We start from the raw sequence: 70,907 nt of genomic DNA on the forward strand, positions 1-70,907 counted from the left end.
CAGTAGTTGTGGCTCGTGGACTCTAGAGCACAGGCTCAGTAGTTGTGGTGCACGGGCTTAGTTGCTCTGCGGCATGTGGGATCTTCCCTGAGCAGGGCTTGAACCCGTGTCCCCTGCATTGGCAGGTGGATTCTTAACCACTGTGCCACCAGGGAAGCCCATGCCTTTCTTTATATGTGTATTTTTACTACATACGTATTTATCCCTAACTAACATGAAATATTGCTTTACATGATTTAAAACTTTATATGAATGTTATTATGCCTGCTGTTTATTCCCCTACAGTTTGCTTTTTTCACTCACCATTGTTTTTTGTTTTTTGTTTTTGTGTTTTTTTGCGGTACGCGGGCCTCTCACTGTTGTGGCCTCTCCCGTTGCGGAGCACAGGCTCCGGACGCGCAGGCTCAGCGGCCATGGCTCACGGGCCTAGCCACTCCGTGGCATTGGGGTTCTTCCTGGACCGGGGCACGAACCCATGTCCCCTGCATCGGCAGGCGGACTCTCAACCACTGCGCCACCAGCTGCACCCCTCACCATTGTTTTTTGATGTTAACCTCTGCTGAGATGTGAGGTTCTAATTCATTCCCTTTCACATCTCTATAACATCCATTGAATGAATGCACATGAGCTATCCGTTCTCCTTTCATAAGACTATGAGCTTATTTCCCATTTTTGCTTTTACAGATAGTGCTGCTTTAACCTTCTTGGGCAGTCTCCATGTGCACACACCTGAGAGTTTCTCTGGGGTTTATACTTAGGAGACGCTGCTGCTTTTTAACTAGGAGGGCTCAATAATACCCACCTCAAAGGGTGCTGTGCAAACCTATGAGGTGGTGCAAATAAAGCACAATTTCAAGCATTCAAACATTAATTCTTGCTGTTAGACTATCTCTCAAATGTATATGAAAAGCTGGGACATAAAGGGTGATAGTCTGGTGCCAGAATGATAAAGAAGTATAACACATGTGCTCCTGTAGCTCCCAGAATACCTAGCTGATTGTAATTTTCTGCCCATGTCATGCTGTTTCTTCACCTCCGCATCTCTGCTCCTGCCGCTGTGTCCTTGGGCTTGAAATGGTCTCCTCCAGTTCTGGTTCTCCCCCTCCGCACTTATCCCTGTCTGCTACTTCTCTGAAGCCTTCCCTGATTCCTCAGGCTGCCTTAAGTACCCTTTCCCCTTTGCCTCCTACATCTCTCTCACCATCTTTGTATGCTTTTCCATAATCCTCTCTAAATGGTCAATGTCTTAGATACAGGGCCTACGTTTTAATCATCTTTGTATCGGGGCACTGAGTATAGTATCTGGTACATGTGCTGATAAATGCATGTGGACTGAGTGAATTTAGGAATTCTTGGGAGGAAAGCAGTTAGGAGCTAAGGATTTCTAAGAGCAAAGGAAGAACGATGGAAGCAACTGTGCTGCTTGAGTAAGAACACAGGGACCAGAGAGAGCGTAAAGTTTTGTCAATGATGTAATTATACAGGATATAATGGACTATTCAGGAGGGAGCTTGCTCCTGTCATTCTGGAATGTGAGTGCTAGCTGTGCACAAGAACTTCTTTGATCCTGTGATCACGCAATGAATGCCTAAATCAGCCAGTGAATACACTTGAAAGCAGTGAGCAACCCCTGGCTTATTTAACACTGCTAGGCATTAGCTGTTATTGGTCTAAAGCAGGATTGGCAAACATCTTCTGTAAAAGGCCAGACAGTAAATATTTTTGACTTTGTGGGCCTCATGGTCTTTGTTGCAAATATTCATCTCTGCTGTTGTAGTGTGAAAGCAGCCATAGAAAATATGTAAACAAGTGAGTATGGCTGTTTTCTTATACGATTTAATTTGTCATCATTGAAATCTGAACTTCATATAATTTTCTTGTGTCACAAAATATTCTTTTGGCTTTTCCCCCCAACCGTTAAAGAAGGTACAAACTGTTCTTAGTTCACAGGCCCAAAGGAAACTTGTTGACCCCTGGCCTAAATGAATCTTAGCTCTGGGTACGGAGGAAGGTCGAATCCAATGATAAAAGGCTGTTCTTCTACTGAAAAAGGCCTTAGAAAAAGATTTAAAATCTTGCAGCTCCCTTGATTTGCCACCAGATGGGGGTCCCTGCAGATGTGTGACTCAGACAGTGAGCCTTTCAACAGAAGGGATGATTGGAGTTTTTCCAGGTTGTGGTAGATCAGCCAGTGCGGTATTAACACAGGCACACAAACTGTCTCAATGATTCAAAACGGTTACTCGAGGTTTCATTTCTCCACCTTCACACTTATTTGTACATATTCCCTGAACTGTAGCATATCCAACTGACGGGAACACAATCATTCTCTTAAGACCTCTGAGATTATTTGCTTGAAGATCCAGGACAATAATACAAATACAGAATATGGTTAAAGATTTTAGGGCTGCAATGTGAAATCCAGGAACAGATTCTACGCAAGATGAAAGTTAACCAGTGGAGCTTATAGTAAGGGCTGCTTGAAACCCACGTCTAGTCTTGTGATGTTATGCTACTAACTCTCTCCAAAACAGCCCTCAGTCCTGTCCTCTTCACAGCACCTCTTTCTACCCTTTTTTTTTTTTTTTTTTGGCTGCACAGCGCGGCATGTGGGATCTTAGTTCCCTGACCAGGGATCGAACCCGTGCCCCTACGGTGGAAGCACGGATTCTTAACCACTGGACTGCCAGGGAAGTCTAACCTTCTGCCCTTAAGGTGCACGACTGGGGATCCAGCATTACCCTTGCTTAGCACATGCTGCCAACGGTTGCCCCACACTTTCTTTAGGGTACGGGAGTACTCAGTGGCCATAGTAATGTCCTTGGCATGTGTGTGTGGCCTGAGTGCGGAGGGAAGTTCAGCTAAGATAGAGGTAAATGGGACCATAATGGTCATTCTCGTCACCCCTTGTCTGGAATCTCCCAGCTCAGACCACTCTCCTGGACCAGGGGTCCTTTGACTTGAACGGTCTCATTTTTCTTCTTTTCTCACCACCCTTCTTTATCCAGACACACCAAAGAAAGAGACCGGATGGTTATTAAAATCATTAACAATGGAAAAAGTTTCCATCTTTCTGGAGCAGAAAATTGCCGTATGGTTATGTCCTCTCTGGCCTCCTAGTTTGCTCTCTCAGGAAATGCAGAATGAATTACTGCTTCTTCCATACTGTGATGAATGACGTTGAAGAAAGGTCTCATGTCCTTCCTGAATCTTTTCTTCTCTGGCTAAACAGCCCCAGTAGAGCAATAAGAAAGCCTTTCAAAACTCTAGATGTGCTTTTCCTGATGACGAACACCAGCAATTCTCGATGGAGGCAGTTCCACTAGTTAGGGGGCATCTTAGAAACGTGGGGGTAACTTTTGGTTGTCACGATGATTGAGGGCTGCTACTCACGTATTGTGGGCAGGGCTAGGACCAGCAAGAAAGGTTTGAATCCCAGTGGGGAAAAAAAAAGAACTGGAGGGGGGCAGATGAGCAAAAAACGTTTACATAGGATTTGTATTAATATGTAATACAGCAGGGCCCTGTGCTCCCTTCCCTCTCACCAGCCTGATAACTAGAGCCGATATCCCCTGTCTTACTGGTCCTGGCCAGAGGTGCTGGATGTCCTGGGAAGCAAGGGACAGCCCTGTACGTTAAAGTTTCTCTGCCCATCCTATACAACTTCAAATATCCAGATGTGTATTTCACTTATGTAAAATTGTTACCAAACTCAGGTTCGACTGCTCGCCACTCAAAAGCTAATAATTTGAGAGGCAAGTGTCAGTAGAAAGGAAGGATACTTTAATCAGAAAAGATAGCAATCTGGGGAAAAGTTGGACTCACGTCCAGAGGCCAACTTTGAAGATTCTGTTCAGCCGTGACAGTTTTTAAAGGGGAAAAAAGGGGAAGAATCTCAGTGAATCATCGAGGCAGGAGATTGGGTTCTGCATCATTCTCCGTTAGGTAGACTGGCTGACTCTTTCTTCAGATGTGATCTTGCCTGCGTGATCTTACCTGCAGGATTGCTTAAGGGGGCTGTTGGGGGTAGAGAGCTAGTCATTTGTTAACTGTTTAATTCTTCATTTTTACATCTTGTTATCTAGGAAAAATATCAACAGATTAGACAAAGCATGGTGTGCATTCAGGAGAACTTAAGTCAGGAGTTAGGTTAAATTGCCTGGTGATCCCATTCCTATAATTAGGTTCTTTCAAGGTTAGAGGGGAACAGAAATGGGCAAACAGGAAAGGGGCAAAAGAGCTGCTTTCAAAATCTTATTTATAATTATCTGAGTCTAGAACTCTGTTTTATGTAATCTTAGAGCAGTTTTTGTAAAGTTTTAATGTATGGTAAATTTTCCAGGAAGGCAACTTCTTGTTAACTGAAGAAAGATTACACTTTCTTTCATTCAGAACTTACTAGGAGTCACTCACCATTTCAGAAAATCATGTCACAGACAACAGTGCCTTGTGTGGTATTTGTGTTCCCCAAATCAATCTACATCTTTAGCTCTCACCATCGTAGTGATTCTACTTAGAGGTGCAAACATCTGACTACTTTATCATGTTTTCTAGTGTAGTTGTACTCAAGCATGTGTCTTGCAAGCACATTGACATATTTAATTTACAATGAATATATATACTTTTATTATAATTTAACTTTCATTTTTATTTCTCCCTTATTAGTTAGACCAGTGTCTTAGTCCATTTGAGCTGCAATAACAAAATAGCAAAGACTGGGTAGTTTGTAAACAACAGAAATTTATTTCTCACATTCCTGGAAGCTTGAAGTCTTAGATCAGGGTGCCAGCATGTTTGGCTGAAGGTTCCCTTCCAGGTCACAGGATTCTCCTTGTGCCCTCACATGGCAGAAGAGAAGGGCTTAGGGCATCTCTCTGGAGGCTTTTCTATAAGGTGCTATGTAATCTCATTCATGAGAGTTCCACCTTCATGATTTAAGTACCCCCCAAATGTTCCACCTATTAATACCATCACCTTCGGGGGTAAGGATTTCTATATATGAATTTGGTGGGGGACACAAACATTCAGACTATAGGAGTTAGTAATTTATGTTTTTTAAGTTTAAGAACTGATAAATTCTGTATGAATTTTATTTCAGAGCAGCAAAAGGGATTTTTTTTTTTTGCGGTACGCGGGCCTCTCACTGTTGTGGCCTCTCCCGTTGCGGAGCACAGGCTCCGGACGCGCAGGCTCAGCGGCCATGGCTCACGGGCCCAGCTGCTCCGCGGCATGTGGGATCTTCCCGGACCGGGGCACGAACCCGCGTCCCCTGAATCGGCAGGCGGACTCTCAACCACTGGGCCACCAGGGAAGCCCAGCAAAAGGGATTTTATATAATACTTACTATAATGAGAAACTAAGTAATACTTTATGTGTTAGTTTCCTATTGCTGCTGTAACAAATTACTTAGTGGCATAAAATAACAAATTTACTATCTTAGAGTTTGCCGGTCAGAAGCCAGAAATGGGATTCACTGGGCTTAAATCAAGGTGTCGTCAGGGCCATGCTTCCTTTGAGGGCTCTTGGGAGAGCAGCTGTACCCCTGCCTTTTCTAGTTTCTAGAGGGTGCCAGCATTTCTCTGCCCATAGCCCCTTCCTCCAATTTCAAAGCCAACAGTATAGCATCTTCAACTGTCTCTCTGACTCTGACCCTCTTGCTTCCACTGTTACATCTCCACCTGACTCTGACGCCCCGTAACCTCCTCGTATAAGGATTCTTGTGATTCCATTGGGCCCTCTTGGACAATCCAATCCAGGGATAATCTCCCTCTCTCAAGATACTTAATTTAATCACATTTGCAAAGTCCCTTTTGCTATGTAAAGTAACATATTCACAGGTCTGGGGAGTAGGACCTGGACATCTTTGGGGAACCATTATTCTGTCTACCACACTTTAATAATATAATTCTTGTTTTTCTGATAAGGTTGAGACTCAGTTGAAGCTAAAGCACTGGGTTTGATGCTCCCTCTCTCCTTCTGACTTGGGGCAGGTAGATTTCCTCCTTGACCTTGGCTGGGGCTGAACCTGTTCCAGGGGTATAAGTGTCTAGAGAAGAACGACACCAGCCCTGCCAGGCTGAGCTGCTAGCTCCCAAGGGTGGACTCTGGCTGTTGCCAGGCAATGTGGATGCAGGCATTCTTTTGAAACTAACCTAAAGGACTCCTTTTTAATCATTTTTTCCCCCTGAGAGCATGTGATGTTTACTTTTGGGGGGCGCCCAGTTTTAAAGGTCTTAACGTGTTTTGGTCTTTCGGATACATCAGAAGTCACTGAGTTATTCTCTGGTTCCAGGGGCTATGTGTTATGACCTAAAAATTGGGATACATGGTCTGACAGAGGATTCTGCACCTGCTTCCAAGAGTCAAAGAAGTCTCAGGAGATGCAATTTGGTTAAAGACACATCAGAATTTCTAGCATATCTTGATGGTTTGGGGAAGATAACGTGAAAGAATAAATAAAATAAATTTGCTATCATTTAATAAGTTCTGTACTAAGTACCAAATGCTGTGCTACGTCCTTTGTATATATTATCTCATTTACCAGTGAGGTAGAAATTATCACTCTTGTTTTACAGGTACTATCTCAAAGTTGTCCTAGTAGGCTCAAAAGTCAAACACAGATCTATCTGGCTCAGAAGCCAGTGCTTGTAGACGACTACACTCACAGAAACCCGGAGCACAGAAATCTGTACACAGATGTATCCCTGAAACTAAAAATATTACCTTGAAGGTGAGCCATAGCTCCAGATCTGCAAATGTCTTTCTTTTCAGTGAGAGCTGCCTGGAGATCAAGATGAGTAGCATTTAGTTCAATAGAGATTTTAGAATAATCCTTCCAATGTCCTCATTCCTGGGAAAGAACAAGGTATTGGTATTTTTCTGGCAGCGGACACCCATTTAAGGGAGATTTGATAGAATGATAAGACACGAGGGTTTTCATTTTCAAGGCCTACCTCCTCTCATAATACAGCCTGAGTACTACATCATCAGGGAACGCTCAGACCTCCATGCCCCAGGTGGGGATGTTGTGGGAGCCCCAGGTAACACTGGAGAAGAGGGATGTCCCTTGGAGCCTAACTAGTACTGTTATATACACGGCAAAGGGGTCAATTTAGCATCTGTGGCTTTCTGCCAACAATCTACCCGTGGGGGAGGGAGTAGGGAAACAAGGGGCCCATCTCACTTGAGAAAGTCCAAGCCTGACAGCTGAAGGGTCCCAGAGCAGCAAGCATCACCTCGCCTCTTCTCTTGGACCATGTCAGCTGTCTGCTTGGGATTGACAGAGGCATCTGGCTTCTAAAAATACCCTACTGACCAAGGGCTGCCTATTCCAACTACAGCTGGGCATGACTGCAATCCAGGACTTAACTACTCCTTGCAAAGGAACTTTTCCAAAGTTTTCAGGCCCAATTTGAGAAGCACACCAGCCCATGGTCATTTTCGACTTTGTCAGTTTTGCTGGGCGGTGAATGGGACCCTTCCCAGGTCACTGTCCTCTGGCCTGGCTCATCCCTGTCTCCAGGAAAAGAGGCAGAGGTGGGGTGAGGGCCCAGTGGCTGAGAGGGGGTAGGGAAGGGGAGGTGCCTGTCCATTTATAGTCTTGCTGTTGGGATGTTGAAGGTGCTGAAATAGCAGCGAGGACAAGGGACTTGGCTCAGTGTTAAATATCTGCCGAGCTGCCCGAAGCTTCTGAGATGACAATAGGGGGAATGGAGAACGTGGAGGTCTTCACTTCTGAGGGCAAAGGCAGAGGTCTGAAGGCCACTAAGGAGTTCTGGGCTGCTGACGTCATCTTTGCCGAGCGGGCTTATTCCGCAGTGGTCTTTGACAGGTACGGAATGTGGGTTGTCTTCTTTTCTCCCATTGGTTTGGCCGGTGCTACATTCTCGAATACTTTGCTCTCAAAATCAGCAGGGAAAGGGATACAATCCAAGTGACCATTGATAACGCAGGGCACTCGGACAGCTAAGTGTTTGCTGGCATGACTGTTTCTGCAAACAGTCATGGCCAATGGGATTCGCTCTGGTGCCTGGGAGGGTTGCAAAGGTGAGCAAAGGCTTTGGGGCACGCTCTCAGAACACCAGTGAACTTGGCTGAGTGGGAGTGCTGTGTGTGGAGAGGGTGGAGGGACAGGGAGTGGAGAGGTGGGTGTGTTGCCCTAGGAAATGTTCTCGTATGGAAGCCTCCATGTTTTTAGCTTCTGAGGTGTAATGAATATATTAGAGGATTAAGTCATTGATGAGACTTTAAAAAAGTAATTGTAAATACACAAGTAACTCTGGAATCCACTTACCTTTAAAAATTAGAATATCTCCAATGAACTGCAATCCCCTTTCACCTTTCCCACCCCATGTCCCAGTCCCCTCTGTCTTTCCTCAGAGGTAACCCTTGTTATGATTTTAATGTGTTTCCTTCTAGAATGTTCTTGTACTATTACATATATCTCTATCTCTATCTATCTATCTATCTATCTATGTACCTGCCTGCCTATGTATATCCGTACTTATCAAGAAGTATGGCTGTCGTTTGTCTGTTTTTTCTTTTTAACAGAAACGGTGTCATACTTCTTTTTTTTTTCTGACTGCGCCATGTAGCTTGGGGGACCTCAGGTCCCCGACCTGGGCTTGAACCCAGGCCATGGCAGTGAAAGCCTGGAATGCTAACCACTAGGCCATCAGAGAACTCCCAATTGTATCATACTTTGGATGTCATTCTGGAACTTGCTGTTTTCACTCAACAACATGTTTTGATTTATATCCTTATGGGAATTATAAGTCTATAGCCACTTCTTTTAAATCCTCAAAGATCTGTGTTTTTCCTGCCCACACGTAGATCTATCCATGTTGATACATATGCTGTATGGACTGCTGTGGATTTTAACTGCTGTGGATTGTCTACCCTATAAATATATGAACTTTTGAAAATCTATTCCCCTATTGAGAGACATTTGGCGGTTTCCGATTTTTCATAAAAACAAACATTTCTGTGATCAAAATCCTTGACCATGTCCACTTGTATACATGTGTGATTATTCTCTAGGATAAATGGCTAGAAGAGGAATCACTGTGCCATAGGGTGTGCTGTTTTCCATTTTAATAGGATCTCCAAAGTGGCTCTATTAAATTACATCCCCATTTCCCCACAATCCTGTCCATACTCGACCACCAAACTTTTAAAGTAGTACTAAATCTTTCTTTATTAACAAAACAAAACAAAACCCTGCACTGTGATAAAATCATGACAGTATCCTCTGAGCCCCAGAACTGGGGTGACCTGCCTGACGTTGAAGTGGTCTGAATTAAGATGGCCTCTGATAATCTAGGCTTTGTGGTTGGCTCACTGTATGACCATCCTGAGAATAGGCACGGCTTTTCGGAGATAATTTGAGTAGCATTCAAATTCTCATTTCTTCCAGTTTACCAAGACCTTCAGGGAAAAGGCAGTGAACAGAGTATACGGCTAGCTACAGCTGAAGAATTTAGGGGGGCTGAGATGGCAGTAATACCTCTTCAAGGGGAGCGTGTCTTTATTTACTTGTGTGTGTGTGTTGGGGGCAGTTGAGGAGTCAGCTGGATTCAGAATTAAGACACAAAAAGCTAGAAACACAGGAACGCTGAACAATGATCTTGTTACCATTGCTGAGTTGCCACCTTGCCTTTTATGGAACACCTCTGTGGGTGTCTCCAATTCCCTAAAAGCCAATATAGCCAATCACGTTTCGTTTTCAAGAGCATTTGGAATTGAGCAGGTTTTCTTTCCATTACAAGAGTAAAACTTAGGAAGAAAAAAAATGTATTTTCACGCGAAGCTAGCATTAACATTGTTGTCTATTTCCTTCCAGCTTATTTTAAAACATAGGTTTCATTTGTACTATTAGCTGGGATCTTATAAACTATCATGGCTTTTCATTTAATGATTTAAGTACCTTCTGCATTACTATACTCTCTTCATAAACATAGTATTTAACGGCTGCATGCTTTTTGAGCACTCCTTTATAACTGGACATTTAGGTTGTTTACCTCTTTTTCTTACTATAAAGAATTCATCGTTCATTTGAAGTAATAACTATAAAAAACTTTATGTTGTGGATAAGATTCTAATAAAATCTTATATTATTGTTACAACACTAATAAAAATTAGGATGATTGGAGTAAAGAATCTTTAAAATGATTAAAAACAATCTAAAAGACTATTTTAAAAAGTGATTTACCCAGCACACCTGAAATTAACACAACATTGTTAATCAGCTATATTTCAATAAAAAAGAAAGATAGATATTCAAATTACTGTTTCACAATTTAAAAAAAAGTGATATACTCAAACTCATCCCTGCACAGATTAGGGAACTGCTTGGGTGCACCTGAGACAGCCCAGAGAGGCATCAGAGGAAAGCTTTGCTCTGTTGAGACTCAGCCACTGTAGAGGAGAAAACTGACTGGAGAGGTAGGACCAGGTGACCCACAAAAGTCACTCTATAAAAGAGGCACCTTCTAATGCATGTTATTGCAAGCCATGTTATTTCTGCCTTACCCTCCAAACACAAACATGAAGAAAGATTTTATCTTTAGTTGAGTACTGCATTAAATGAAAATCTCTTCTTGCAAACGATATGTGACATGTACATGTATGTATATATGTATGTTATGAAGCATTACAACAAATGAACCCCTGTGAAACCACCATCCTACTTAACTAGAACATTCTAATATATGCATCTTCCCTATCTTTCCCTATCCTGTCTCATACTTGTTGCAAAGGTAACTACAGCAGTATCCTGAATTTTGTGTTATTTATTCCCCTGCCTTTTGAATACTAGTTTTATCACACATGTACATAGTCCTAAACAATGTATACTTTAGATTTTATAGTTTATTTTTCATCTTTTCTATATAGCTTTTTTTTAAAGATTTAATTTTATTGATTTTTGGCTGCTTTGGGTCTTCGTTGCTGCGTGCAGTCTTTCTCTAGTTGTGGCGAGCGGGGGCATTACTGGTTCATAATATACGTGATATTCAGCTTTAAAATATAATGCTGCTGGGCTTCCCTGGTGGCGCAGTGGTTGAGAGTCCGCCTGCCAATGCAGGGGACGCGGGTTCGTGCCCCGGTCCGGGAGGATCCCACCGCGGAGCGGCTGGGCCCATGAGCCATGGCCGCTGAGCCTGCGCGTCCGTGAGCCTGTGCTCCGCAACGGGAGAGGCCACAACAGTGAGAGGCCCGCGTACCGCAAAAAATAAAAATAAAAATAAAAATAAAATATAATGCTGCACTGTGTCATGCTGACTTGCAAGTTGAATTGCGTCTTTGCTAGAATAGACTGGGCTTAGCATTAAGAGCAACAATCCAGGACTTTATAATACAGTCCTTAGTCTGGTTAGGATCTCTTTAATTTTGCTTGTTGGAAAAACAGCTGGTCTGCTTAAACATAAAGGAGCAAGAATAAAAGAAAGACAATCCATTCAGACCTGGCAAATGTGTAGCACTTGGGCTACCATGATCCCTGGCAGACATGGCTAATCAATCAGGCAACTCCTTTCTTCTGAACTCCAATTTGGCCTCAGAGTTCTTTCTAGCAGGGTACTCCAGGGAGCCACTGCTAATCAACCAAAACTGGTATTTAAAAGAAAGCCTATTTGCCGTCCCTTTTAGGTATTTTGGGTTGGGTGCTGGAAAGGGATGAAGGCGAAGTAAGTGGGTAAGGTCAATTTACCAAGGAGTTGTTTTACATGGATTTGGTCTTTCAAAATGGATGAGACCCCAGGGGTGGTGAAGGGGCTGTTCAAGGTTTCTCTCTGTCCTTCTAGCTCTGTACTTTGAGGGTTCCCAGTTCCAGGGAGGACAGAGAATAGGAGCTCCATGATTCCTTAGCCTGACTGATCTTGCTTATTTCTGCATGAGGTGGGGCTAATATGGAAATTCATTATGCTCTCTTGTATAGATTTTTTAAAAACTTATTTTAGAAAATATAGGAAAACCAAAGTAAGAAAATAAAAATTCTCTGCAACCTTAGCATTTACAGAAAACTACTGTTAACCTTCTGGTATATATCATTACAACTTTTTTTTTCTTTAAAAATTGAGGTATAATTGGCTTCTTACAATTCTTTTATGCAAATATGATGCATATAAAATATTTTCTTGATCCCAGCGATTTGTAGGTGGAGGGTGGTGATGGGAGAGGAACACTGTCAAATGCTTCCCTAAATTCAAGATATTAAAATATTTGGGGGAGGTTATTTTACAATGAAAGGAATGTGACACAGTATAGTATTTTATCAATTCTAGAATACATGTTTCATTTCAACATCTCTGAAGTCATGGTGTGTCCTAAAATCTATGGCTCATTATGATTTAATTGGGAGCATTTTGATGCTGTTGTTTCTTAATGGTAAAAAAAAGTAGTGCATTTAATAATTGACAATATCTTAGATTCAATGTAATTAACATATACATTTTTTCTTTACACGAAAGTGGAAGTATTGTGCAACTTGTCTTCTTTACTTCACTATATATTGTGAGCAACTTTCCAAACCTTGATTATCCTTTCAAAGCATTTTTAATGACTGTATAATATTCCTTTTGTTGACTGTTGTTCATCAGTTTGACAAGTGTTATATTTTGGATATCAAGGTTCTTTCCTACTTTTCCTAGTGGATCTCTCCTTATGTCTCTGATTATTTATTAAAAATGAACTAGAAATATATATTTTGGATTCAAAAGACATTTTTAAGGCTCTTAATATAGATCTCCATTTCACCCCACCAAAGGGGATCAAACCAGTTTTCTCCATGAGCAGTAGAGCATTTGCCTCTCCTTCCCAACTCTGGCCAGCATGGAAAGCTATCTTTTACTTTTGTATTTTCCACCTTAACCTTTAAAACTTATTTTAGCGTTATTTTGTTTTGAAATTTTTTATTATTATTAGGGAGATGAAAGGTCCTTAAAAATATGTTTATTGGGGAATTCCCTGGAGGTCCAGTGGTTAGGACTCCGAGTTTCCACTCCTGAGGGCTCAGGTTCAATCCCCGGTTGGGGAACTAAGATCCTGCAAGCTGCACAGTGTGGCAAAAAAAAAAAAAAATTTTTATTGGTCGTTACATTTCTTCTTTTGTGATTTGTCTGTTTTATATTGATGCCCTCATTTTAAAATTATGTGTAGCTCATTTGTTTATTACTTCTCAATGTTCAAGACTTCTAAATTTTCTGAATTCTTTTGCATCATTTTGGTTTCTTAGCTCATTGGATTTCTTTTCTTTTTTTTAATATTTATTTATTTGTTTGGCAGCACTGGGTCTTAGTAGTGGCAGGCGTGTCTTTAGTTGTGGCATTCAAACTCTTAGTTGTGTCATGTGGGATCTAGTTCCCTGACCAGGGGTTGATGCTAGGCCCCCTGCATTGGGAGTGTGCAATCTTAGCCACTGCACCACTAGCGAAGTCCCCAGCTCATTGGATTTCAATTCTTTTATAGTCTTCAATTAGTTTTGACTTTCTTTAATATTTCATGTCTTTTATATTTTAAACTATCCATTTTTCTCATTTTACATGTATCTTTTTTTTTTTTTTTTTGCGGTACGCGGGCCTCTCACTGTTGTGGCCTCTCCCATTGCGGAGCACAGGCTCCGGACGCGCAGGCTCAGCGGCCATGGCTCACAGGCCCAGCTGCTCCGCGGCATGTGGGATCCTCCCAGACCGGGGCACGAACCCGTGTCCCCTGCATCGGCAGGCGGACTCTCAACCACTGCGCCACCAGGGAAGCCCTTACATGTATCTTTTAAAATGATGTCTAAGCTTTAAATTTCTTTTAGTTTACTTTTATTCCAGTTACTTATTGTCATTGCATCTTTCATTTTCCTTTTTTAGCTTATTTAGCTCATTTTACACCAAATGGAATGAGAAGATAAATAGTTTTAGTCTTAAGTGTGACTCAGGCCTCAGCAAGGAGATTGGATCCTTATCTCTTCTGTGCTTGGTCTTGGAAGGACCCTTCCAGCCCTCTGAAGTACAACCTCCATCTTTTCCAAACTGTAAAATCAATCAGTTGGTTAACCCAGTTGACCCACAGACTAAGGTCCATGGGGCACAATTTATTACAATATGAATAAAGTCACATCATCACCATCACCTTCAAACAATACCCACAACCAAAAGATACATGCTCAGCCTGGAATAGATTCCAAAGAATTCACCAGGGGCATGAATTTGAAGCATGTTTTACAGTAACATTGAAAAACTTCTCCTAATAGCCATCTACCAATAACAAACTGTTATTTGCAAGAAAGAGGGTTCTGAACTTTTTCTTTTTTAATTGACAGAAGAGTAAGAAATGGGCACCTCGAGCAGAAGATACAGAGTCATATTTCAGGTCAAAATGGGAGAGATAAGAAGTCCTAGCCAGAGCTCAAGCCATTTAAGAAGGTCTTAGATATCCTTACCTTTAGAGACACCAACTCACAACATGTCAAAGTGTAGTTTTGCTTACCACTTCTGAATGGACTTTCATAACGCTGCTTTTGAAATTGTTATTAAATTCCAGTTTGCATTTTTGTTTTTGTTTTTAAAAAAATTGGAACTATTAAAAGGTGTTATCAGTCCCAATCCTTTTCCTGGGGCACCTGCAAGCTTTTAGGCCTTTGACACTGAGCTTCTATTGCCTGATAGGTAGAACAGGTCTGTTGGCACAGTCTGGAGATGGAAAGCGCTATTTTCAAGGTTGTATATTTCCTGGTGACAACCAGGCAGAGATGATGTACACGAAGAGTCGGGCCATAGAGGGGAATTGAGTCATGTGACCCTGAGGATCTCTTCCAGCCTGAGATTTCTGGGTTGCACCATGTCTTCAGTACATGCAAAGGACTCCAGTTCAGGAAGAGAAGGGTGCTAAGCTAATATAGGAATAAAGCTTGTTCTGATTATTATTTTATTTTAGCATCAAATACAAGATATGACATAGGAAATGTGCTTGTGGGCATCTCTAGAAGCCAAAAATACGATTTGATTATTCTTTTTTTAACAGTCCCAGATGTCTTGAATTTAGAGTATATCTAGCCTACTGGTTCCTAACCTGAGTCCACGGATCCTTAGCTAAGGAAACACCTATAATTGGAGGATCAAAGTTTATGTGGATGTGCATGCATGCTTTTTATTTCTGAGAGAAAGTTATCTTTTTCAAAATGATGCTCAACCTAGAAGAAAGTCGAGACCCATTGAATTCATACAATCCTCTCTTACAGATGAGGAAACTGAGGCTTTCCCCAGGTCACAGGAGTGAGTCATAGGGCAGGTATGAATCTCCCAGGATCTTGTCTGTCATCATTTCTCACTGCCTCCCATCCCCTGACACACAAGTGGGCCCAGCATTGCCTACTTAATTTTCTTTTGTTCTTGTCAGGCCAATGAATATTATTTAACCTTAATAAAAGAAAGAATACACACCCTTCAATTTCAGAAGAATAAACATCTGGTTCTGGGGCTTGAGAATGGTTAGATCCAAAAACTCATAGGTAAGAAATAGAAATATACATGTGATTATACAGGAAAAAAAAGTGTTTATAATAACAAACCAATGTATTAGTTTCCTACTGTTGGTGTAAAAATTACTACAAATTTAGTGGCTTAAACAACACAAATTTATTATTGTACAATTCTGGAGGTCAGAGATCTGAAATGGGTCCACAGGACTACGTTTCCTAGACTTTTCTAGCTTCTACAGAATGCCTGCACCCCTGGGTTTTATCTTCAAAGCAGCTACGTAGCATCTTCTCCTCCTCTGACCTCCGGCCTCCTTATTAGGAGCTTGTGATTACGTTAGGCCACCCAGATGATTCAGGATTACCTCCGCATCTCAAGGTCCTTAATCTTAATTATATCCGCAAAGTCCCTTTTGCCATGTAAGGTAATTCGCAGTTTCCAGGATTAGGACATTGACATTTTGGGGGGGGCTAATTTCCAGCCTATCACAACCAATCATATGAATTTCCTATTAATCCAATTTATCACAAAAGATGTTAAGAAGTGGCAAGGATAGTGGATTTTGTTTTTTAAGTTCTTGACTAGCTCCTAAATGATTCTGTTTAAAGAGTTGAAAGTGCCCAAGAGAATATGAGAATATCTATCTATCTATCTATCTGAGTAGGGAAAAATAAAGATGAGAACATGAGAAAAAGAAAGGTATTTCAAAAGAAATTACTGTCAGCTGGGCCTGTTTGAAAATCAAACCGACTATGAGCTTCTTCAGGTCTCGTGGAGAGAGTTGGGCTTTCAGCCCATGTAATTCTATGTGGGCCCATGGGAACACCAGAATTAACCATGGCATATGCACAAACACAAGTGTAGCCTTTAATCTGGTAACAGCTGGTGGGTAGGTGGTTGGGGATAAATGATGCTATAAATGGAAATCATTTAATAGAGGGATTAGAGAAATTCCTGAACAGATAGTTCAGAAAATGAGTAACTGTGAAAGTATTCAGGTTACAGCCTTAAACATTGGCACTTGATTTTAAGGGTAACCACAGTAGATTTAGAAATATGCTTTTAATTTGGTGCTTTAACTTAGCTGTGGAGGTCAGATGTGTTGAAATGTCATATGACCCGTTGTGAGCTGTGTTGCTAAATTTTGTTAACTAATCCTTAAATGCAGAAGTTTGGGGATAATAGCCTTTTAAACATAGATTAGGTCAAATGCCATGTTGTCCCCATAACAATGTCACCTTCACTCATTTGCCTCTAAAGATGTGTTCTGAGCCTGGGAAGAGGGGTTTGGTCTCAGGTAGAATGTGGGAGATGCATCCAGGTCTGAGTGGGGCGTGTGAACCTCGTCCTGGGAGTCGCGGCAGAGAAAATCTTGAGAGGTGCTATTTTAATGAAAGAGATGTTAAAAATAAATAGGTAATCCCTAGGTCTGACCTAGGGATGCAGTACCACCTAACTTCTTCTGCTAAGGTAAATAATCATGCAAATGTGAATCCAGTGATACCCCTTAAGTGTTGACGCGGGCCATTTAAAAAGGACATTAGGTAGATGCCATAGGGAAAAGAAAGTTAGTGTACCAACTCTGGCCGTGTTTCTCCTCTCTGCAGAAGCCTCCAGTGGCTTCCCTCTGCTGCAGAATAAGGACTTGCTACTGAGAGTTGCATTCCAGGTCCTCCACAGTCTGGTCATTTTTCCAACATCTTTTCCCCATACGGTGCATCCTGTGATCTGGTCAAACATCTTCTCCTCTCTCCTATATGTGCCTGCCCCGACTCCTCCCCCCAAGGAAGCCTTTGATTCATGCCAGTGCCTCTCTGTGGTGGAAGAATTTGACCTTCTGAGTACAACTCAACTCATCTTTAGAGGGTCAGAACAGTGCGTACCCCCCTCCTCGGTGATCACCCTTCCAGATTCCTCCCTCCCTCACCTTGAACCCTGCAGCAGGTTCCCAGCACTCCTGGATGGCATGCCTCACCTTGCTTATATGTGTTTATGCCCCAGCCCAGCCTTGGGACTGCCTGAAGGCAAAGTTTGTATCTTCTTTGTCTTTAAGGCCCTCTGTCACCTAGCTCAATGCACAGCACATAATAGAAGCTCAATAAATATTTTTTAATAAACTTAAACATTTTTAATTTACTTTTAAAAATTGAAGTATAGTTTAAAAAGAATATAAATAAAAACAAAAAATTAAAAAAATTGAAGTATAGTTTAAAAAGAATATAAATAAAAACAAAAAATTAAAAAAATTGAAGTATAGTTGATTTACTATATTATATTAGTTTCAGGTGTACAACATATTGATTCAATATTTTTATAGATTATACTCCATTTAAAGTTATTACAAAATAGTCTACATTTCCCTGTGTTGTACCCTTATGACTTATTTCTTTATAGCTTATTTATTTTATACATAGTAGTGTGTACCTCTTAATCCCATACCCCTATCCTGCCCCTCCTACTTTCCCTCTCCCCACTGGTAACCACTAGCTTGTTCTCTATATCTATGAATTTGTTTCTGTATTGTTATACTCATCCATCTATTTTATTTTTTAGATTCCACATATAAGTGATAACAAACAGTATTTGTCTTTCTCTGTCTGACTTACTTCACTAAGCACAATACCCTCTAGGTCCCTCCACATTGTTGCAAATGATGCCCGATAAATACTTGTAAAAGAAGAAAGAGGGGAAGGAACAAGGAAGAAAGACAGAATTTAAAATATTGTAAAGCTCTCTGGGTACTTGAGGGATGTGACGTTCTTTAAGACGTGTGCCCTCCCCCTCGATTTTTGAGGGGAGACCACTTTGCAGGATGAGAGTTTTTAAGCAGCCCAGGAAGCCAGCACTGCTGGTCCAGTTCTCTCTGGTTGTGCTGTTGGAGGACTCATCCACCTTGCAGGCACCTTCTATTTGCACTTATCTGTCCAGTAACTGGTTATTTCCATACAAGGAGCTGAGCAACAGCTGCCTTTCCATCCCACTTGACTCTGACAGATGACATAGCCCAGGGCTGCAGAGCAAAAAGTGAGCGGGGACCGCTGGCTGGGGCAGGGCACACTCAGGGCTGCAGGCAAAGCAGGTAGGCTTGGTGGCTTCCTCTGCCTTCTGTGCTGAGAGCAGTGTCAGCCCTCAGGGATAGTGAGGATAGTGATGACCTGTACTCTAAAGGCTTGTTGTGAAGGTTTAACACAAGAGAACTGCTAAAAAACATCTCTTTCAATTGCAAAGCATTGTGTGAATGGGACTCTTGTGGGGACTGGGAAAATGAGACTAAGGAGGAGAAATGAGGCTTGGTGAAGGCCACTAGCTAAGCTGGCTGGAAGAAGCACTCTTTCTCCTGTAATTTAAAAAGTGGTTTTAAGTGGGAGAGGGATAAATTGGGAATTTAGGATTAACAGACACACACTACTATATATAAAACAGATGAACAAGGACCTACTCTATAGCACAGGGAACTATATTCAATATCTTGTAATAACCTATAATGGTAAGGAATCTGAAAAAGAATATATATTATATATATGTATGTATAACTGAATCACTTTGCTCTATACCTGAAACGTTGTAAATCAACTATACTTCAATAAAATAAATAAATTAAAAAGTGGTCTTCGAACTTTAATTGAGGTATAGTTGATGTGTGATATTATATGTTACATGTGTACAGTATAATGGGTCACAATTTTTTAAGTTTATACTCCATTTTTAGTTATGATAAAATATTGGCTATATTCGCTGGGCTGTACAATATACCCTTGTAGCTTATTTTATACCTAATAGTTTGTATCTCTTACTCCCCTACCCTTATATTGCCCCTTCCCCCTTCCCTCTCCACACTGGTAACCACTAGTTTGTCCTCTATATCTGTGAATCTGCTTCTTTTTTGTTATATTCACTAGTTGGTTGTGTTTTTAAATTATTTATTTATTTATTTATTTACTGCGGTACGTGGGCCTCTCACTGTTGTGGCCTCTCCCGTTGCGGAGCACAGGCTCCGGACGCGCAGGCTCAGCGGCCATGGCTCACGGGCCCAGCCGCTCCGCGGCACGTGGGATCCTCGCGGATCGGGGCACGAACCCGCATCCCCCGTGTCGGCAGACGGACTCTCAACCACTGCGCCACCAGGGAAGCCCGGTTGTGTTTTTTTTAGATTCCACACATAAGTGATATCATATAGTATTTGCCTTTCTCTGTCTTATTTCACTTATCACTTCCCTCTAAGACATCACATCTTTTAGATGCTCTCATGGTGGGGAAGTAAAGAAGGGGTGATATTTCTATCACGGAAGTACCCTTGGGCCCCTACCTATAGGTTCTCTTCCAGTTGGGAAGTCGTCCTCTGTGGCGGCTGCCTGGGAATTTGTGGGTGCTGGAGGAGAGCAGGTGCTCAGAGATCACCTGGCCCAACCTCTGACACCTACTGAGGACTTGTTCTGTGCCAGGCTCTTAGCTGCTACTTTACACGTTGTTTCATTTAATCCTCGAATCACTCTGAGAGTGGGAGAATTTTGGAACTTCTTTGTAATTTTCTTCTTGCTTGAGTTTTTTAAGATACCAAGTACGTTTCATTAAAAAATAATAGTTGGGGCTTCCCTGGTGGCGCAGTGGTTGGGAGTCCGCCTGCCGGTGCAGGGGACGCGGGTTCGTGCCCCGGTCCGGGAGGATCCCGCGTGCCGCGGAGCGGCTGGGCCCGTGAGCCATGGCCGCTGAGCCTGCGCGTCCGGAGCCTGTGCTCTGCAACGGGAGAGGCCACAACGGTGAGAGGCCCGCGTACCGCAAAAAAAAAAAAAAATAATAATAATAATAATAGTTGGACTTCCCTGGTGGTGCAGGGGTTAAGAGTCGACCTGCCAGTGCAGGGGACGTGGGTTCGATCCCCGGTCCGGGAAGATCCCACATGCGGCAGAGCAACTAAGCCCGCGCGCCACAACTACTGAGCCTGTGCTCTAGAGCCCATGAGCCACAACTACTGAGCCTGTGCTCTAGAGCCCATGAGCCACAACTACTGAGCTCGCGTGCTTAGAGCCCATGCTCCACAACAAGAGACACCACCGCAGCGAGAAGCCCACACACGGCAACAGAGTAGCCCCCGCTCGCCGCAACAAGAGAAAGCCTGGGTGCAGCAACGAAGATCCAATGCAGCCAAAAATAAATAAAAAATTTAAAAAAGGTAATAGTCATTTGTCTAAATGATATCAAGATCTAAGTGTTGCTATTCTCATTTTCACATAAGGAAACGAAGGCTCAGAGAGGTTAGGGTACTTGCTTGAGGTCACACAGTCAGTAGATACTGGAATCAGGGGCTGAACTCAACTCTGACCTACTCCAGGTCTGACTTTCTGTAATACCCATCCCCCCACCAACAAAAAGAGATGGAGACCAGAAAGACAAGCTTTTTTTTTTTTTTAAACTTCCCCTTCCTGCCTACCTGATACTTCCATACATACTGCCCCCCTCCCGCCCCCCAAGAAAAGGTAGAATTTAGGTTATCTCTCATATCTACATTCATGCTACTTAAAGCTGCAGCATCAGTATCACCTGGGAGCTTGTTAGAAATGCAGAATCTCAGGCCCCACCCCAGACCTGCTGCATTAGAACCACATGATCTCTGATGACGTGCACGCACACTAAAGTTTGAGGAACCCCTCTCTGCATCAGACCCACCCTCTTCCTTCTTCCTAGTTCCAGCCTCGTGGCTAAGCCTTAATGGTAGGTGGGGTGATGGAGAGAAAGGTCAGCCTCATCTCAAGGAGATCTAAATTAGGAGATAGCTCATAATACTTCCTGGATTTCACCAGCTTTTAAAAATTGACTCTAAGTCCTAAAAAAATTGTGGAATGAGATTTAAACAGGTGTGTGAGCCTGTAGAAAATAATTTGGTGGTTAACATTTGGAACCCACTATGTGTTCACTAGGAGAAAAATCATTTCAGATTGATCACGTTTTCTTTCCATGAAAAGGAATTAAACGTTTATTATAGCAAAGTGATTGTAAAGACTCTCGTGAGACAATATGAAGGTGAAATATTATTGAACCGATAGTTGCATTGAGTCAAGGCCTGATAAGGGATTATATGCATGACTGTAAAGGTCTCTCCATCACCCAGACTGGGGTGAAATCTATACTGTAGCATCTTGGGGCTCTGTCCCCAGCCTTCTGGTCAAAGTAGCAGTAGCGGCATAGTTATGATGCGCTGAGGATTCTGTGCAGCTGTAAATATGCCAGGCTAATTCTACTCTTCCTCTCTCGTTGGGAAAGCTTAAGGGAATGTAAGGGAGAGAGGAAGACATTATTATGGGAATAACCTTGCATCTACTGTAAGTTATAAATAAGCACTAACCTTTCATGCCCTTGAGTACTTTATGACTAGTAACGAATTACTAACATCACACCTCACAGCAGATGGGGGCACAGCAGTTTGTGGAGCTGGCCGCCCATCACTTCCACTCTCTCTCTGAGCCAGGAGAATACATCAGATAACATCTGTGACATCAGTAACCTCGTCAATCTTTACTCCTGCAAAACACGCCGAGCTATGACATACATCATAACGTGTAGACTTCATTTTGTGTAAAACATGTCATGTCTCATGTCCCATCATATCGTAAGTGGTTACGATGTTTTTATTCTTTGGGGAAGGGGACATTCCATTTCAACAATGAGAAGAATATGTCGCACAGTATGCCCTCTCCCGGGCCACGGTGCCAATGACAAGTGACTTTTGGCAAGAGGATTGGGAGGAATTTCCAGCCACTCCCTTGGCTTGGGAGACTTCCTTGGTTCCTCCGTTGTGATCCAGGAATACCCTGTGGCCCCCCTATTATAGTAGGTGCTCATGTTGCATGGTGATCCCAAGTTCAAGTGTTCATCCAGCAACTTGTGGTATTCCCGGTGGCTAACGCATGAAGGTTGTAACTCTACGACCTCTTGCTGAATTAAATCGAAGGGCTCATATGAAGAGCACAGTAAAGTTCCCTACACTGGTTTCACTTAAAAAATATCTGCCAGAAGCATAGCTACAGCTAGAGGGGATCTTTGGAAACCCAAGCCCCTCATTTTGAAAAATGAGAATCTGAAGCTTAGAAAGACAAGGACAGCCAGTACCCGAACCCCAGTCCCCCAAAAGCCAGTGTGGTGTCCCCCGATCACAGGTTTTCTCCCTCCATTTCCAGCCTTGTGAATGTTGTGTGCCACACGTGCTTCAAGAGGCAGGAGAAGCTCCACCGCTGCGGGCAGTGCAAGTTTGCCCATTACTGTGACCGCACCTGCCAGAAGGATGCTTGGCTGAACCACAAGAACGAGTGTTCGGCCATCAAGAGACATGGGAAGGTGCCCAATGAGAACATCAGGTCAGAGCTCGGCCCCGGGGTGGAGACTGGGATTCCCAAATGTCAGGCGGGGGATGGCGGCAGGGGCAGCATGCCCAGGTCCAAGCAAGCTGGGATGAGTGCAAATCAGGAAACAGTCTCAAAGAGACAGAATATGGTCAATTCTTCCGTGCTCTCCCTTGGTCTGGGAAGCCCATCTATGAGGGGATCTCCACTGGTGGAGCTGGTTGCAGACTTGTCCCGTGCGGCTCCCCAGCGTTTAATTTTTTATTTTATTTTATTTGTTTATTTATTTTTGGCCGTGTTGGGTCTTCGTTGCTATGTGCGGGCTTTCTCTAGTTGTGGCGAGCGGGGGCTACTCTTGGCTGCGGGGCACGGGCTTCCCATTGCAGTGGCTTCTCTCATTGCGGAGAACAGGCTCTAGGCCCACAGGCTTCAGTAGTTGTGGCTCATGGGCTCAGCAGTTGTGGCTCACGGGCTCTAGAGCGCAGGCTCAGTAGTTGTGGCGCACGGGCCTAGTTGCTCCGCGGCATGTGGGATCTTCCCAGACCAGGGCTCGAACCCGTGTCCCCTGCATTGGCAGGCAGATTCTTAACCACTGCACCACCAGGGAAGCCCCCCAACGTTTACTTTTTAAAAATTGATCTGCCTGTGTCAAAAAATTAATGAGTGGCAGAGAGTCACCAAAGTGTCCCTTGGTCACAGGCTTTATCTTGTGGGCATGGGCTGCCTAACGGTTAACAAGTGGGCCTTCTCTGTCCTCAGAGTGAAGTAAGGCCCTCTGTCTCATACTCAAAGTTCTGTACTTTCTATGCTATATAGCACGGGGAGATCAGCTTTGTGACGACCTAGAGGGGTGGAATGGGGAGGGTGGGAGAGAAGCCCAAAAGGGAGGGGATATAGGTATACATATAGCTGATTCACTTTGTTGTACAGCAGAAACTAGCACAACATTGTAAAGCAATTATAATCTAACAAAGATGTAAAAAAAAACAAAAACAAAAAACCTCCCCAAAAAACAAAAAGTAAAGTTCTGTGCTTTCTAGGGCCCTCCCTCTTGTCCCACGTTAACCCCCGCTTCTCCTCCAGAGCCCTTTGCTCCTTCCTGACCAGGCCTTCCTTGCCCCTGCTCCCTGCATATGCACGTTTGGGGCTGCCTCAGGGCCTTTGCTTATACTGTTTCCCCTCTTAGATTGTCTTCTCTGCCTTCTCTCTATCTAATCATTAAGAATGTGAATAAGTTCACACATGATGTCGACATCCACTACCTCACTTTGTCTCCTAAACACCTCTGTGTTGGAGGAGGTCATTGAGAGGACACGACTTCCGGTTGACCTGCAAGCTGGACCCAGGTCTTCATCCCCTCCCCTGTCCTTGGAATGTGCTCGCTTGCCTTCCCCGCCTCCCAGAAGCTGCCCAAGAATGTGGCATTGAGATTGTAATGTGGTGTTGAAATCATCTGGAAGGTATGACTGAACCCAGTGAAGGCCTCTTTATAAACTCTAAAATTCGGCTGGCAGGGGACAAGATCTTTTTTTTTTTTAATTTATTTTTTTTGTGGTACGCGGGCCTCTCACCGCTGTGGCCTCTCCCGTTGCGGAGCACAGGCTCCGGATGCGCAGACTCAGCGGCCACGGCTCACGGGCCCAGCCGCTCCGCGGCACGTGGGATCTTCCCGGACCGGGGCACGAACCCGCGTCCCCTGCGTCGTCAGGCGGACTCTCAACCACTGCGCCACCAGGGAAGCACCCAAGATCTTTTTATCTGTGGCCACCCAAGACAAGCCTCCTAAGTAAGTCCCCTGCTGATTCAAACTGCCACCCACCAATCTGGAGTGGTCAGCCTCTCTTCCTGCCCTCTGTGGATGGGGGCCAGTTTGTGAACCAACACTCTGCGGGTTAGCACGGCAGGGGATACATATTATCCTCACTTTACTTGCCACTGGAGAGGTTCAGGGAGGTCAAGTGACTTGCCCAGGGTCACACAGTAAGAAGTGGAGTCGTCAGACTCCTTCTCCAGTGCTCATCTTAGCCGCACAGTCAGGAGAGACCCAGGCTGCCGCACCTCACTGTGTCCCCAGACCCCTTCCATGATTGCCCAGACCCACGTGACCTGGCTTCTGCCCACCTCTCCACCTTTATGTGATTTCCTCTCCTTGCTCCCTAGCTCCAGTACCCTGCTGTTTCTAATCGTGCCAAGCTCTTTCCCTGTTCCTTTGTACTCGCTGCTCTTTCCCCATCTGCACAGGGCGGGCGCTTGTTCACTCCGCTGGCAGCCAGGGTGTGCCTTGTCAAGCCTCCCCACATCACCTTGGTTTCCGCTCCCTATCAGGTCACCCTGTTTGATTTGGGGCATAGCACTTAACAGTAGTTTAGATTATCTTTTCAACTTAGGTCTCCCCCACTCTAAGAAGCTTCATGCTACAAGAAATTCCATTCGTCTAGTTCAAAACGGTGTCTTGGGCCCGACCCTGTGCCGGGCGTGTACTAGACTCTCAGCAAGCGTTTGTCGAACGACTGAGCGCAGCGAGGCCTCTCTAACCCCGTCCCTCTGCGCAGGCTGGCAGCGCGCGTCATGTGGCGGGTGGAGAGAGAGGGCGGCGGGCTCACGGAGGGCTGTCTGGTCCCCGTGGACGACCTGCAGAGCCACGTGGAACACTTCGGGGAGGAGGCGCTGAAAGAGCTGCGGGGGGACGTGGACACTTTCCTGCAGTACTGGCCGCCCCAGAGCCAGCAGTTCAGCATGCAGTACATCTCGCGGATCTTCGGCGTGGTAAGATTTCTCCCAAAGTGGCCTTGGGGCTGGGCTGGCGCCTGGGATTGTCCGACGAAGGACCTTCCAGATGCTGCCAGGTCCGTGTGGAAGGGGAGGCCAAGTGAAGTGCTGGACGGGGGAAAGAGACCTCACGTGACGAACTTTTACCCAGTTCTCTTTCTGGTCTTCCTTTACTCTGAGGTCACGCCTGCTGTGGCTGAAGTCAGCACCCCAAGCGTAAACTACTCATTAGCTCTGAGCGGTAGATTTTGATGGTGATTTACCTTCTCATTCGTCTGCATTTCCTATATTTTCTCTTCTCCACATTGAAAACGAAGACCCAGTCACTATCCCTTCCTGCCCACCAGTCACTTTGGAAGTAAGACTCTTCCTTTTCCCACATCTGATGTGCTGATCGTGGGGAACCAGGGAGAGGAGAGTAGGGGCTTTCTGGAGGGCAATGCCTTGAGCAACCTATCCAGACCTCTTGAAGCCATGAGGGTCCGGGAGGACGGGGGGGGAGCCCAGGGGATCAGCAGTCTCAGGCCGTGGGCTATGGGGGCATGTCTCCCATCTGGCAGGCCCGGCCCTTTGTGGGGTGCTGGTGAGTGGGCTGAGGAAGGGGTTATTGTGGTAACAGCGTGATCACACCCAGCATCTCTCACCATGTGCCAGTGCTTCTGTAATAGTGAGAGTTCCCCAGAGAAATAGAACCACAAGGATGTACTGTGTGTGTGCATGTATGTGCATATATATATATATATATATAGTATATTATACTCTATGCATTATATTATGGATAGCATATATATATTATATATGGAGACAGAGAGAGAGAGGGAAGATTTATTTTAATGAACTGGCTCTTGTGATGGTGGGAGCTGCTGGTAGGCCATCAGGCTGAAGACCCAAAGAAGAATTGTGGTTCAAGTTCAAAGGCAGTCCACTGGCAGGATTCCTTCTTGCTCAGGGGCAGTCAGTCTCTGTTCTATGAAGGCCTTCAACTGATTGTATGAGGCCCATCTCCATTGTGCAGGGTAGTCTGCTTTACTCAAAGTCTACCAATTCAAATGTTTATCTCATCCAAAAAACACCTTCACAGAAACATACAGAATAATGTTCAACCAAATATCTGGTCACCACAGCCCAGCCAAGTTGACAGAAAGATAACCATCATAGCCTTCTAGATATTATTTTGTGCAGTCTTTACAAAACAAGATGAAGTCCGTGGTTTTAACATTCCTATTTTATAGAACAGACAGCCTAGGGCCAGAGAGGTTACAGGACTGCCAAAGGTCACACAGTGAGCTGGTGTCCAAGGAAGGTCTAGAAGCAGTCTGTCTGATGCCAGAGTTTCTACTCTCACATGTGGAGTTTCTATGCTCCACAGCCTTGGTGTGAATGGGTGTCATAGACTATCTTGAGTATCTCTAAGGTGGTCTGGGGACTACAGCCAAGGATGCTGTAATCACCAAGGTGTAGAGCTGAAAGGACCCATAAAGATCATCTAGTCTAACTTATTCAACCTACAGATGGGAAAACAAGAGCTCAGAGAAGAAAGAAATTTACCCAAGGTCACACAGCTTATTAGTGGTACTGACGGGCTTAACTTCATGTACTTGCTGAATGACCAATGAGATTGATGGAGAAAGTGACTGTCCTCTAGTATCAATAACAAATAGCTATGTGCTATACAGATCAGTATATATCTATAAATGTATATTGTGTTATAAATATTATGGATAGCATGTATTTATATATATGATTTTTACATTTGGCAGAAACTTGTGTGCAGATATTAATGTATCCTAGGTAATATTTATTCTTATACATTTTTTATACCCTGAGAGCAGACATTTGGAATCTATGTCTATAAAAAATAACTTTTTTTAAGGAAGAAGAAAGAAATCAGGTGCCGTATAAGCAGTAACCAATTTGATTTGCCTGCCATTCAGAGATAAATATTGCACTCATCAGATTTTAAAATTGTGGACAGGGAGTACAAGGTATCCACCAGACACAAAATAATCAAAAACAGATGTTAATTTTATTTTATGAATAGTTATAGGAGTTGAGAGTAGTCAAAGGTAGCAGAGGAGACACACACACACAAAGCAGAGAAGGGCACAGAGAGAGAAATCAAGATAGACGCTGGGGAAAACTCGTGAGACCCAGATACAGGAAAAAGGAGAAACTTCTCAGAACCAAATTTCCATCTTGGGCATTTTTATTTTTATTTTTTTATTTTATTTTATTTTTTGACTGTGCCACACAGCTTGTGGGATCTTAATTGCCCGACCAGGGATTGAACCTGGGGCCCCGGCAGTGAGAGCACCGAGTCCTAACCACTGGACCACCAGGGAATTCCCACTTGGGGCCTTTTTAGAATACAGCTACCCAAAACTTTCCAGACTCTCTAAGCATTTCCAGGATGAGACCAGGTTTTCTATTTTTTAAAAAACTTTCAACAGCTGGAGGGTGTTCTGTGCCAAGTCTATGTTAGCTGACTCTCATCTTTTCCCCTGGGTAGATTAACTGCAATGGTTTCACGCTCAGTGACCAGAGAGGCCTGCAGGCAGTGGGTGTGGGCATCTTCCCCAACCTGGGCCTGGTGAACCATGACTGTTGGCCCAACTGCACGGTCATATTTAACAACGGCAAGTGAGTATGTCTTCAACTTGGGTTGGTATGTTGGGGATGGGGAGACCTTATGGTATTGTCTCTACCCTTGATTTAAACCAAAAGGAACCTGTTGAACCTGAGCTAGCATGGATTCCAAATGGACAGAAAATAGAAATTTTATTCTAGAATAATTGTGAATAGGAGAAACATAATGAGGAAGATGGCAAAGAATTCCACATGAGTAATTTTGGAGTCTCTGTATGTTTCTTGAGGTTGCCTAGATATGTTAGATAAACCTCTAACTACTACATAATTTAGAGCTTGAAGCCTGAGATTTTCTATCTAGAGGTCATTGGAGAACATCATCAACTGAGAAGGCGCTTGGCAGGAACAGTCAAGTTCCCAGCAGAAATCAGAAGGCACACGCAGGGGTTACCCTAAGAGAAGTTAGTAAAAGGACAATTGACAGAAGTGTGGGTAGAGTTGAAGAAACTGACAAAGAATGGTGAAATGTCCAGAGTCTAGTGACAGAATGAAACCATTACCAGCTTTTGACCTGGAGGGGCAATGGAGGAAGTACTGTTCTCGCAGCTGGTGAGAGCTGTAGCCATGGGAGGGGGCCCTTTCTCCCTGCCCACCCCCGCCACTCCAACAGCTTGGCTGTACCTGTAGAGAAACCAGCCACTGCTAGAACCGTGGTGAGGCAGAGGGAGAGCCGAGAGACTAAATACCCCAACCTCTTTCTCCTCCCATCTTCTGATCTCCTCCCAGGGGCCAAACCCCAACCAGAAGCCAGAGGGCCAAGGAACCTGGGTGATGAAGCCCTCAGAGGTCAGCCCTGCCCCCCTGGAAGGCACAGGTCAGGGGACAGAAGGGCAGAGAATGGAATTTGGGGTGGGTCGCAAATGGAGGAGAGTCAGCAAACAGGATGAGCCCCTCGTTGTCCATGGCTTAGGCTGGGGGGCTTTGGGGGAATGAGGCCTAAACAATATTTCTTTTGCTCTTAGAGACGAGCTCTTATGACAGGTGCCAGTTGACTCTAAGCCATCAACAGTGAGCAGGCTTCCCCCAAAGATAATGGTTTCTGGTTCTCAGCCAAGAGTCAAGCTTAAGTCCCAATAGAGCAAGGGCTCTGATTTCCCTTTTCCTTCCTATTTCTGGAAGCAAGGGCGTGCATGCCAGTAGCACTTGAGAAAGTCACTCAAGATAGGACAGTTCATTTTGCACCCAGATGATTGTCTTTCCCCAGCATTTGTATTTCCCTTTGTAAGCCTCTTGGGGTCACCGGCCTGGACCTCATGGAATCCTCCCCAGAGGAGCTGGTGTCTGGAGTTACCCTGGTTGGCAGAGAAGATCAGATTCACATGTGGGGCTGGTCTTTCTGGACACCACTCCCCTAAGTGGTGGTGACCCAGAGCTCTTCTTGTCACCACATGTAGCAGCCACAAGAACCTGGGGGCCCTTTCTTCAGATCATCACCAGTGCCCGCTCTGGCTTCCCTGCATCCACGAATTTCGAGCAGCCACATTGTACCTGAGCTTCTTGGATGTTGTGCAAGAGGTGACTGCAGTCACTGTCTAGCTGCCTGCCATAGTGGAAAGAACACTGGACGCGGTGTTAGGAGCCCAATTCTAACCCCAGTAATTTCTGCATACTTCCTGGGTGATGGGTCTCCAGACACAGTTCAAACTGTTCCCCAAATAGACATTCAAAGAGGCCACCCTTATTTGTCCAAGACGCTTGTTAGTGGGATAATAATAGCCTCCCATGTGTTTTCTTAGCACTCTACTTTTATTTTATTTTTTTGGAAAAGAATGCCTGAAGGAAGGTTTATTTCAGTAGAAGAGAAAGCTGAGCCAGCGTTTGAATCATCCAAAGATCGCTTGATGCCAGTTCTTGGTGGGCACACAGCTGGGGACTCTAAGTTGAATCCCTTATTGGTGTACCACTCAGAAAACCCCAAGGCTCTGAAGGGGTACTCCAAGCCCAATTTGCCCACGATTTGGCGCTCAAACAGGACTGGGCAACCTGGAGCATCTTTCATGAATGGTTCACATACTTTTTGTGCCCTGCCATTGAAAAATACTGTAGCATTTCTACTTTTAAATGCATTGTCTCGTGACGGTCTCATTACCAGGTTACAGATGAGAATACTGAGGCCCAGGGAAGTGAAGCAACTTGGCCAGGGCTGAATCCCTTTGAACCCAGAACTTCTCATTCCAAATCCAGGGCACTTTCCACTACAGCAGGCTGCCTCTTGTTAAGGGAGCCCAGCTAGGAGGGGCTGGGATAGAGATGGTTGTGATGACCAAAGCTTTGATGGCATAACCTGGAGTGCTGTGCGTCCTTGCTAGCCATACGGGATAAGCCAATGGTAATGATTTCCATTTGGGTGTCTGTTTTGTTTTTCAGTCATGAGGCAGTGAAATCCATGTTTCACACCCAGATGAGGTGGGTCAGTCTTTGGAAACATCCCTGCTGCTCTGACCCATCTCCCTCACTTGCCTGGTTTGCTGGGGCTGCCCCTTCACGAGACTCCTTGGCTGTCTGTCCGTAATGTCCTTCTGCTCCCCAGAATCTCATCTTTGCTGGATGCTGCGTGTTTAATGCATTTATATTAATCATTTTTTTCCTCACCCACCCACTACCTGCTGTGCCTATGCTTCCCTCTCTTACTCCTCATTTCTCTCTCTCCTCCAACCTCAAAGCGTGAAGGTCTTTTCCAGTCCACATCATCTTAGCAAAAACCCACACTCTCCCTTTAAACCCTGCTTATCGTGAAATGAGCACTGTTGATATTACTGACCTACTAAAGGACTCTGTGTTTGTTTGTTTTTCTTTGCGGTACGCGGGCCTCTCACTGTTGAGTCTCCCGTTGCGGAGCACAGGCTCCGGACGCGCAGGCTCAGCGGCCATGGCTCACGGGCCCAGCCGCTCCGCGGCATGTGGGATCTTCCCGGATCGGGACACGAACCCGTATCCCCTGCATTGGCAGGCAGACTCTCAACCACTGCACCACCAGGGAAGCCCAAGGACTCTGTGTTTGTTTGTAACCTCTAACTTCTCACTCAGACTGGTTCTGAAAATGGTACCCATAACTGTGATGTTTTTGATAAATGTTTATTCATGGTATTCTCTTTATTGCTTCTGGCCAACTATGAATTAGTGGTTTAGGTTAGATTTTACTTCGGACTTTTCTTAATGACAATTCCACAGCCCCAGTGGGCCTTTTTCTCAAGGTGGGCTTGAAAGTACTTGAAATGATCTTTGGATTAACAACAAAATGCTGTGTGGAAGTTTGGGCTTTGGGAGGGCAGGGGTAGGAGTGGTCGGTGCATCTGAGTCTGTGTTGATGTGCGTTGCGAGGGACTTTGGACAATTCACATCATCTCCTGGGTGTTTGGCTCTACATTTGTAGAGCAAAGGTCAAGATGAGAGCGTGTCTAGGGACCTTTCTAACTCTAAGTCTCTGTGGCCCTGGACTCTGCTCCTGATCTCTCTACAAGAAATACTTAAGTTGCCTACTTGTGGCTCAATTGGCTGAACTGTAGAACTGCAGAGCATTAGAGGTGGAAGAGGTCTGGGATCCAAAACAGAATAGTGGTCACTATTCCTCCCCAGATTCCCAGCGCCAAGTTAGGTAAAATGGGGCATATAAATGTGCATTTCTTATACCTAAGTGACTTTACATTAATTTGGTTTTGAAAACTCTCTAATATTATTGAAATAATTTGAGATACTCTGAGACCTTGTGAGAACTGGATTAACCTTGGTGCGAAGCAAAGCTACTGGCCACTGATTCGCTCTTGAACGAGGCCATGTCAATATAGTGAGCTGCCTCTGTGAAAGGGCTAGTGGGAGCAGAATTGCTTACTTATCCTATATTATCACATATATTGGGCAAGGCGGCGTACCCCACTTTGAGAGAAGGTTCTTTAACCTTAAGTGGTCACCTCAGGGGCCTGGACATGCAAGTCACCGCTATTCCTTGCTTGGCTGTCACCTCCGAGCACGTGGAAGGGGCTCCCTCTGACTGGGACCTTTCTCTGGTGCTGGAATCTTCTCCTGCCTTTCACGTGGCATCTGAATCAGCCTCTCTGGGAGGTAAAGGAAATGACCATGGACTTCTCTGTAGATGCTTTCCCAGCCCTCTGCATCCTGCCCCTCACTCTCTGGGTGATGGGTTCCCTCTGGGCAGGGAGGCCCCCTGATGTTGGGGGGATACAGGAGCATAGCTTAGGATCCAGCTTGCCGGGCTCACCACTCTTTCTGTAGTTTCTGGCCTCCTGGGTGGAAGATGCATGGCTGAGAGGCCCACAGGCTGGTCTCAGCTAGTTTGGCTTAGCTGGGTGTCAGTTGTGCAGTGGGATTTTGTCTTCAGTACATTCTGTATCTGTCACATGATGAGGTGTGTAGTGCTGTAGGTAACTGGAGGGTCAGGTCTAGGCTGGAAGGGGGTTGCAATGTCATCTGCTCTCGCCAACCACCTTCAACCCCAAAGCCATGTCCCCCAATAAGCACAAAAGTGAACAATGCAGTGGGCTAATAAAGAGCTAGCCTTTATTTGCCTCAGAGATCCCCAGGCATAGTCTCCTCACATAAATTAAGTCTGAGCCATTGGACCAAAGGTTAAGGTAAGAGGGGGCTTATAATTAGACACAGAACGGGCCAAGCTTCTGGGTAACTGAATGTGTGTGTTTCTGAGAGAAGCAGTCTCCAAACTAACCAGAAATGACTATCAAGGCTTCTCTTGTTTGGAGTTTTTGCCTTATTATTTCTCCATTCCTTTGTTACAGACAATCAGTAGCTAAATGCACTGGGAGACCTGCAGGCGTGGAAGCTTTGTATGCTTTTATGATGGAGCCCAGACCTTTACTGGGAGTCTATTTGAGCTGATTCCAGAGCAGTTAGCTGAATGGAGCAGATTTGATTGTTGTAATGCGTAGTAGAACTCTCCAGAAAACTGTCCTTTACACCACACCTCCCCCTTTGTGGGGGGGAATGGAGTTTTCTCAGTGTTAGTGGAGGTCGTTGTCTTTGAGACTCAACTTCTTGACACCTTGAAGAGCATACATCCCACCCCGGATTTGATGGACTCTTCTCCTTTACCCTGCTCCAGAATTGAACTCCGGGCCCTGGGCAAGATCTCAGAAGGAGAGGAGCTGACCGTGTCCTATATCGACTTCCTTAACGTCAGCGAAGAACGCAAGAAGCAGCTGAAGAAGCAGTACTACTTTGACTGCACGTGTGAGCACTGCCAGAAAGGGCTGAAGGACGACCTCTTCCTGGGTGTGAAAGACGACCCGAAGGTACAGGCAGCCCCACCACCGGGGTGCTTCTGGGCATCTTCCCCAGGAGCCAGGCGAGGGCAGATTCCACAGCTAACCAAGGCGCCACTGCCCTGGTGGACAGAGTGGGTGGTGGACAGAGCACGCGGATGGGTCCCAGCTAGCGTCCTGGTACCACTGCTTGCCAGGTGTTTGAGTTTGGGGAAGTTACGCTGTTTTCTCATTTGTAAAATAGGAATGATGGCACCTACTACAGGGGTTGTTATGAGGATTAAGCAAGATGATATATGTAAAAGGAGTGGCATAGAGAGTAGACAGTAAATTTAAGTTCCTCTTCTTGCCCCTTTGCAGGTTAAGTGATGCTGAGAATTCCATATAGAGAGACCAGATGGGCAAAGAGATTTGTTGTCGGGTTATCACAAAGATATTCCTAGTCCCATGGAAATGGGCAATGGGGAGATCAGGCAATGTTCACATCGCTTAATATGCTTAATTCCTGAGTAACTGTTGCCTAATTGACGGTGGGACCACTGAGCACTGGAAGTCTTACCAAGGGGGATGTCCCCCAGCGCCCCCTTCACAATAGGCAGGCCTTCATAGAGGCTCCTGAAGAAGACCTCAAGACCTCAGATAATCAACTATACTTCAATTAAAAAAAAAAGAGAGAGAGAGAGAGAGAGAGAGAGAGAGAGAGAGAGAGAGACTTAGGAACGAAGGCACCTGGTCCAGGAATGCAAATATGCGAAGAGCATGACCTGCCGGGGGACCTGAGTCCTTGGCTGCATCTCCCTTCACAGACTGCGGTGCTCTGGCCCTGCACCAAATCCCCTGTGGGGGGGGGCAGCTTTCCCCCCACCCATGAGGCCTGCCAGGGAGAGCCTTTGGAATTGCCTATGGTCAGGTCTGAAAAATCACACGTAGGCTTTTAACCGGGAGCCATTCTCCTCGGGGAGGCTAACCCAGCACTTCTATATAATTCACAGTTCACCAGAGCATTTAAGATACAAATATACTTCTGAATTAACTTCTGCATCCTAAGTGTGGGCAGAAACTTGTCTCTGGTTAGAGCAAAGGCTACAAGCAAAACTGACTTCTAGGTTCAGATGGAGGGACCCCTCTCAATGACTTCATTACCCAGTGGTGTCAGTGCTACTGTCCAGATATGCTTGATTCACCTCTCTTTCATTTTCGGGCTATTCGAGGCTTCTTTTGCCACTAACTTATTTTTACTCTCAATATATAATATTTTTTACCCTTTGGCCAAGCAGTTCTAAGGATTTACCCTGCAGATATACTTGCGTATGTGCATAGGAATATATGTGTAAAGAGATAGTACATTATGGCATTGTTGGGAACCACAAAATATTGGAAAAAAGCTAAATAACCACCAATAGGGAAATATTTAAGTTAAGAAAATAAACTAATGAGGTAGATCTTTGTGTACAGACATGGAATGAGCTCTCTTTCTTTTTTTTTATTTATTATTTTTAAAAATTGAAGTATAGCTGATTTACAGTGTTGTGTTAGTTTCTGGTGTACAGCAAAGTGACTCAGTTATACATACATATATATATTCTTCTTCATATTCTTCTCCATGATGATTTATTACAGGATTTTGAATATAGTTCCCTGTGCTATACAGTAGGACCTTGTTGTTTATCATTCTACATGTAATAATTTGCATCTGCTAGTCTCAAACTCCCAATACTTCCCTCCCCCATCCCCCTCCCCCTTGGCAACCACAAGTCTCTATGTCTGTGAGTCTGTTTCTGTTTGATAGATAAGTTCATTTGTGTCACATTTTAGATTCCACATATAAGTGGTATCACATGGTATTTGTTTTTCTCTTTCTGACTTACTTCACTCTGTATGACAGACTCTAGCTCCATCCACTTAACTACAAAAAACTCAGCCTTCCCTCCTGGTGCCTGGCCCTGAGTATTTTTTTCATAACTTGCTTCCACCACTACCTAATTTTTCAAAGAGGCCAGACCCTCTTTTCTCCCTTCAGAAATTAAGTGAAACAACTGTGTAGTCATTTCTCTAAATTTTTCAATGTTTACCTGGGAACTCTAATAGTTAGATAGGTGATGTGTGGCTGTTAGCTCCTGTCCCTTCACTTTGGATACGCTTACCAGCTGGTGACTGTATGCCCACATCTTTCAGTCTGAATTAGCAGAGCTGACATCTCTCTTGATATAAAAACATCGATGATTTCTGCTTGAACCGACCTTGATTCAAAGCGAAAACTGTCTATTATTTTTATATCACATTGGGTTTCTCTGTTAAAGTAAAGAAATAACTCAAAATAAAAATGACTCAACCAAAACAAGTAAGCAGAAAAAAAAATTGAGTATAACTTTTTAAAAGCAAGTGCATCTGAAGGCATAATAAAAAGCCATTATATTGTAGTGGAAAGAATACTGGAGAATTAGGAGGCCTGTGTTCTAGTTCTGGCGGTGACCCTGAATGTCTGAGCTTGGGCACGTCTCTTCCTTGTGGGTCTCAGTTTCCTCATCTGTAAAGTGGAGCATTGGACTAACTTATTAACAGTTCCTTCAAGCTTTTCTATCTACGATGTCATCACGGTTGCTTTTCTTTCTTTATTTAAATAATGCTTTATCCCATCCTGACAAGCTCCTTTCTATACACCAGCCTTTGTGACTCATCTTCAAACCTTAAATTGGCATCAAAATTGTTTCTGACTCCTATGTATATATTATAAATAACTAAATAAATATAATGAAAACATACACATATAGACCTGGATAAAAATAAAAACGAAATCTTTTAAAAATGAGAACATAACACCAATTTCCCCGATTGTAGCTTTGGACCCTCCTTGTTTAGGCTGTTTGGTTCTGTCTCTCTCTCTCCAGCCTTCAGCTATGGTTTTCACAATAGGAATGTTCCAGTTTCTCAAGGTTGGGGAGCTAATGTCCCTCTTTCCTTCCCCTCCTCCTCTTTTGATTCCTCCTCTGGCTTCTACCCCTTCTCCTCCGGTTCCTTTCTCTTCCTCCCTGTTTTCTATTAATTGTGGTGTGCTCCTCGAGAGGGGAGCCTCTCTCTGTGGGCTTCCTTACATCCTATCTGCAGATCAGGTTTTCCTGCCTTTACTCCAAAAAGGGAGCCAAGTGGAATAGCCCATTTCCCTTCTCAGAATATCTTTATCCCATGTTGCATGTGTCAGTTAACAACCTTTCAGTCAGGTTGTTTTGAGAACCTTGGCAGTTGCCTCCTTGAAAAAATTTAATTCCCTTCAAGAGCTTAAAGTAACACTCTTCCTTACAACATCAAACCGAGCAAGGCTTTTATTAACACCTAACAGCTTGGTATTCCCTGAATTATACCCTACAAGATATTGATTACCCCAGAAGATTCACTAAGAATTTTGAGTTTTAAAGACAACGGAACGTACAGTGGGTTGGAGACCAGTGTGATTTTATGAGCCAACACTTGGGCAACAAACTATAGGTGAAACTAAAGATGTACGTTTGATGGATGGGTGACACATCTCCGAACCACCAGTCACAGAACTCTACACAACCAGGCAAGATATGGACTCCTCTCACTAATGTGCTTGATTCAGACGGGCTAAGGAAAGCAGACGCACGCTGAAATGACTGGTCTTGGGACCAAGGCATGGTCTGCTAACCAGCAGAGTGCTGAGTAGCCCTCGGGCGGGAAGCCAACGTTCGGTCGTCAGGCAGGAAGGCAGCCAGAAGCCAGGAATCTCAGCCAAATCAAAGGTCAAGGTGAAAGTCAAGTCAGGAGTGAGACCTGCCAGAAGAACTCAGAGCATTGATGGATGCATTAAATGCTGGAGTCAGGCTGTGAGACAAGTACAGAAACAAATACAGAAGAATTGCAGGGAGGCCCAGATACAGAAGGATATGGAAATGAAGGTAGTCAGAATCTTAGGGATAATGAAGAACTCCGCAGAAGCCAAAGTAGGTGAGGTGGGGAGAAGCATAAATATAATCCCACTTCCTTAAGTGATCTCGACCCTGAAGCAAGCTGTCCTGGGTTCGGGTTCTCCTATTACAAGATGGACACTGTGGAACTGGCTCAAGACAGCTGGGAGCCTGAGGGAAGACCCTTGATCTCCATGTATTAGGGGGCTGTATTTTTAAGGGAACAGATGCCCATTCTCCTGTAACTTTTTGGTAGTTTAGTGACGATGACCTCACAAAATAATGTGAGCAGCAGATATAAACACAGCTGTTGATCCCGATTCTTTGTGGTGAAAAAATTGGACGACCAGAGAACTGATTAAATTATTCTAGTTTTGTATAGTGGAAAACTCTAGTTACTAAAAAGGCAGTATAGGTATTTTTATATTTATATGGGAAAATATCCACAATCTACTGAGTGAAAAAAAAGCAGGCAATAGACAGAAATATGTTATTATTCCAGTTAGAAAAAGATTGATGCTATTGACATATACACACTCATGCATGTGTGTACATGCAGGACTGCAATTCAGCCAGAACACACTGATACAGTCATACAGACATACTCTTTGTTGATGTGTCTGTGCCTTTGATAGGTCGGTGCCTTTCCTGTACCAGTTGTTACATAGTTTAAATATTTTTCCTCTGTATACTCATTGGAAAATACTCCTCAACGTGCTGTGTCCATCTTCGTGTGGGTTCTGGGGATTTCTACCGTTTTCTCCATACTTTTTTATAATGTTTTAATTTTTTACAGTTTGCATATGTTAATTTTACAGTCAGAATAAATAATGAAGGTATTTTTATTTTGGAAAAAAGTTATATTAGATTTGCCTAAGCAAAAAAAAAAATCTTTTTTTTTCAGAAAAGAACTTCTCTTTCTTTAGTTTTTTTTTGCTGTTGAGTTTTTTGGTTTTTGTTTTTGCCACGTGGTACGCGGGATCTTAGTTCCCTGACCAGGGATCGAACCTGTGCCCCCTGCAGTGGAAACGAGGAGTCTTAACCACTGAACCGCCAGGGAAGTCCCCCCAGAAAAGAGCTTCTGATATGGATAAACATAGCAAGCAAACTTTTCCTTTGGTCTTTGAGAAATTTGTCACTTTTTCTTCAAAATTATCGTGCCTTCATGGGAACTGGCTTCTTAATTATGGTACCTCAAATATCAAAACCTCATTTTTTTTTTTTACAAGATCACTAGACTGCTTAGGCAAACATAGGGAGCCTGGTAGGTCTAGATTTCACAGCTGACAAGTTCTCTCATGGATATCCTTTTGGTCTAGACAAGGAAATAGGGACTGGATGCAGAGACACTTGGAAGGATTGACAGCCCATAGCCACAGGGCCCTCTTTAATGAGCTCCAATGGCAAACTGGAGTATGATATTTTTTGGTCAAGTCCCCGGCCTCTGTCCTCAACCACTGGACCACCAGGGAAGTCCTGAGCTATAGGGACCTTGAGTGGCATTTACAGAACTGAAGCATTCAATGAAGAAGGCATTAATCTTGTACTACAGTGAATGTCAAAGGTGGCAGCTGTTCAAAGATGCAGTGGGTTGCCTCACAAAGGGGTCTCCAACTGAATGTCCCTCCCTTTCCCAGCCCTCTCAGGAGGTGGTGAAGGAGATGATACAGTTCTCCAAGGATACGCTGGAAAAAATTGACAAGGCTCGCTCTGAGGGTTTGTACCACGAGGTAAGAATTCATTTTTTTTGTGTGTGTGTGGTACGCGGGCCTCTCACTGTTGTGGCCTCTCCCGTTGCGGAGCACAGGCTCCGGACGCGCAGGCTCAGCGGCCATGGCTCACGGGCCCAGCCGCTCCGTGGCATGCGGGATCTTCCCGGACCGGGGCACGAACCCGTGTCCCCTGCATCGGCAACTCACTGAAACTGGGTTTGAGGAGAGCACAGGCAGCCTGACAAATGTCCTGGGGCTGGAGGTGTCTGTGATATCGGGGATGGAGGAATGGAAATGGCAGTGGGTGTCTTGCTTTCTCGTGTCCTGGCTACAGTTTCCAGATCTACTAACTGTGCATTCAACCCTGGCTCTAGAAACACCAGGCGTTCTCAACTGGCTGTATACAAGGATCATTGAAAAAATCCTGTTGCTCAGGACAATTCCTCCAGAATCTCTAGGAGTGGGACCCAGACATCAAGATTTGTAAAGCTCCCGAGTGATTTCAACAGGCACCTAGAGTTGAGAGCCACGGCCAACGCTGACCTGCAGAGCCCGTGCCTGCACTGAATTCACAAAGGCAGCTTGTTGGAAGTACAGATTCCCGTGTCTCACCCCCTAAGGTGTGATTCGTCTAGTCTGCAACAGAGCACAGGGACCACGAATCAGTATTTTTTCCCCCAAGCTCTTTAGACAATTTGGTAGCTAGGTTCGGATGGCACTAGCGCATGGCAAGGTGGGAGATTAATTTCTGTTCGTTTCTATCTGCTTTTCTCTGATCTTCATTCGCCTCCTCTCCTCACTCATTCTTTGCCCACTTTTGAGCCCTTACTGGGGTGACCCACACACGACATGCTCCTTGCCTCCCGGGAGTTCTGTCAGGTTGCAGGGAGAGAGTCCCATGAACAAAGTGTTGCTGTACAGTACGGAAAATCTATGGCAGAGGCTCGCGGTAGGAGCTGGAGCTCCAGATTCCATCCCTCTGTCGTCTTCTTCGTTCATCCTCTTCTCTGCTCAAGCTTGGTAGGGTTGGGTGTAGGGCTGGACACTACTCATGGGCTTATAAGGATTGTCTTCAGGATGGATTGTTTGCCAGCTCACAGTTTGCCACGCCCCTACCCAGCTGCCTCATGGGCCTCTGGGAGAGTCTCAGAGAAAACTGGTTTCCGCACATTTGAAGTGGAAAGAGTTGTGTGACATTTCTCCTGTGAGAGTGGCAAGGGAAGGAGGGGAGAACTGTGAACCACTAAAATCTAGAGACCATCTGACTCTGTAGGGTGTAACTGAAGATACGTCTACACATGAATCAGTTGGAAAAGCCTGACTATAAAGCCGCTTGCGGTCGGGCCCACCTTCTTCCTCACCAGGACCCACGTGGCCTCCTCCTGATGGGTCGCCTGGCCTCTCTCTCTGCCAATCCCTCCCGTACACTTCGAGCAGGGCATGACTGTCCAACCTCACTGCACATAAGGGCCACGCAGGGGCAGATGTGAAGGATGCCAGGGTCCCTCTCCCGGGTATTCAGTTTCAATTGGTCTGGGATAGGACTCAGACGTCGGGATTTATAAAAGCTCTCCAGATGACTCCAAAGCACAGCCAGGATGCAGAATCATGGGAATGATGGTTAAGATAAAGCTCCACTGCTTGCTTTGAATACTTGCTCCATTGCTCACTTTCTGTGTAACTTTGGCAAAGCACTTGCCGCTCTGTGCTTCCGTTTCCTCGTCTGGGAGAATGGGAATATTAGTTGTGCCTATCTCATCGCGTTGTTGTGAGAAGGAGTACATATATATGTATGAACATGGCTTTCATAGCTCCCTACTGACTTCTATGATAACTCCTCATTCTGCCATGTCAGCTGTGTCTCCCACTGTCACCCTTGCCATCCCTACATCTTAGCCAAACAGGGCCATTTTGCTATTCGGATCACAGACTGGTGCTTTCCCTTCTCTGCCGGTAGTTTCCTCAAGCTTCGAAGAGTGAGTGTCCCATGCCATCGTGGTGCTGCCATGTGTGAGTCAAGCATGTGCTCTGGTGCAGGGATAACAGACAGGGCCTGTGTCTCCTAGGTTGTGAAATTATGCCGGGAGTGCCTACAGAAGCAGGAGCCAGTGTTGGCCGACACCAACATCTACACACTGCGGATGCTGAGCACCGTTTCCGAGGTCCTCTCCTACCTGCAGGCCTTTGAGGAGGCCTCACACTACGCCAGGAGGATGGTGGATGGCTATATGTAGGTGACGGTCCTGGGTCTCGGGTAGTCTCCTGGAAATGTGTCTATTCCAGGGATGGCAAAGAGATGGCATGCATGTCGCTACCTCTCCCTCCTGCGCCCACAGCAGGCTTCAGTAATTGATAACTGTCCTCTTTATAACTGAGTCTTTGTATCGTGGTGTTCTGAGCAATAACGTCCACATAATCAGATTTGATACCTGAGATGAAATCTATTTGTCATCCCTGGTCTTCCCCAAATCCTCCAGCTTGTCTATCCTTTGGGAGGCATCTTCTGCTTGTGGTTTCCTTAAGGCTAAATCTGGCTTGATGTTAAGTGCTTAGAAAAGTTTTTCCCCCCGCTAACAATCAACAGAGGCAATCTTGTCAGCTTTAGATTTTATTTAAAAAAAAAAAAAAGAGGGACTTCCCTGGTGGTCCAGTGGTTGAGACTCCTCGCTTCCACTGCAGGGGGCGTGGGTTCCATCCCTGGTTTGGGAACTAAGATCCCACATGCTGCACAGCAAGGTGCAAAAAAAAAAAAAAAAAAAAAAAAAAAAAGAGGTGTCAGCCATTCTTGCTTATAAATTGTAAAAGGCAACTCCTTTGCCTTCCCTCTACTAATGTCCTCTCTTGCCTTATGTGCCCACATTGGCATGTGAATTTGTATTTCTGGCCAAATGAATATGTTGGCATAAGAAAGTTGCATTTTTTTGAATGGATGTTACTCATAAACAAAATCTGGGAAACCTGTACACCATGCGAAAGGAAGTCCTGTTAAGAGAGTGCCAAGGAGGTGAAGATACAACTCTGTCCCGAGAAGGACATTCAAACTATTTTTTTCCCCCTGAACCTCCTAGCCCGTTCAAAGGAGGGCTGAAGGCTCCCAGCTCCTTGTACTCAAGTTCCAAGTACAATCCTGACCCCGTTTCCCCATTAGGACCTGGCTCAGTAGCCTAGGTCGGAGTCTCAGCTCTTGCAGCCTCACCGCCTGGGGTGTTCAGCATCTCAGTGCATCTCTGAGTTCCTCAGTCTCCCTTGATGGTTGATGCCTCACAGCGCTGGTGGGAGAGTATATGGACTTCGTCAGTGAGGTCACTTTATAAGTTGTCAGATGTTGTGCAGATAAAAGGTAGGTTGGGAATATGTGTTATCATTACTTGCTCTGCCCCTGCAGGAAGCTGTATCACCCCAACAATGCCCAGCTGGGCATGGCCATCATGCGGGCAGGGCTGACCAACTGGCATGCTGGCAACATTGAGGTGGGGCACAGCATGATCTGCAAAGCCTACGCCATTCTCCTGGTGACACACGGACCCTCCCACCCCATCACCAAGGACTTAGAGGCAAGTGGCTTCTTGGGGCAAGTCTGGGCTCTCTGAAGATGAAAGCTGAGTGCTAGACTCTGCTTTTGGAAAGACCCTAGATTGCCTGCTAGACCAGAAGGGAATTCAGAAACGCTTAGACCGCTCCCCTTGTTTTACATCTGAGCAAACTGAGGCCCAGAGAAGGGGAGTAACCTGTCCTTGGTCACAAAGCAAGTGGATGGCAAAATCGAGGCTTGAGCGCTGGGAGGCTCCAAGCCTGGACTGAGAAAACCTGATGGTGTGCATGTGTGTGTAGCACGTACGTTAGAAAACGTGCCACGTGGAGTAGAGTCAGGGAGCACAGGCTCTGGGACCAGACTGCTGGGATCCAATTCCAGTTTGACCACTTTCCAGCTCTGTGGCTACAAATATTGAGTGTGTGGGCCTCAGTCTTCTCGTCAGAAAAATGGAGAAAAAAGGGTTAAGGTTGTGGCAAAGGTTCAATGAATTGATGTGTGAAAAGCACTCAGAGCAGTGTCTGGTGAGTGGCACGCTCTTCATAGCTGCTGGCTGGCTTTGTGCTTCGAGGGCTGATTTGTTTGAAAGTGATGGGGTTCAAAGGACTGTCCTCAGGCAGTGGTACAGGGAAATAGGACAGACTTCGGTGTCATAGAATGTATGTCAGTACATTAAGCTTGTCAAATACAAGTGTTTTTCATTGTATTCACTGCTCTAACCTCAGCCCCTCAACGAAGCCTGGCCCTTGATAAATATTTCTTGAATTACCATATGGGAGAATGAGGGTTTTTCTATGTGTCACATGCTGTAATCTTGCCGGCCGTTGTAAAGTACAAGGGAATCTCACCCATTTCGTGTATGAGGAAACTGAGGGCTGAAGGGATTAAGTCACTTGCCTGATGTCCCACAGTGTCGATGGGACTTAAGTTCAGGAACCAGGGTTCAAATCCAGGTCCCCACCTAGCAGTTCCTAAGAACAAACATTCTCTGCTGAGAGCATTCCCTCAAGCTACTCTCTCAGGGGTCTGACTCCCTCTTCCTAACAAATGGAGTCCACTGCCAGGACGTTAGACTCCCAGTGTATGAGTGTGTGTGTGTGTGTGTGTCCTCCGAGGAGGTACAGTTGAATCTCAGTGGCTGGGAGCCACTTACCCCATAGTCTGTCATTTCCAAAAGGGCCAAGGTAGGTCAGAAACCAACACATCCTGGGGGTTTGTCATCACTGTTTTCGGTGTATCCGTGTCCCACAGGCCATGCGGGTGCAGACGGAGATGGAGCTGCGCATGTTCCGACAGAACGAGTTCATGTACCACAAGATGCGCGAGGCCGCCCTGAACAACCAGCCCATGCAGGTCATGGCTGAACCCAGCAATGAGCCGGCGCCGGCTTTGTTCCACAAGAAACAATGAGGACCTGCCTGGTGGGAGAGGGCTGCCGTGGCTGGGGAACTGGGGAGACATTCTGGAGGTGGTGGGTTTCTGGGGAGACCCTTGATGAGGAAATCAGCGTAACGCTCAGCCTTGTTGCCGCGGGAATGTCCTACTCTTTTTTCCCAGTGTCATTTCGGTTCATTTCAACTCAGTTCAATTCAATTTAACCCTATCCCAGACCAGTCCAACTCCTCCTACAAATATTTATTGGGATAAATATTTATAGGGATAAAGAAGCTCCAAATGTAGCCGGAGAGGCAAAATGTAAACAATTAAAGCACAGTGTGATAATAAATGCAATGGTAAACTGTATGGAGAGAGGGGGTACAGTGGAGGGCATGTGTCTGGTGTGTGTGTGTGTGTGTGTGTGTGTAGTGGTGAGGGTGTCATGGAGGAGATGACATCTGAGCTAAGGGTGGCAGGTACCTGGAGTCTCAGGTGGCCGCTCACCTATCTGTGCAGGTGTCTCTGGAATATTCAGGATTTGCTGACTGGGATGGGTGATGTTCAGTTTCCTCAGGCGAGTGTGGAGTTATGAAGAAGAGACTGTCTTTGGGCCTTTCAGGTCCTACTCAGAGAACTGAAACTTCTTCAGAAGGGCACGTATGCAGAAGGAGGGCTTTGCCCAAACCACTTGAGGCCTCTGTTTAAAGTCTGGGTTCCCAGCATTATTCTGAAACTACTTCTAGAACACAGAGAGGGAGTGTTTCCTTTCCACACTCTCCCTGCCAAGCCTTGTGATCCCCGTGACGTGGGGCTACTTGGATAATAGCTGAGATTTTTCTGGCCATTGGCCTCCTAGGATTGGAGAAGTCTCTTCAGGGTGAAGTTGAGGGAGAAACTTGGAAACCCACATACCTGATGATCATGGGTCCAGCGGAATTGGCCTTTGCGTCTTTTATTTTGTCACGTGTGCCTGGGTGGCCTTTACCAGCTTAGAGTTCATCACTGGCCCCCAGTAAATCTCTATTTTTTAGTAATGAATAATTATGACTTCCCTTGCTTGATTTCTTTCATTGTCCATTCCCTGGGTCCTCTGCTTTCCTTACCAGAAGGAATGTCTAGTCTGGACTCTGCACACCTAGGTGAGGACCTCTCTGGGAGTGTGACCAACTTGCCCTCATCTCCTGGGAGGCTGCTCTGGTTTCCACCCAAGAGTGTGGGTCTTGGGAATCAACCAATCTAGTTGTCCCATTGGCCTGTTATCTTCTGGGATCCCAAACTTCTCACGAATGTTTTGGGGGATCCTGGACAAAAGCCCCCCCATTTGAGAGTGTCACCAAGTCTTCTCTACTCTCTGGGGCCACCCTTGACCCCAGAGCTCTAGCTAACATCTTGAGGTCAGGTGATCCCATCAGGCTCCATATTTGTCATCTGTGCCTAAAGCGTCCGTTCCTCCATCCCCACCCTTTCGTCCTCAGAATGATCCACTGCCTCCCTTGTAACCTGACCAACAGCTCTGCCAATGTGCCAAAAACTTTGTCCAAAAACTCTGCAAACGTGCCACCTCTTTGTGGAATACTGGCACCTGGCACTTGGCTCTTCATTGAGGACACCTGCTGCTTCAGAATTTTCACAGGGAGACTGACAGTTCTTCTAAGCTCATGTAAGGATGGCACCAGCCCTCTGCCAGGGACCTAACTGTGCCAGTTCAAATGGTCTCTCTTCTATCCTCATATGAAACCTTCCCCCAAACCTCTTACCTTCTTTGTCACTGTCACCTGCCACACCGCTGGTCATTCCCCCACATTCAAGGTCTTCTTTTCCGTCCCCTCTTCCTCAGATTTGGTGTCTTCAAAGTCCACTTTCACAAACCATCTAAACCACTTGTTTTACAGATTCTTCATTTACTCAATTCCAGGTGTCTTTCCATTTCCCCCATTAAAACCCTCTCTTAGTTACACCCTGGACACTGTCATCCTCCATAATTCCTCCATTTTTTGGCCGCCCTCTCTGGCATGCGGGATCCTAGCTCCCTGACCGGGGATCGCACCTGTGCCCCCGCGCGGTGGAAGGATGGAGTCTTAACCACCGGACCGCCAGGGAATTCCGAATTTCTTCATTTTTGATGTCTGACTCTCTGGTCATTGCTTCGCATCTGTTCACTTCTCTTTTTCCTCCACCCCTGATTCCTAGATGGCATCGTATTTTCTCCAGGGTGTCCCCCCTCCTCCTGTCTTCGCATCCTTCCAGATAACCAGGGCATCAGCCTCTTTTTCTTTTTGCCCATCCCCCCTTCCTACTGGGCAGAGTCCAGGCCTGGATGAGTTCAGCTGTCTTGTTGTTGCTCTGTTGCACCTGGAGGTCTGAGCACAGCCGGGAAAATGGCACCTCTCAGCTCAGGTGCACCCACGGCCTCTTCTCCAACCTCAGCTGGCCTTGGGGTGCAGCCCAGGCGTGCTCCCTGTGCTTCTCCCTTTGCCCAGTGGTTATTTCAGGTCCTCACTCCTGTCCTCGAGCGAGTCCTCTGCTTTCAGCGGAACCTCATCTCCTGCTTCACCTGGAGGCCAGGAGATGGGATTCCTCCATTTCCTCTTCCCGCGTTCACACGTGCGTCTGTGTTCATCCTTCCCGCTTCCGTCTCGCACCAGTGGAATGAGAGCCCCTCTCCTCCAAAGCCAAACACTCCACCTGTGCTTTGGACCCCATCCCTTCCTAGGTCCTTGGGGCCTTGCTTCCCGTTTATTCCATCTCACCCTGGATTCTTCACATTTCTCTGTCTACTGGCTTCTTCAAAGCAGTTAATAGATGTGCTGGGGAAACTCTGATCATAATCTTCAAGGCTGAGTTTTTTTTTTTTTTTTTTTTTTTTTTGGCGGTACGCGGGCGTCTCACCGTTGTGGCCTCTCCTGTGGAGGAGCACAGGCTCCGGACGCGCAGGCTCAGCGTCCATGGCTCACAGGTCCAGCCGCTCCGCGGCATGTGGGATCTTCCCGGACCGGGGCACGAACCCGTGTCCCCTGCATCGGCAGGCGGACTCTCAACCACTGCGCCACCAGGGAAGCCCAAGGCTGAGTATTTTTACAAAAGGCTTTGTCCCCCACAGTTATTATCTGCCTTCCTTTACTTTCCATTTCTTCCTGAACCCACTGCAGCCTGGCTTCCTGAGTCCATGAATGTGGCTCTTCCCACGGTTGACTCTTGGAGGGACTTTTCAGCCCTCGTGTTTTTTGGCTTCTCTGCCTCAGTTGGCATCACAGCCCTTGACTTCCGGGCACCACATCCTTTGTGATGACCCTCCAATGAGGTTTCTCCCCTGGCCCCGTTTCCCTCCTGCCCCTGGCATTTCCTGGAGCTGGTTTTGTCCATTCGGGTCACTCTCAGTTGGTCCTCATCTCTCTCTGCACACCCTCCCCCATGAGCTCGGCCAGGCCCTTCGTTTAATCACTGCCGTGAGGCTGATGCCCTTAAATCTGTATCCCTTGACCTTGCTCCACATACCCTCAGCCCCGCATACCCTCTTGAACGTTCTGCAGGCCCGTCAAACTTGGCGTGTCCAAAAGGAAGCTCTTTCTCTTTCCCTTCTCTCCACCCCGACACCTGTTCCTGCTCAGCACTGCCCTCCTTCCACCCCTGAGGAGAACATCTGACTTCTAGTCACTTCCTGAGTATCTACCGCATCGGAGACGTTAGTCAGGTCCCTTCAGTCACGGGTCCCCGGGTGGCCCATGTTCTTCTGTGCCTCTCTGAGTTTTGAAACATTCTCTCTAAAATACCCGAAACCTGCCAACTCGTATTCATCGTTCAATACCCACTTTGGAAATCACCCCTTCTGTGAAGTCTTCCCTGAAAGCCTCAGAGTCAGCTGGCTGCCTGTCAGAGTCTGTCCTAGTATCCTTGAGTCTCCCATCATCACACTCCCCTCATGGCCCTATAATTGCCTTTTCACTTGTCTGCCTCCAGCTTCAGATCGTGAGGCTCTGGAGGGCGGGAGCTTCGTTCCTTTATTCATCTTTCTATCCCCAGAACCTAGCACAGGTCCTGGGACATAGTAGGTGGTCAGTTAATGTGTATTGAATGAATGAATGAATAAGTGAATGAATTCGCTTAGATCAGAGCAGAAGAGACATGAAACTGTGTATCTCGAGTTTTTATGTTATTGCAGTCCACGGAGGCCATTAAATTTTCTGTATTTCCAAGCAAATGTGTGTGGCTTCTTTCTTTCTGACAGTCTATTCATAGAACCCTCTGTCATGATGGAAATGTGTTCTATCTGTGGCCAATACAGTAGCCACTAGCAACATGTGACAATGGAGAACTTGAAATATTCCTAATGTTAGTGAAAAACTGAACTTTTAATTATTTCATTTCAATTATAATAGCTAATGTGGTTAGTGGTTACTGTATTAGACAGTGCAGTTTTAGAGAATCCTTCAGTGCAGTTCTCAAGATTATGGACACTGACACAAATTAAGTTCATATCAGCTCTCCTGATATTAGCTAGATGACCGTGGACTGGTTATCTCATCCATGCCTCAGTGTCCTTATTTCTACTTATCACATAGTGTTGCTATAAGAATTACATTTTTGGGCTTCCCTGGTGGTACAGTGGTTAAGAATCCACCTGCCAGTTCAGGCAACACAGGTTTAAGCCCTTGTCCAGGAAGATCCCACATGCCGTGGAGCAGCTAAGCCCGTATGCCACAGCTACTGAGCCTGTGCTCTAGAGCCACAACTACTGAGCCCACGTGCCACAATTACTGAAGCCCGCGCGCCTAGAGCCCGTGCTCCGCAACGAGAGAAGCCACTGCAGTGAGAAACCCGCGCACCACAATGAAGAGTAGCCCCTGCTCGCCGCAACTAGAGAAAGCCCACGCGCAGCAACAAAAACCCAACGCGGCCAACAATAAAAAATAAATTAATTTTTAAAAAAGAATGACATTTTTTAAATGTAAGGCTCTTAGAACAGTGCCTGGCCCATCGTAAGTGGTCCATGAGCATTCCAACCATGCTTCTATCAGGGTGTCCCTTCTCCTACTAAGAAAGTGGAGATGAAGGGTAGAGACAAGCAGTGGTATGCTGGACCAGCTCGAGACAGCCAACCACAGACACTTCTTCCCACCTCTGCATCTATCAACATCATGGTGATAGCCCGCCATTAGCCACAGTGGGAATATTTACATCATGGTAGTCGGTTTAACTCTAGAAGAACACATTAATTTGTAGTGTTGTCAATCTATAAATATGGGGTTTGCTACATAACTCTAGCAGAGCAGATACTTAGAAAGACCATTAAAGAAATCTTTACTTCAGCTGGGGTGAACTCTGCATTCTGAAACCTCTATCCCGCAGGGCCTCACAAACAAGTCTAAGACCCTGATTACTACCCCTCAGACTAAGCCACTTGTTCACTGCCCCACCAGTGTATTGACAGACACATGTATTAAAGGCCAGATATAACCACTGGTTGGGAAGATTGCTCAGGGCTTACTTCTCAAGGATGCAGAAGGGAATCTGTATGGAGGCCCTTGGGGAAGAATCTGTTTCTCGTCTTTTTCAGATTCTAAAAGCTTCTTCTAGAATGCCTACACTCCTTGGTTTGTGGCCCCCAGTCAACAACACACCACTCCTTCTCTGACCCTCCTGCCTTCCTATTTACTGACAAGAATACTTGTGATTCCATTGGGTCCACTGGGATAATCCAGGGTAATGTTCCCTTTTCAAGGTCTTCGCCTTAATCACATCCGCAAAATCCCTTTTGCCATGTGTCACTGGTCTGAGGGGTAGCATGGGGTCATCTTTGGAGGCCATCATTCTGCCTAGCACAGCAGTCTTGTTATCAAGCCCTCAGACCAGTCATGCAGACACAGCAGCAAGCAGCAAGCAGCAAGCAGAAGGCTTGGGACTCGCATCCCGATCTCCAGGCACCAGGAGAATGAACCTTCCTTCCCATCCATCACATTGACAGCCATGTCCAACTTACCTTCTTTCCCTTCCTCATTCACCCAGCTTGAACCTATGATGGTGCAGCATTTCCCGACCCACAGTGGTTTGCTGGTAAACATTCAGCAACTAAGTTAAGAAGAACCCTGATTGGTAACGTTTGTTGGTTTTTCTCAGTGTAACTATTCTCACCATGGCTAGTGCCAAGCTCCCAAGCTGTATGTTGAGTCAGGAGCTGGTCCTAGCTGCCTCCAGTACCCCATGTGACCCAGGCCAGGCGGTCGGCCCCTTGCTGGGGCCCTTCTGAACTGGAGAAGGAGTCCCTGCCCTTCTCTGGGAATAAAAGCTCTCAGTCTGTGACCCTAGAGATGCTGGTAGTCAGACTCACTGCTGCCTGGAAAGTTCTGGGAGAACACAGCTGGCATCGAGGGAGAAAAAGGAGTTGACAAGGAGAGAGAGAAGTATTGATGACGTTCTTGTAAGGCTTCGGATCCACTCCTGCTTGACAGTTACATGAGCCAGTGAACTACCCCATCCCACATTTAATTTTGGCCTAAGCCAGTTTATGTGGGTTTCTTTTTCTTTTTTAATTAATTTATTTATTGGCTGCGTTGGGTCTTCACTGCTGCGCACAGGCTTTCTCTACTTGCGGCGAGAGGGAGCTACTCTTCGTTGCGGTGCGCGGGCTTCTCATTTTGGTGGCTTCTCTTGTTGCGGAGCTCGGCCTCTAGGTGCGCGGGCTTCAGTAGTTGTGGCACGTGGGCTCAGTAGTTGTGGCTCAACAGGCTTTAGAGTGCAGGCTTACTAGTTGTGGCTCACGGGCTTAGTTGCTCCATGGCATGTGGGATCTTCCTGGACCAGGGCTTGAACCTGTGTCCCCTGCCTTGGCAGGCGGATTCTTAACCACTGCGCCACCAGGGAAGTCCTAAGTGGGCCCTTTTGATTCGCAGCTAAAGGAATTCCCATTGTACTAGTTTGTCTCCGTCTTCCCTTCCCTACGTTCCTTCTCCACCCTTCTCTGCCCGGCTCTGCGCCCAGGAGGGCTGACTTCTGCTTTCTTGTTCAGCCAGTGGGAGGCACCGGCAGGAGATGGGATGGTAGAAGGAGAGAGAGGTGGGTGTTATTCCCCACCATGTTCCCTCTTCCCTGGCCCCTCCCTGCCTAACCAGCACCTGTTGGGTGGTTCTCGAAGGGTCCCAGCTCTCACTGAGCTCCAGTAATGCTGTCCTCCAGGTTGCCGCTTCAGGCCCATGGGTAGTAATGGTTTTCTGTGGTTGCGGGTCCCTGGGTGCCTCACCTACCCCATAAGCTCTCCTTATTCAAACCACACCTTTGTATATGGTGCTTTCATTAAATTCTCATCAAGAAAACCCTTTTGAGTGAGGCTTATTTCCTGCTGATACATCCCTGACATGTATCTTTCTCTTTTAAAAAAAATTCAAGTATAGTTGATGTACAATATTATATAAGTACAGGTGTACAATATAGGGGTTCACTATATAGGGAGTAATTTTTAAAAGTTATACTCCATTTATAGTCATTGCAAATACTGACTGTATTCTCCATGTTGTGCGGTATATCCCAGTAGCCTATTTTATATATAATAGTTTGTACCTTTTACTTCCCCGCTCCTGTATTGTTCCTCCCCTCTGCCTCGTCCCCACTGGTAATCACGAGTTTGTTCTCTCTGTGAGTCTGCTTCTTTTCTGTTATACTCACTAGCTTGTTGTGTTTTGTAGGTTCCACATAGAAGTGATGTCATACAGTATTTCCCTGACATATACCTTTCCAATTTACTTCTCACACCTAGTCACTAGATCCCATTGACTCTAATTCCTAAATGTTCGTGAACCTTTCCACTCTGCTCCATCCTCACAGGCACTGCCTTGGTTCAGGTCCCCAACATCTCTTGCCTGGACTATCGCCGCTGTGTCTTCATGGTCTGTCTGTATTCAGCTATGACCCTCTCTCTGATCCCTGACGCCACGGCCAGAATAATTTTTCTACAGTGCATTTAGCACCATGTTCCTCTTGCAGCTGAAAACCCTTCAATGATTCCCTGTGGTCTCCAGGGTCAAGTCTAAACTCCTTGCCAGAATATTCACGACAGAGACTCTGTGTCCTTCTCAGCCTCATCTCTTGCCAAGCCTCCATTTATACCACACCTCCCTGCCAAGCAAACACACTCAGATGCTTTGAGAGTCGGCTGAAACGTCACTTCCACTGAGACATTTTCTGAGGCAGACAGGCTCTGGTGATTGTACATATCAGGATCACGGCACGTATCATACTGTCGCCATGTGGATTATGGGTTGGTCTCCCTGCTAGACATCAAGTCTCCCAGGAATTACTGTCTCCTCAGAGCTTAGCATTGCCCAGCCCTGATCTGGCTGAATGAGTCTAGGTTGTAGAGAAGATACATGTAATTCCACATCTCTGTGTTTTACTGGTAAGAAATACTACAACAGAAATGTCTACTTTTGTGTGGATATAGACACCAAAAGTGACTCTTTACAAGTCAATCTGCTGTCACAGGGGAAGAGCCATCTCTGGTAGTGGGATGCCCACAGGACAGGTGGAGGGAAGAGGGAGGGGTCAGAAGAGACTAGGGGTCCAATTAAAAATAGCTGATACCGTCAACAGCCGTTTATTCAATTTATTTAAAGCAGGCTTCGGGCCCAGATTTCTCTAGGCACCTGTACGATATCCAAATTCAGCATTTAAAGTGAATTCTCCTTTTCAGGCAAAAACATACAAACAGCACCCTCCTAAATCCAGAGCTGTTCCCAGTTAGGAGGAGACTTTGGGAAGTTTGTCAGATCCCTAGAGGCTTTGCTGAGGAGAAGACCTTATTTCTACTACTTCCTGCCTCCTGTGTCTTAAGAGTCAAAGAACCTCAGGTGCACCATTTATCAGCTGGGTGGTCCTAAGCAAACCTTGTTTCCTCCCTGTGCTTCATCTGCTCACAGAGGTTAATTTCTCTGGGCAGTAACAGAGCTTCTGCTACTAAAAGTCTAAATGTCAAACCCAACCGCAGTTCCCTAGGAATCCAAGTGGCAATGATGACATGTTTTATTTGCATGGTACTGGCATCCTTTCACGGGATCCTTACAAAAGCTATGAGAGAAGGTGTTGTATTGACCATTTTACAGATGAGAAAACTGAGGTCCAAAATCATGGATTAGTTAACTAGAACCGTGCCTTCAAGCCCACTATTTTTACTTGAAATCATCTGCTTTTTAAAAAGTCATTGCTCATTTAAAAAAAGTAGTTCCACAAAATTAGTTCCTTGTAAAAGATTCAAACAATAAAAATAATGCAAAAAGCTCTCTTGACCTCCCACCCAATTCCTGTTCCTGCCACAGAAGTCATGGCTATTATCTGGTGTTCCAGCCATCCATGGTCATAGACATATCTGTATATCTATATAAATAGATAATTTTGTTTCGTATTTGAATAAAATTTACATGATATTGTACTGTTGATATTGTCCTGAAACTTACCTTTTTTTTTTAACGCTTGGTCTTAGAGATAGTCCTATAACAGTACATATAGATCTACTCGTCCATTTAATCTACCGAAGGTTATTTCAGAGTGTGGCCATAGCACAGTTTATCTAATCCATTTTTTACTGATGGACATTTGTTTCCAGTTTTTGGCTGTTGCATTTTTTATATGCTTTTTTGTGCATGTGTTTAAACACAACTCTAGGGTGATGTACGACAGTGGCATTGCTAGGTGCTAGGAAATTCACATTGAAAATATTAACGGATACTGCTAAGTGGTGCTCCAAATGGGCTGTACCAGTTTACGTCTCCACCAACTGATGGGAGAGCCATTCATCACATCCTTGCAAACACTGGATGTGGTCAATCTTTTCACGTTTTACTAGTTTGATTTGTAAAATGATATCTCATCTTACATCCCTCCTCTGTGATTGACAGTGAGACTAAGCATATTTCATATTGTGAATTCCCTGTATATGTCCTCAACCCACTTTTCCATTGACTTGTTGGTCTTATTGATTTGGGGGAGGTTTTTATATTCTGTCTATTAACCTCTGTTATGTAAGCCACAAATGTATTCTCCCACATTATTGCTTCTTTTTGGAAACTGTGTTTACAGTGTCTTTCTTTCATATCAAATTTACAATTTGTAAGGTGGTAAAATGAATTAATCTTTCCCTTCGTGGATGTTGCACCTTGTTTAAGATGGTCTTCTATACTTCAAGTTATTTATCTACCATCACATCTATTTCTAATATTTCACATTTATTCATTTAGCTCTTTAGTTCATCTGGAATTTATTTTGTGAATGGCATATTGTAGTCTCCTATTAGTTGTATTTTCCCCTGTATCTTCCAACTCTGAGTTCTTACTGAAGCTCTGAAGCACTTTCCTTAAGTCTGCCCTAGTTCCTGAAATAATTGTCTCCCATTTATCCCCCCAAGATCCTGCTCCATATGGAAGAAGGAGGGCTAACATATGGGGAAAACTGTAGAGCAAGGAAGGAAGAACTTCATCCAATAGACTGGTGCAGATAAAAAGCCAGAGAGAGGGAAAGAGTACTTTCAGCTGTGCGGTTTAGGAAGCCTTCTTGGAGGAGGTGGCACTTAAATTATCAGAGGAATGAGAGGTTGTTTAACTCGATTGGAGTGTATATTATAGGAAGGGTGTAAAGCTAGGTAAGGTGGGACAGGACATAATGGAGCAAAGTTCGGCAACCTATGGTCCATGAGTCAGATCCAGCTGTCACATTTTTTTCTTTGGCTGCACTGCACAGCATGCAAGAATCTTAGTTCCCTGACCAGGGATTGAACCCACGCCCCTGCGGTGAAAGCACGGAGTCTTAACCACTGGACCTCCAGGGAAGTCCCCACCTGTTTCTATATGGTGTGCGAGCTAAGAATGGTTTTCCACGTTTAAATGGCTGAAAAAAATCAAAAGAAGAACAATATTTTATGACATAGGCAAATGATATGAAATTTAAATTTCAGTGTTCATAAATAAAGTTTCATGGGAACACAGCCATGCCCACCTGTTTGGGTATTGTTCTGTGGCTGCTTCAGTGCTACAACAGCAGAATTAGGGAGCTGTGGCAGAGCCTGGGTGGTCCACAAAACTGAAAATATTTTCTTTCTGGCTTTTTACAGAAGAAGTTTACTGATCCCTGTTACAGAGCCTTGAATGCAGGTTGAGGAGTTTGACTCTTTATGTATAAGGCAACGAACTAGGGTGCATTATGATCAGTGCTGTTTTCAGGGAAGATGACAATTTGTGGGGTACAGATTCGCAGGTGAGAGAGAGAGGCAGGGAGATGCCATAGTGGCCCGTGAAACAATGCAAGTAACAAGTAACGGGGTTTCAACCCCAAAAGAGGGAAGGTGGCAAAGGTGACAGACTCATTCATTCATTAAAGCATCTTTGTTGAGAGCTTTCTGTGGTCTGGGCACCGTTCTGAGAGCTGAAAGATATAAGGTAGAAATGCCCGAGCTTGGTAGCTCTTTGGGTATGGGAAATGAGCTCTGTGTTCATTTGCTAAGGATGCTGTAACCAAGTACTACCGACTGGGCGGCTCAAACAACAGACATTTATTATCTCAGAGTTTTGGAGGCCAGAAGTGTAAGATCAAGGTGACCAAAGCTACGCTCCTTCTGCAAGAGGTAGGGAAGGATCTGGTCCAGGTCTCTCTCCTAGCTTCTGCTAGTTCCTCGGCTTGTGGTTGCATAACTCGTCTCCACATGGCAGACTCCCTGTGGGTGTATGTGTTCAAAAATTTCTCCTTTTTATAAGGACACCAGCCATATTGGATTAGGGACCCACCCTACTCCAGTATGAGCTCATTTTAACTTAACTGATTACATCTGCAATGACTATGTCTGAATAAGGTCACAGTCTGGGTAGTGAGGGCTGGGACTTCGACATGTGAGTTTTGGAGAGATGCAACTCAACCCATCACAGCTACCAGAGCCTGGTACAAGGTGCCGTTTGGAGAAATCCCTCTTCTCCCATATTCTGCTTCTGCCTGCAGCATGGAGGGAATTTCTACCTGAGAGTCCTCTGTCTGCTTCTGGAAGCTTCTCACTCAGCCATCCTCTAGGAGGGAGAATTGTCCCTGGGTGGGCCAGTGCCCGATCTTTTTGTTCATGTCCCCTGGTGGGTGAGGCTGCTGTGAGCATAGCATCCCTTTGCCTGCCCAGTGTTTCTGCTGCCTCTGTCCCCATGGGGGTGACCCAGCACACAGCCCCTCTAGTTCCAGCTCCTTGCCATGTGGCTGACTGGGACAGCTCATTCCAGGGCTGCTCTACAGATCCAGCCACATCATGTGTCCCTTACAGGGTCACCTGAGTGGGCAGTCCGGGGTCTGCTTTCAGGCTGAGAATCAGACCTGACTCCGTAGGATGGAATGTGAAGATGATCAAGATTTACAAAAATAGAGGTGATCGGCGTTCAATAACCACATCAATGAAAAGAGGAAAACACACTTTTTCAAAACAAAGTTCACTTTATTACATTAATTGTATATACTGAAAGGATATGAAATGCAGACTTGTCTAAATTTTCTTGCTGATTCTCTTGAAGACGATGTCACCCAGTGTCATGGTCTGAAAGCCAGAAAAGACATCATGAAACGCTCACCTGATGTTGAATTGTAAATGATAGTTAAGCCCCCAGTATGCTAACATATGTAGTAATTCAAAGACTCCTCTGTTTGCTATAGGACCAGAGGAAGGGTTGGCAATCTTTTCTAAAATCCCATTGGCCACTTTACTTCCTCACGTGCAGAGTTGTCCCGCCTTTTACTGGATTTCTTCCTACACCAATGACTGTTATAGCAAGACCATCCAAACCAGTCCAATCTGATCCAATTTCTCAAAGTTTCATTGAGCACCTACTATGGACCAAACATGTGTTGAGCACTGAGGACAAGTGTATGGGGAAACACCTGGGCATCCAGCCTGGAACTTAGTAGGTAGTGCATAATTTCCCTCCCAAAGCTGTAGAGCCTATAAGAACACTAGATGCATTGGATCCATAAGTGTTTGAGTTTTTGAGGGTTGCTCCTTTCTCCCCCAGCCCTTCCCTCCTGCTGATTCTCTTGAACAAGACTATGGAAATGATGCGGGGTGATGTCATCAGGGTGAAAAGGCAGCCCTTTGCTTTCAACAGCAATGAAATGGAACGGAAAGATCTAGGTTTGAACCCTAGTTCTACAACTCATTAGCTGGATGACCTTGGACAGTTCAACCTGTCTGTTAAGTCCCCCATCCTGCCTCCCTCACAGGAGATGAGAGGAATAGGGGCAATGGAACATAGCAAAGACATTGGCCAGGACTGAGTCCAGGACAGCTTATCTACCACTGCCCTGCAGGTGCCTCTCTCTGTTGTGAATGTGCTGGGGACCGCAAATTTCATGGTTGACCCTCACTCTCTCCCTCGTTGAGGGATTTCTCCCCTTGAGCAGCGTTCTGCCTCTGTTACTCCCCAAAATACAACCTGGGGGCAAGGAAGAGCCGGGGGGACTATCACTGCAGGAGAGACACTGTGTTATTCACCCCCATATGGGGGAGAGGACATGGCCGACAGCCGGACGCCAAGGGTGACGTGGCACACACAAACCGGAGTGTCAGATCCATAAGCTGCCATGAAATTGCCGAGAATACGATTCTCCTTATAAATGCCCAAAGGGCAAAGGCATTTATTGAGTTCCCTGGGCTTGCAAGGCAGATGGAGGCCTCTGTGTTCATTGGTTAGTGACGCAGAAGGGAAGGGTTATGGCTGACAATTACTGCAACGTCATAAAATAGAAAAAGCAATGAAACAGCCCAACTTTCTGCCAGACCAAGCCTTCCTTGAGCGTGGGTGCTGTGTGCATGGGAAGGTTGCTCCGTGAATCAGAGGACCACAGGTGGGAACGAATGGATTTCTGTCCTCCAGCCCGTGAGCGAGACTTGTGTCCACATCCCAGCAGAGTCTAAGAAGTGTGACCTGTGCTGGTGGCTTTGCACGACGCTGTGTCTCCTACCAGGCTCCTCTCCTACCCCATCCTATTTGGGTGTTGGGGGAGGAAGGGGAGAGGAGGCAGGGGATGGCAGTGAGGAAGGAAGGAAGTGGGGGAGGTAGGAGTGGTCGACCCTGACCAGGAAAGTGGTGGTGGAAGGACAGCCTGAAGGAACAGGGAGAGGCAGGGAAGCACCAGCTGGGGCCGCCACCAGCACATGGGGGGCTTTTGGTGAATTAGAAAAGTGTGCCCCTTCCTTAAGACACCATACTTCTCTATTGGAAAACTGCCTTAACACACTGCACTGGTTTTATTAGAACAAAATGACTTACTAGCATCCATCGCAAGCCAGTAAGAAATGTACAAAGCTCCCCCGTCTACAATAGGAGCTGGCTTCTCCTAGGGGGGTGTAGTGTATCACCGTGGACTGCTGCCCTGTGAGACAGATCCATCTCAGAGGAACCCTAGCTCTGCCATTTCCTGGCGGTATGATTGCCTCAGTTTCCCCATTAAGAAAATTCAGTGTTGGTGGGAAGATTCGAGATAATGTGTGAAAGCTTCCTGGGCACAGTGGATGCTCAGTAAGTGGTAGCAGAGATTGACCCCTGGCCCCAAGCACGAGGAGCCACGAGTCAGAGTGTCCACTTACGCTGATGGCTGTGTCACCGTTGAATTCAGTCACGGACTTGACGCCTTTGAGAGTTGTCACCAGTTTATTCTCACCTTCCAGCTGGACCACCGTCTGCATAGGACAGAAGGAACGGCCTGGGAGGAAGGGTCTGCGAGGGAGTAAACCTCTCGCAAATGAGCTTGGCTACCCTGCATAGGTCTCTGCTTGCAGCAACCAAACCCTGTTCTCTGGCTCTGAACGGAAGTGGGGTGCATGTAAGAACTGAAGAAGATGGCAGGGCTTCTTTTGCCAGACTTTTCATCTATGGGATGTGATCTAGGAGTCAGCGTAAGACCCCTAAGCTGTCTCAAATCAAACACAAATAAAATTGATTCAAGTCGCAATTCTCCAAGCCAATGGAGGGAGGGAGTAGCAAAATTCAAAATCCTGGCCAGTTGGAAGAACACATATTTTTGCTTTGTATTATTTTATACTATTCCTTCTAGCACCTTTATCTTTCCTCTGGCGGTCTCCTTTTCACGCATCCAGGAAGTGTGGTAAAACCCATGACAGTCTGCCCCTTACCGTGGGCCGTATAAGAGAATTTCCCATCTAAAATTTATCACACATTTCCTGACCTGTAATGTTGTATCTAGAGAAGCAGAAATCAAGAGCCATCAGAAGAGGTAAAAAAAAAGATCAACAGTTGTGTGGAGACAGATGTACAAAGCTGTCTGGGGTCAGGGGATGTTGGGGGAGAGGAGTGAAGATGGCCACTCAGTGGTACTGGTGGTGCTGGGGTGTGTGGGGTTTCGGATGGAGGAACAGAGGCCCTTTGTGGAGGGCGCCCCCCTACCTGGATCTCCCTGCCACCGCCTGCCCACCACTCACACATCCCACACCCAGCTCTCATCACACACCTTAGCCACAGCCCAGCAGAGGTGACACCACCCTGCCCGCTGCTTTTGTTCTGGGAAGGGCGACTGTGCCCATTTCACAGACGAGGTAGCAAAGTCTAGGGGCTCATTGACCAACCCACAAGGCTTGGTCTGAAGGCCTGCTTTGGTTCTTTGGTGTCGCAGGCACCTCCTTCAGGAAGTCTGTCCCCATGACCACCAGCTCTAGGCTCAGCAAAGCCATTTCCTTTGGCTCACGGATGACCTCAGGGCTCTGTTAGGGGTTTTGCACAGACTGTCACTTGCCCGTTGCTGGGCCTGGGAGATTCTGAGTCTAAGACTCCCGCTCTGGGCCTGGTTCCCCATACCCTCTATATGGGAGAGCTCGGACCCTTGGGCCAGAGCTCCTCCAGAGGGTCGCAGGAAACTGGGAGCTTCCCTAAGAGCTTCTTCCTTAAGAGCTGTCTTTGTCTCTCTGCCTCTCACCCTGGCAGTGGGTTCAGAGATAGGGTATCAGCAGTGGGAATTGTGAGGTGGGAGCGTTGAGGGAGGAAGCCTGGGACCAGGCTCCAGGGAAAGTTCTGGAAGCAGAGGGTGGCTCGAGGGGGCACCTCCTACCTTGACCTTCTCCCCAGTCAGGAATTCTATCTCACACTCCTCCCCCAAGTTGAACTCGTTCTGGGTCACTTTGGAGCCAATGGTGACGGTGAACTTAAAGTGGTTCCCGTTATGCACGACTTCTGACATCCCCTTGATGTCCTTCCCCTTCTGGATGAAGTCATCAGGCATACCTGGTGGAAAGCACTGGAAGTTCAGAGGTGGGCAGAGGTGGGAGCTGCAAGGTCACAAGAGAAACCCCGTGATGTGGAGGGGGAGGGGAGATGCCGTGTTTTCCCGGAGGCCCCAGCACTTTCTGGAGTCCTGTGAGCAGTGTGGGTTTTGACCTCTGAAAGGGAAGGTCAGTGGCCTGACCTGGCCTGATCTCATGCACCTGCTATCTTGCCAGTTGGTTTATAAGAAAAACACACCCCTCTGCCCAGGGGAAGCTTTTCTCGGCTGAGCACCTGCTTCTTACTTGCTCTCCCTCTTCGTTCCTCCTACTTTAAAGCCTTCAGACTTTGCTCTTTTGAGTGTAAAGGATTTTGTCCTCCACATTCAGGGGACCATCCAGCTTGTCTCCCAAGCCAGGTCCCCCCCGAGAGTGGAAGGGGAGCTCTGAATAATTATGCCAGAACAGCAGGCACACACCCGGCCTGTGCCTGGCAAACCTATGTCCCCCTATCCTTACCTCCACCTCTGCCATCGAGGCTCCTGAGGAAGATGGACAAGGTGTCCCTTGCCCGGGGACAGAGCTTTACGAATTTCAGAGCATGTCTATGTTGTTACATGAATTGAGCTTCATGAAAACCAGGTGCATTGACAGCGGTGGGGAGGGGCCTGTTGCCCAAGCGAGGGATGCAGGACACAGAGAGGTGTTATGACGTGCCCTACAGGAGAAGGTCCTAGCTCTCAGCTTCCCCGAATCTCCTCCTCTCTTTGCCTCTGCTGTCTTCCCCACCCTCTCCTCTCAGCATCCTTCCTTGTCCCCCTGCCCCTTTGCTCCCTCCCCCTGGAGGACACTCCCCTCCCCCAGCCCCACAGGGGACACCTGCCCATCTCCCAAGACTCAGCCAAGGCTCGCCTTCGCTCCTCCCAAGGCTTCCCTTGATGCCCTCCCAGGACCACCACATCCTCCTGGAAGTGACCCGGTGGGGTGGGGCGAAGGGATTTTAAATGTGTCTCCGGGAACTAGAGCCGGCTTCAAATCCCAGCTCAGTTTGGGATTACTACCTGTGTGACCCCGGTTGGGATTACTTCACCTTTCAAGGCCTCAATTGCCTCAATTACAAAGTGGGAAAAATAATAGTATCCAACTCAGAGTCTTTTGGTGAGGCATTAACAGGACGCTGCCTGTTCAGGGCTCAGCCTCAGGACACGTTAGAGCATGCTTGATCGCATTTATTTCTTCTCTTTTTCTCTAAATTGTGACCTTGGAAACGTGGCTCACTGTTATCCATCTCCGTGGTATCTGCCCAGCACAGCACTCATCTCAGCGTGCGGTTGGCCTTGAATCAAAGTTTGTTAGAAGAATGAATAAATGGGGCTTCCCTGGTGGCGTAGCGGTTAAGAATCTGCCTGCCAGTGCAGGGGACACGGGTTCGAGCCCTGGTCTGGGAGGATCCCACATGCCGCGGAGCAACTAGGCCCGTGAGCCACAACTACTGAGCCCGCGCGTCTGGAGCCTGTGCTCCGCAACGGGAGAGGCCGCGATAGTGAGAGGCCCGCGCGCTGCGATAGTGAGAGGCCCGCGCACCGCGATGAAGAGTGGCCCCCGCTCGCCGCAACTGGAGAAAGCCTTCGCACAGAAACGAAGACCCAACACAGCCAAAAATAAATAAATAAATATTTTTAAAAAAAGAATGAATAAATGAATGAACGAGTGAATGAACAGGGTCACACAATGAGGTACCAGTAGAGGTGGCTTCAATCCAGATCAGACCCTAGCTCAGTGCTATTTCCACTTGCCTAAGGCGTAGCCTTGCGCAGGGAGGACTAGCATGTGCTTTGAAAGTAACAGAACAGGACCCCTGGTCTGTGTAAAGCTTGGACCGCTCCTCGCATCCAGACCTCAGGACCCCAAAGGGCCACCACGTGTAGGACCAGACCGTCATGGCCATGGCCCCCAGCCTTGGCCCAGCACTCACCGACTGCCTTCATGAAGGTCTCGAAGTTTTCCTGGCTCTGCATTTGGTACTTGCCGGAGAAGTTCATGGTGGCGACGAAGATCCCTTCAGAGCTGAGTCAACAGCTCTGCTGGCAGGGCTGCCAGCGTGGGCTGATTTATAGGGGGCTCCTTCCCCTTCAAATGTAGGCCATAGGTCAGCCGCTGTCGACTCCTTTATGGCCAGGTTCAAACATTAACTCCTGAGAGCAATGGTCAACGATTAAAAAAACTCGGTTGTGCACAGCAGTGATTTGCTCCAATTCAGCAAACCTTGATGAGTGCCAATCAGGTGCAAAGCCCTATGGCTCTGCAGACTTTAAGGTGCTGCTATCCCATGAAATGTGTGTGTGCGCGTATGTGTATGCATACATACCTACACACGCATATATGTGTGTGTGTGTGTGTGTATATGTATGTATACGTATATACGTGGAGATGTGTATGTGTACGTGTGGATCTAGATTTAGACGCTCAGAAAAATACCAAAGAATCCCTTTAATCTCAAAACCTCACCTTAGTTACCTTGTGATCTCTTCTCATTTTTATCATCACACTAAGTTAATTTTTACCAAGTTGTCATCAGTCCCTAGAGCTGCTTTGTATTCTGGGAATTCCTCACAGGCTCCTCCGCAGTCCAAATCAATCTCCTTTTGGCGACTTTCCTGGTGATGCAGTGGTTAAGAATCCACCTGCCAATGCAGGGGACACGGGTTCGAGCCCTGGTCCGGGAAGATCCCATATGCCGCAGAGCAACTAAACCCGGGCGCCACAACTACTGAACCTGCGCTCTAGAGCCTGTGAGCCACAACTACTGAGCCTGCGAGCCACAACTACTGAAGTCTGCGTGTCTAGAGCCTGTGTTCCGATACAAGGGAAGCCACTGCAATGAGAAGCCTGCTCGCTGCAACTAGAGAAAGCCCGTGTGCAGCAAGGAAGACCCAACACAGCCAAAAAAAAAAAATCTCCTTTTGGAAGTGTGTGGAGATTGAGATGCATTTAATTGGGCAGGGACAAGATAGGGGAAGGAAGAAGGTAGGACCTGTTGGACCCCCTGAACCTGTCGGGGTGCTTATACCTCTATGTTGGCTTTCACGGGGCTCCCCCTGCCCTTCTGTCCTTCTCCCCCTGGTAGCCTCCTCTATGAATCCTCTGGGCTCAGAGAACACTTTGCAAGTACCTATATTGTCATTCCTACTGGGATTATTTCTCTCTGCCTTTTTTTCCACTGTACTTCTTCCTTGGTATTCCCAATACTGGCACGTAGTAGATGTCCAATTAATGATGAGTCAGCAAATAAAAATGGTCAGCAGATAATGAGGCCACGGTGTTTCTCATTAAACAAAAACGAGAGATACAGAGTAGTCAGATTGGGCAGGGCTGGGCAGCCAGGAGATTAGTGTGTGTGTGTGTGTGTGTGTGTGTGTGTGTGTGTGTGTGAGAGAGAGAGAGAGACAACATGACAGGATAAGGGAGAGAGGGTGAGGGAGCCCGGGGTCTGTGTTCAGTGAGGCTGAGTTGATGAGGCAGTGGGGCTGTTCTGGGCAGGAGACTGAGAGAGACACATCAGTTGCATCTTTCTCCCTCCTGGATGATGGGGGAGGAGACAGAACAGTGCAGCAGGCAGAAAGGAGAGGGGCCAGCAAGAGGGTGTGGGGTGACCGAGTCACTAAGGCATCCCCAGTGGCAGGGAGGCAGGCAGGCTTCTAGGAAGGCTGGTGTTGAATTTGAAACTGCCAAGTGAATCCCCATCCATCTTTCTTCAGTTCTCTCCCCAGCTACTTCCATGCTTCAGTAAAGCATAACCCATGAATCAATAGATGTGCAAGAGGAAAATGATGGGCTGAGTTTCATTTCTGGGTTGATGTAATGCAGCCAAGACAGCACACTGAAAACAGTGCCAGGAAGCCGAGTGGCCATGGGGTGCATTATCCCCAGGGATCCCCCTAAATCCTAGGTTGGGCTTTAGAGGAATTCAAACTAATTTTGTCCAAATCCCAGAGTACCGTCTAATCCCTGCTGGCATCTGGGTTACGTAGGGTAACGCACTGGCTAATAGCTGACGTGTGTCTACCTAATGACTGTGCGCTGGTTGACCCCCGGGCTAAATTCAAGTTATACCTGAGACACCCCCCAATCCCTCTCCGCTATCAAGTGCTCTATCTGGGAGGATCTACTAGCAGTGCCCTGGACACAGCACGCTCTCTCAGGCAGCCACTGCCTGCCCAACACCTCTCCTCGGGTACAGGGATGCCTGGTATATGAATTCCACATCCAGACCCTCTCCCCTTGACCATGGATGTCAAATGACACAACCCACAGTACTGCTCATTGAGCTCTAAGGTGGCTAGGGGGCAGAGCATCATAAAAGGTTCTCCATAGGGCAGGATGGCACCAAACCCAGAGGCCTCTCAGGAACCCTGGACCCTTTTCTGGTGTCCGAGGAAGAGCAGTGCCTGTGAACTGACTCCCTGCAGACCCTTCTGCCTGCCCTGCCCTTCCTGCCTCTCCGTCCAGGCAGTGCCTGGTATGACCAGCTCAGAGGCTGGTCAAGGGGCTAGCACAGCCATTGGAGACGTGACAGCTCCCATGGCAAAGGGACAGCCTCCTCTTGGCTAGATTGTGTGTGGTGTGTGTGTGTGTGTGTGTGTGTGTGTGTGTGTGTGTGTGTGTGTGTGAGAGAGAGAGAGAGAGAGAGAGAGAGAGTCTTGAAGTCACAGAAATTAGTGGCCATTTCAAAATTTACCACTTGTATTTTTCCATAAAATTAAAAAAGGGTAATGACATTTCCCACCCACAAGCTAAGTAAACACAAGAAGAGATAAGCCTAATTGCAATGACAAAGTTCAAGTGGCTTTCAAGAAAGAAAGAATCCCACTTCATGGGCCCAGCTTCTGATTTTTGTCCACTCGCAGACTCCAGCCCCCTCCAAGCCCCACCAGACATCCCCTCTCCTCACTTTCCCTACTCAGATGAGCAACGTGGAGGCGTGGGAGGGGTGACAGCCTCTTGGTAGCCAGGATATGACTGCCATTTATTTGAGGCCAGGCACCTCTGCACTTGGATCTGATCCCAGGATGTCTGCAGTGTCAGTTTCCCCACTTCCTGGGTGTTTCGGGAGATGCCATGTACTTCACTAGAGGCAGGGCTGCAAGAGGGGAAGGACTTGAGTTTGGGTCCAGCTCTTCTGGCTAACAGACGTGTGACCCTGGACAAATCATTCAACCTCACTGGGCCTCCACTTCCTTATCTATTAAATGGTCCTGACATTCTCTGCCTTGTGAAAGCCGTGTCAACCCAAGTCCTTCAGGAAAGTGAAGTCGGAGGGGATCAGAGCACTTTGCGTCTGCTTGTGCCAGGTGTCCAGAGGTATCTCCAGCCCAGCGCCAACCTTTATGTTTATCTTCTGACTTGGGGACTAGCTTCCTTCCCATCTCCCTGGGCCAGTGGTAATGTCTCCAGGTGCCCCAGCCTCAGCTCACTGCTTACTTCTCTGACTTACAATTCCTACAGTGCTCCTGGCATCTGGGGGTTTTTCTTTCTTTCCTGACACCTCAGTTGTACATCGGAAAAGGCGGTATGGTTCAAGCTGCACATTTGATGCGTCCTGAGGGAAGGATTTGTATCAGCTTCGTGGGCCGTGTCATCAGTCCTGCAAGTCCTGTGTTTTTATCATTCGCTGTTTCAAATCTTTTCGGTGGGGGGACTTCCCTAGTGGCACAGTGGATAAGACTCCACGCTCCCAATGCAGGGATCCTGGGTTCAATCCCTGGACAGGGAACTAGATCCCACATGTATGCTGCAACTAAGAGTTCGCGTGCCACAACTAAGGAGCCCACATGCTGCAACTAAGGAGCCTGTGAGCTGTAACTAAGGAGCCCACTTGCTGCAACTAAGACCTGGTGCAACCAAATAAATAAATAAATATTTAAAAAAATCTTTTCGTTGGAATTTCAGGATGTACATCCTTTGACAAAAACTTTTAAAAGACATTCTTAAGCCTTGCTTTTCATATGCTTATCCTGTCTCTTCAATCATTGTAAATTCCTTCAAGAATCCCCCCTATAAAAACTGTCCGGTACCTAGAATGGGATCTGCCTCGAAACCACTCAATGTCCTTGGCCTTTTAGAGGTCTGCCTCCTTGAAGAAGCCACAGTGGGGCAAAAAGACAAATATGCCAAACAAGAATTGTCGGTTGTGGTTTGCCCTGTAAAGGGAATCACACTTACACAGACTATACTGGAAAACGTATTCAACAGAATTTCCCTTTACAGCATAACTTTTAAGAATATCCCTATTGTGTAAAGTGAGACTTTCCTGTGATTTCCTTTGGGCCCCCCAGTGAGTTCTCCTTTCCTGTGACACGGTAGAGTAGAAAATCCTGTGGATTACGTGGCAGGGAGTGGCACTAACTTGAGGGCTGATATAATCAAGGAAGAACTCAAAACTTATCTGCAAGGCTGGTTCATAAGTCTCCTGTGTTGGCTGTAAAAGCTAATCATGTTTGCTTGTCCTGTGTCCCTGTGTCCTTATGTCCCTTGCCCTCTGAGGGTTGGAGGCTTCCAGTTGGCTTCAAAGTCAGCCTGGCACTTCAAAGTGAAATCTCTCTCCAGCAACCCTTGGCCAACTAGCCACCCCGACCCTGCAGCCCTGCATTCTCTCTGCCTTAGAGTCGAGAATCATCAGCCCTTTAGAGCCAGAATGGTCACTCCACTGACACCCCTCAAGGCTCAGCTCCACAGTCCCTCTCCATATAGCCCTCCTGGGGGTTCTGTTCCTCTAGATTGACATCCCCAATCGTCACCTCTATTTGATTCCATGAATTCTATTACATTAAGAGTGATAAAATGCGGCTTCCATTAATTGGCTACTAAGTAGGTGCTTTCTCTGAAAATTCTTCCTGAATTCTCAAAGCAATACTCTAAGGTAAGCATTATTATCCCCATTTTTCAGGAGAGAAAAGTAAGGTAAGAAGAGGTTAGTAATGGCTACCTGGCTACCCAAATAGGAAGTTGCCAAATAGGAGCTTGAACCCCGTCTGCTGAACACAAATCTTATGAGCTTTTTTTTTTTTTGCGGTACGCGGGCCTCTCACTGTTGTGGCCTCTCCCGTTGCGGAGCACAGGCTCCGGACGCGCAGGCTCAGGGACCATGGCTCACGGGCCCCACCGCTCCGCGGCACGCGGGATCTTCCCGGACCGGGGCACGAACCCGTGTCCCCTGCATCAGCGGGCGGACTCTCAACCACTGCGCCACCAGGGAAGCCCAAAGCTTATGGTTTTGACTTTTGTTTTTTCCACATTATAATTTTTAAAGGTATATCTTGGTTATTCTGATAAAAATTCTTCTAAACCAGAGCTTAACATTACACTCTCCATGGAGCACGGGTCTAGAAAATGTTGACAAGACCATAGTCCAGGTGCTCTTGACCTCTTGAGTCATTGATGGTTGGGTTACTGTTGGTTTAGAAATGTCCTGTTACTCTAGGTCAAATAACTGGACAGTCCATGTGCGTGAAGACTGATCTCGAAGAAATGAAAGGTCCTGAAGTGGCTGCTGAGCCCTTGTCCAGTAGAGGTGCCATGCAAAGCATATTTTATTGAATTCTAATTCTTTAAAGCTAGTATCTGCTGTTCTTCCTGTATTGGATTTACTGGAATATCCAATTTGGGCCGCTCTGTAAGCACTCACCTGGTGCTTCATGGTGATTGCATGCATCATTCTGTTCCCTCCTCCAGGGTAGACTTTCCCCAGCCTCAGATCCCACCGAGGCCACAGACATCAGATAATTCATGGGATCAAACCCAGGCCCCCTGTATTGGGAGCACGGCGTCTTAACCACTACGTCAGCAGAGAAGTCCCAAGAAGGGATTTTCTGGTCAGGGAAAGAATCAGGATAGTTTCATGAACAGAGAACAAAAAAATATACTGTTGTTGAAGAAAGACATGTCATTTGGGGAGGAAGGATAGAGAGGAGGATGGAAGAGTCTGTGTAGGGGAACCGGAGATGGGAGCTGGAGAGGGAGGCCACAACCAGATGGTGATGGGGAGGCTGGACTGTATTCCCTAGCCTATAGTTTCCCCAAATGGGATATATATCAGTACAAGAGATGATTTTAGATGGGATATAGATGGACAATTTACATATTAATAGTTTTGCACTTAGTTGAACATGTATTAGAAAAATATACATCAACTTATGACCTCATGAATATTATTGCCTTGGATAAGGTCAGGTTGTTTTTTTTAAGGAGTCATTTAGAGAAAAATAGTACATAACTAACAGTACAGGAGTCCAGGGTGGAGAACAGATATTACCCTAGGTATTTCAAATGCAGGAATTGAATATGGGAGATTGGTTACCAAGGTGATGGAAGAGCTGGAAGAGCAAAAGGGAATTCGAAGCTGCTGATGCCTCCGGGCTGGAACCCAGGGGTCTACACCTGGTTCTACAAGGTTGGAGGTTGCTGGTACCTTCTGTTCTGGATCCACCTTGACCAGGCTGCTGGAATCTAGAGCCACTGCACTCCTGCTGTCACAGCAGCCACCACGAAAACTTCAAGTAACTGCTGCAGAAGAAAGTGTCTCCTCCTGCTGATTTCCAGTTGCCCTCTGGTTGGGTGATTGCCATACCCTACGTCCTAACAGAAAGGCAGCTGGCAAAGGAGTTCAGAAAATATTATTTGTAGACTCCAACCCCCAAAACACAGAGCCGAGTGGTGAAGTGGGGGGAAGGGGCCAAGAGACACAGGCAAAAAAAAAAAAAAAAAAAAAAATCTGGGCACAGGACATAAGGAGATGTGACAGCAGTAAAGTAGGGAAGCTGATATGCTAGTGACAAAATTTTAGATATTGCTATGCTAGGTGATGGGAAGTCAACCAAAGTTCTTAAACAGAGGAATGCTAATCAGATTTGTGATTTTGGAATATTACTCTCTAGGTAGCGTGAAAGATGGGCTGGATGGAGAGAGAGCTGGAGGTGGAGAAATTGGTTAGGAAACTCCTGCAAAAATTCTGGCAGGAGAGGAGAGGAGCTGAACTTGGGAGGAGGTGAGAGTGTATGAATTAGAGAGCTATTCTGTGATTGTAACTGAGAACATTTGGGGATCCATTAAAGGTGGGTGAGAGGGAATGGGAGGAGTTGAAGATGCTCCTGGAAGCCCCAGTTTGGGTTACCATGATGATGTTAACGCCATCCACACAGGTGGGAGATGTAGGGAGAAGACAGTCATCCTTGCCCCTTCCCTTTCCCCTCCTCCTAGCTGGAAGTATTTCCTCCTCACTCTGAACTCTAGTCACTATGCCTCTCTTACTGTTTGTACCACTCTATCTTACAACCTTCCCTAGGTTTTTTTTTTTTTTTTTACATCATTATTGGAGTATAATTTTCCACAATGGTGTGTTAGTTTCTGCTCTATAACAAAGTGAATCATCTATACGTATACATATGTTCCCATATCTCTTCCCTCTTGTGTCTCCCTCCCTCCCACCCTCCCTATCCCACCCCTCCAGGTGGTCACAAAGCACTGAGCTGATCTCCCTGTGCTATGCGGCTGCTTCCCACTAGCTATCTACCTTACATTTGGTAGTGTATATATGTCCATGCCTTTCAGTTCTAGTTCTGAGAAAAACGTTATTGGCAATTTGATAGGGTTTTCACTGAATCTGTAGAGTGCTTTGGGTATATAGTCATTTTCACAGTGTTGATTCTTCCAACTACTTTCTGGAGGATTTTTAACATAAATGGGTGTTGAATTTTGTCAAAAACTTTTTTTGCATCTGCTGAGATGATCATATGGTTTTTCTCCTTCAATTTTTTAATATGGTATATCACATTGATTGATTTGCATGTATTGAAGAATCCTTGCATTCCCTGGATAAATCCCACTTGATCATGGTGTATGATCCTTTTAATGTGCTGTTGGATTCTGTCTGCTAGTATTTTGTTGAGGATTTTTGCATCTATGTTCATCAGTGATATTGGCCTGTTGTTTTCTTTTTTTGTGACATTGTTGTGTGGTTTCGGTATCAGGGTGATGGTGGCCTCGTAGAATGAGTTTGGGAGTGTTCCTCCCTCTGCTATATTTTGGAAGAGTTTGAGAAGGATAGGTGTTAGCTCTTCTCTAAATGTTTGATAGAATTTGCCTGTGAAGCCATCTGGTCCTTGGCTTTTGTTTGTTTGATTTTTAATCACAGTTTCAATTTCAGTGCTTGTGATTGGTCTATTTATATTTTCTATTTCTTTGTGGTTCAGTCTCAGAAGGTTGTGCTTTTCTAAGAATTTGTCCATTTCTTCCAGGTTGTCCATGTTATTGGCATAGTTGCTTGTAATAATCTCTCATGATACTTTGTATTTCTGCAGTGTCAGTTGTTACTTCTTTTACATTTCTAATTCTATTGATTTGAGTCTTCTCCCTTTTTTTCTTGATGAGTCTGGCTAATGGTTTATCAATTTTGTTTATCTTCTCAAAGGACCAGATTTTAGTTTTATAGATTTTTGCTATCGTTTCCTTCATTTCTTTTTCATTTATTTCTCATCTGATCTTTATGATTTCTATCCTTTTGCCAACTCTGGGGTTTTTTTTGTTCTTCTTTCTTTAATTGCGTTAGGTGTAAGTTTGTTGTTTATGTGAGATTTTTCTTGTTTCTTGAGGTGGGCTTGTATTGCTATAAACTTCCATCTTAGAACTGCTTTTGCTGCATTGTATAG

At 46.0% G+C, this 70,907-nt stretch overlaps 2 protein-coding genes across 3 annotated transcripts; one reads left to right on the forward strand and one right to left on the reverse strand.

Annotated features, from left to right (window-relative positions):
• Window positions 1-7,656: 7,656 nt before the first annotated feature.
• SMYD1 (SET and MYND domain containing 1) lies at window positions 7,657-44,116 on the forward strand. 2 transcript variants are annotated; one of them, XM_024743947.1, is made up of 10 exons: window positions 7,657-7,831; window positions 22,637-22,813; window positions 25,351-25,564; window positions 28,077-28,207; window positions 30,581-30,619; window positions 33,288-33,477; window positions 39,008-39,100; window positions 41,149-41,312; window positions 42,468-42,636; window positions 43,866-44,116. In XM_024743947.1, exons 1-10 carry the CDS (start codon window positions 7,695-7,697, stop codon window positions 44,022-44,024), a joined length of 1,473 nt encoding a protein of 490 aa, XP_024599715.1. In that variant the 5' UTR covers window positions 7,657-7,694; the 3' UTR covers window positions 44,025-44,116. The 2 variants fall into 2 exon arrangements, with proteins under 2 accessions (XP_024599715.1, XP_024599716.1); XM_024743948.1 differs by lacking the exon at window positions 30,581-30,619 and having other exon boundaries at window positions 7,695-7,831; window positions 43,866-44,024.
• Window positions 44,117-56,412: 12,296 nt separating this feature from the next.
• Window positions 56,413-62,311, reverse strand: FABP1 (fatty acid binding protein 1). The gene is made up of 4 exons (XM_024743916.1): window positions 62,180-62,311; window positions 60,054-60,226; window positions 58,579-58,671; window positions 56,413-56,532 (listed from the first exon to the last, which is right to left on the reverse strand). Exons 1-4 carry the CDS (start codon window positions 62,244-62,246, stop codon window positions 56,482-56,484), a joined length of 384 nt encoding a protein of 127 aa, XP_024599684.1. The 5' UTR covers window positions 62,247-62,311; the 3' UTR covers window positions 56,413-56,481.
• Window positions 62,312-70,907: the final 8,596 nt, after the last annotated feature.

The sequence above is a fragment of the Neophocaena asiaeorientalis genome, unplaced genomic scaffold (genome assembly GCF_003031525.2).
Source record: "Neophocaena asiaeorientalis asiaeorientalis breed wild unplaced genomic scaffold, Neophocaena_asiaeorientalis_V1.1 scaffold114, whole genome shotgun sequence".
Taxonomy (NCBI): Eukaryota; Metazoa; Chordata; class Mammalia; order Artiodactyla; family Phocoenidae; genus Neophocaena; species Neophocaena asiaeorientalis.

Excerpts from the sequence above, each read along its gene's own strand:
- FABP1 (XM_024743916.1), bottom strand. The coding sequence starts at position 62,246 with ATGAACTTCTCCGGCAAGTACCAAATGCAGAGCCAGGAAAACTTCGAG. Across the intron at positions 60,227-62,179 it reads GACCTTCATGAAGGCAGTCG|GTATGCCTGATGACTTCATC; the intron begins GTGAGTGCTGGG and ends GCTTTCCACCAG. Across the intron at positions 56,533-58,578 it reads ACGGTGACACAGCCATCAGC|ACCATGACACTGGGTGACAT; the intron begins GTAAGTGGACAC and ends TCTGGCTTTCAG.
- SMYD1 (XM_024743947.1), top strand. The coding sequence starts at position 7,695 with ATGACAATAGGGGGAATGGAGAACGTGGAGGTCTTCACTTCTGAGGGC. Across the intron at positions 28,208-30,580 it reads GTCATATTTAACAACGGCAA|TCATGAGGCAGTGAAATCCA; the intron begins GTGAGTATGTCT and ends TTTGTTTTTCAG. Across the intron at positions 42,637-43,865 it reads CCATCACCAAGGACTTAGAG|GCCATGCGGGTGCAGACGGA; the intron begins GCAAGTGGCTTC and ends CGTGTCCCACAG.